This window comes from Sinocyclocheilus rhinocerous, unplaced genomic scaffold, assembly GCF_001515625.1.
Source record: "Sinocyclocheilus rhinocerous isolate Xijiao unplaced genomic scaffold, SAMN03320098_v1.1 scaffold366, whole genome shotgun sequence".
Taxonomy (NCBI): Eukaryota; Metazoa; Chordata; class Actinopteri; order Cypriniformes; family Cyprinidae; genus Sinocyclocheilus; species Sinocyclocheilus rhinocerous.
In genome coordinates, this window is record NW_015660877.1 from 355,039 (window position 1) to 424,875 (window position 69,837).

A 69,837-nucleotide genomic window follows, 5' to 3' on the forward strand; every position below is an offset into this window, starting at 1 on the left:
CAACATAAAATGTAAAAAAAAAAAAAAAATGAAGGGGTATGAATACTTTCGCAAGGCACTGTATTTTTGGCTATTGCTACAAATATACCCCAGCGACTTAAGACTGGTTTTGTGGTCCAGGGTCACATATATTTGATTAATTGTGTTACAGCAACAGTTCACCCAAACATTTAAATTGTCATAATTTACTCGCCCTCATGTCACTCTTCCGCTGCACATAAAAAAAAAAGATATTTAGAGAAATGTCTGTTTGGTTTTTTGTCCACACAATGAAAGTCTATAATGTCCAATGTTGATTAGTCATCAGCATAGTTCAAAATACCTTTCTTTGTGTTCCTTGGAAGAAAGAAAGCTTGGAGTGAGTAAATGATGACACAATTTTAAATTTGGGGTGAACTACCTCTTTAAAGGGAGAAAACAATGTCAGTGTGTTAACCTCAAATGAATGAAATGCAATAATAATAATTGTGAAGCATAATGCATTTTGTGGATTCAGCTGAATGAATTTGACAGCAAACTAAAAACCTCAAAGTTTTGAAGAACTTCAGCTGCAGAGATCATGGATTGATGTGCAACTGTTTTTATGCTGACAAAAAAAAAAGTATTTTTTAACAATAAACATTCTCTTTTTTGATAGTTTTCTTGTTATTTTGGTTAATGGGTTAAAATCTACATTTCTGTGTTAGTTTTGATATGGATACTTCATTAAATGCAAAATTACTAAATTCCATTTACACACATTGTACTCAAGGATTACCATTCATACATACAGAATCACATACAGTATTAAAATAGGTCCTCAATTTACTCAGGCCTTTAGAAAGTTTTCTAAAGAAGATTTAAGGATTTTAATCTAAAAACTAAATCAGTTATTTCAGAGGGTGGATTCTATCAAGATCTCTGTTATTCTACAAGATCCATGAACCAGTATTATTTTTGTTTATTAAAAAAGCTTAAATATAATATAGATTCAAAACTGAAACTGCTGATGATACATGGGGCAACTTTTTGTTAAGCAGTGTTGGCCACTGTTCCATTGAGAATGGGTAACAAATTTCTCTCTGGATACTTGATATCAGTCGTGGACCCTGTTTCTCACCTGGTTGCCCATTGACGGCAACATTGCCCAAAGTTGCCCCGCGTATCATCAGTCTATTAAGGCTATTAAATCTATTATAACTTCACATTAACAAATGGAAATTAAATAAAGCTTAATAAAAGCACTTAAAATTTACACTAAAACTAGAAATATAAAAGCTAATTGAAAATATTAATAAATACTGTATTAGTATGTAAATAATACTAAAATATGAATTAACTGCTTTTGGGGTGCTTTAATACTACGTATACTACATGTCCCATCTAGGATATGTGAAACTTCCATCTAAAACTGCACAAAATGATAAACTAGACATGAATGGTTTCCGAGTTCATTCAAAAAATGAATTCATTTGCCTTTATTATGAAAAAGAGAACATAGTGTTTGAGTCACATATGCAATTGTGAGATTGTTGCTTTCAATGCATTCCGCAGGTAAATGGCCAATATCGAGCGATTGTATATTAATGGAACAATATATTTGCATATAAATGTTGAATAAATAAAACAAAGGGTTTCTACATGTCCCACCAAGAATTGCAGACATACTGATATTGTACAGTATGGTCGTACAATATTTATTTATATTTTTGTTAACTTGTTACACATCGCGCAACAAAACTACAAGAGTCTGCAGCCACAACTTAAACGCAAAAGAAGGTAAAACTACTCGAATCATGTATGTAACTCTACAGAGCTGTCAATTCAGATCTTACACACATATACATATATATATACATATATATATATATACACACACATACACATACATACATACATACATAGTGTATATGTACACATATTTCACTAAACAGATGTAGGACTGTGAACCACCGCTGCCCGGTTGATCTCAACAGACCGACAAAACAATCCGTGGGGACAGAAACCTACACATGCAAATATAAACAGTAAAATAATCAACAAGTAAGAACAAAGTAAGAAAGGAAAAGGACAGAAAAAGAAAATGTCATTGAATTTTGACCACAGACCAGCCCTGCAGTAGGAATGCAGTGAGATAAATACACACATTATTCTTAGAAACCTGCACACAGAGGATTTAAAATCGTAGAGTGAAAATGAAATCCATCCTTTTTTTGGGGTGGGGTTGGTTAAAAGCAGCCCCTGACAGACAGCAGGGGTGAAGGGGACTGACCGTTACCAAATCTCAGACCTCTCATCAGTTTTAGTTTGAAAAAAGCAGATTTTTGAATGTTTTTGGTAGTGCGGCTACATACAGTACAACTTGGGTAACTTAAATTGTTGCCCGTTTCACGCTCTCTTTTATTCTATTCTCCATATTCACTCCTTGCTCCATAAATGATCTATCCCCCTTTCTTTCTCCTATTGTGGGGGCTCTTGCTCCAAGATCCAGGTGCCGAGGTGAGGGGGGTCGAGGGGGCCTCAGCAGCAGCCTCCAGCTGCAGGCTTCACTGGAGTGCTCTGGATCTTCACGTTAGACTTCTCAGCGCCTCCAGCTGTGGCTCCGGGGCCCATTCTCTTCTTGATCTCAGCAGCCATGGTCATGAAGGCCTGCTCCACATTGGTGGCGTTCTTAGCGCTAGTTTCCAAGAAAGGAATGCCAAGGGAATCAGCAAATTCCTAGAGATAAACCAAGCCATTCTTTCCGTTAGAACACTGGAAAAGTGAACAACTGCAAATCTACTGTACACACAGGCTTTGCTCCAAAACCTAGTGAGCTGCCTATATATGCAGAAATTTAAAGCAGTGTTGTCAACCACAACTAAAACTATAAAAAAAAAAATGTTCACTGAAATAAAAACTTGCATGAAAAAAAGAGAGGTTGCTTTGGCAACTAACTGAAATAAAATAAGTTAAAGTAGTAAAACTGAAAAAACTAAATAGAAGTATTTAAAATAAAATGCAAAAAATATAGATTAAAAAAAAAATAGAAATGACATACAGAAATAATACTAAACAGTGTTCAAACTATACCGTGGACTTTGGGGGAGCCTAAGTCCACGGTATATGCACTACTTGCTTTATGCAAGCACTATATGGGATAAATCACTATACAGGATTTACCCTATTATACTTTATCGACACAAATTGATAGGTGAAACAACAAACAGCCACCCACAAATAGTCTATAAATAAAGCATCAGGCTGTCTTTGAGTTCACATGAACAGCGGTTAAAGTTACTTGTCGTCAGACTACAGTAGAATACCATAATTCCTCCGTTCAATTAGGTAGTTCGCACCCTGATACTAAAATAAAATTGCTCCTGACACATTCTATAAGACAGGCTAGCAGCACATGCATCCTTCACAGAGAAGGCAATCCCAGAATGCCTTATGAGCTCTAAAATGCCAGACAAAGTGAAAAAAGTAAATAAAAAATATATAATTCATTCAGTACTGAAATGTATAAGGTAAGATTTAAAATTTTTACTAAAGTGTGCATTCTATATTTTTATGTTTATTACAGCATCATTAGCGCATCAACATGCTATATCTACTGAAATCAAAAGTATCCTATGCACTTTATCATTGCCCATGTATAACATTCCAAATCAGTCTGACAGCAAGGCAGCTCACTAGGTTTTGAAAAGGAGTCATTATAATAGTGGAATAAGTTAAAGGGGTCATATGATGCGATTTCAAGTTTTCCTTTCTCTTTGGAGTGTTACAAGCTGTTCGTGCTTAGATAAGATCCCTAAAGCTGCAAAGACTAAAGTCTCAAACGAAAGAGATATTCTTTATAAAAGTTAAGACTGGTCCACGCCCTCCTAAAATGCCTCGTTTAAACACGCTCCCACATGTCTACGTCACTGTGTGGGAAGATTTGCATAACACCACCCAAATGTTCACTCAATGCAGCGCATTTTACGGAGGACTGTTTCCTGAACCTGGGAAAGTTGCCTACAATGCCGTCTACACACAAAGGCTGTTTCTATAAAGTGGGGCAGTTCCAACTTTGCAAGGACAGTCTGGCGCTTCTGACTCACAGCCTGCAAGTACGTTTTCATATTTAAAGAGTTTGCCGCTGATGATTCAAACGCGAGTTTTGAGCAGTGTAGAGAAGTCTTGTTGTTTGTCATTTCTCCGATCACAAATGCAGACATGGTTTCATGTTTACACGGCGCGATGCAACGACAGTATAAGTCATTATAATCAGCAATTATGTCCCCACTGGATGCAACAAATGCCTCGTTTATAATGGGTTTTAATGTTTTTGTCTCGTCGCTCCGGCCGGACACGGCGTCACAGTATGGTAAGGGCGTATAATACGAAGCAATATTACCTTTGCCGTTGTGTATTCCACAACTTTTTTTGTTGTTAAGTCACACTTGTTGCCAACCAATAACTTGTTAACATTTTCACTGGCGTAGCGGTCAATCTCCTGTAGCCACTGTTTAACATTATTGAAGGACTCCTGAGGGCATTAAAAAAAATGTTAAAACAAATACAGTAGAGCAGAAATTAAAACTCATTATTTTAAGGTATCTTCACAGGTGTTTATAGTGAAATTATGACACTTGCTTAAGGTTTGTATGAGCTCACCTGATCTGTAACATCATAGACTACAATAATGCCATGTGCTCCTCTGTAATAACTGGATGTGATTGTGCGAAACCTCTCCTGCCCTGCTGTATCCCACTGTAAGGAAGAAGGAATAATATGACACCTGAATCAAATGCAAAAATAGGCTCAGAAAAATACTGTTTTTATACTACTTCAATAGTAGGGCTGAGTACTGACACAGATTCCACAAATAAACTCGATTCTCTTAACTAATGCTGTAAGCTCGGCCTATACAGGAAACCCCTAAATAGTACATTAAAGGATCAAATCAACAACACTTTTGTGATAAAATTGACAATTTGAAAGCTGAGACTTGGTTTCTTATCAGAAGTAACACAACCTTTTGTGATTATTTGATGGCAGGAGTGCCATCAAATAGTATTTAGTGAAGTTCTGCTCACACATCGATTTAAGAATTGATATTTGTTTATCAAAATGAAAATTAAGTAAGTACTCACTATTGTTATGTTAACCCAGCCCTATTCAATAGTAGCAGACAAAGGTCCCTCTCTGACATAATTTACATCAAAAGATCAAGTAAATTCTTCATGATGAGCACTGACATAACTCTGCTCTCTCTGATGATGTCTCTAAACATCTCTAAAACCATACCATCGAAACACCAAGTGCTCACTTTTCTTCAATCACATGCTTGTATATTCAATTTATTTAATCTTATACACAAACATTAATTTCATTACAGGGCAGAAAGGAACTTACGATTTGAAGTTTGATGGTCTTTCCGTCTAATTCTATAGTTCTTATTTTAAAGTCCACACCGATAGTGCTAATGTAGCTTTCTGTGTATGTGTCATCCTGAAAGAAGCAAAACAGCAGGTGAATTAGATGTTTCAATGGTCAAATCTCTCCCCACAGTGCTTTGAATTAAAATATAAATTCCATATAAATGTGATACAAGTCTTTTAGTATGCACAGTTATTTTGTACACAAATAAAGATTATGTCTCCATGACGGCAAATGCAGGAAAACATATAGCCTACTTACTGCAAATCGGAGAAGAAGGCAAGACTTTCCAACACCAGAGTCACCAATCAAGAGCAGCTTGAATAAATAGTCACTGTATGACGAGAAAGAGTAACAAAACATTAGTCAATATTTGTCTACCAATTTTTGACAGTACAGTTGTGTGAAATACACGTCACAGTATAAAAGTTTGGGATTGGCAATACTTTTGAAAGAAGTCTCACCGAGGCTGCATTTATTTGATCAAAAATACAGTAAAAAGTAATGTGAAATAATATTACAATTTAAAAGTTTTTTATTTTATTGTTTTAAAATGTTCCTGCGATGGCACAGCTGAATTTTCAGCAGGTAATACTCTAGTCTTCAGCATTCATATTAGAATGATTTCTGCTGATTTGGTGAAGAAACATTTCTTCTTATTAACAATGCTAAAAACAGTTGCACAGCTTAATATTTAGATATATCATGTAGAAACCAAGATGAATTAATATTAATTTATTAATTAATTTTTTTCAGGATTCTTGGACAAACAGAAATCTTTACTGTCACTTTTAATCAATTTGATGCATCCTTGCCGAATAAAAGTATTAATTTCTCTAAAAAAAAAAAAACTTTTGAATGAGTGTACCCGTTATATTGATGCAGACAGTTGGCCCTACATCTCAAAACACCCAAGCCTTGAACCCAACTGTTGCTTTCTTTCACTGTATATTATACATTGTTTATATTTTTTTAGATGTACATTAGGAATGAGGTCATTAAAACCCCCCTGCAACATGTGAAATAGATCAGACCCTTGCTTTCCAGCACTGTAAGACCATTTTCTGATGTAACTCAGTTAAACAGTGTAAATCAGTCACTGGTCCACTTTTGCATGCAGAAAATAAAATATGTTTGTTTAACAGAAACAATGTGCTTGAGGACCTCTGAGGTCGGGAAACTCGTGTAAGCTGATTAAGCATTCCACAGAGAGGGAATTTTGCCCATTGTAATAAATCCTCTGTCCCTATTCAACATGCATTAGTAAGAAAAGACCATAGAAAGGAAATCCAGTGGATCGGCCTGGTCAAGACCAGCTCATCGACTTCATCTCCATCCTGCCCACTAAACTGAATTCAAGTCATGCTCTCCTTGTTAGGTCTCCTGTGTAGAGACCTGCTACACAAAAAACTGCATGTAAAGACCCTCGGTTTATACACTGGTTTCTGATTTCTATCAAACAGAATAAGTAGGTGTAGTATAAGTGTCTTCAACTAAGTTTAAACTTGCAGATCTTAAGTTCTGCATTATATCCTATATGGATGTTAAAAACTTGTGTCATGAATTCTGACTTGCAGTCTTTAAAAAAAAAAAATCACTATTCATGTTCTTTCAGGAAGCCACAAATGTATACGCATTTGTATCGAATCTTTTATACAAATCATGCGAAGAACCGACAGAGAAGTGTTAACCTCTAAACAACTATCATTGTAATAGCTCCTAACTATGAAAAAACATACTTTACCCTTATTCTGACCATGTAAAACACAAGCAACAGCTGATACGAAGTTCATTAAGTAACAGAGTTGCTTAACACTCAGTCTAGTGATAGTTGTAATGAAGCGTGTAGCTTGTCATTTGGCATGTGACCTACACATGACTACCGCACAATAGAGGAAGGGATGGGCACTTCAGTTCCTTGAGACATACTTGACATCTGCACATTCAGTTATTTAGACAGGAGTGTAGAAACCTCACAATTCAGTGCCAATGGACACAGGAAACATGGCAACAAATACCTTTTAAGATTATGTAAATAAATACTGATAAGGAAATCAAGATAGCACAAATCCGACTGGTGCTGTGGAAATGTGGCTATTATGCATGTAATCTTGCTAAACCATCGTTTATTTCTAAGAAGCAGACCGAAAAACCCTGACTTTAACTTATACATTTAAGTTTAGTGTCCAAGTGTACAGTAATTATACACCTGTGATTAAAAATTTAGTGTTAAACAAGGCACGTGACTATATTTCTGTGTGCGGCAAACCCAGGTGATAAAACACATGAATAAAAGATCACAAATTACTTTATACACTTTAAACGGTGTTTTAGCACATAAATGAACGCAACTAACTTATTATTCACTAGTAATTTGCTAGACCATCTTCCTGATACTGACATCCATTTTTGAACTAGCTACTTAAACCGCAACCCTCTTTCTGAACAAATTAAGGGGTCAGCAACAGGTTACCAAACCACTTAAGTTAATCAGTTATTTATCTACTTCACCAGCTCGTCAAGCTGTTTAAAAAGTAAGTTAAGTGAAAAGCGATCTGAAGACGTTAGCTTACATCAGCTAGCTTTCATATTAATTTCTGATGAAGCCTGGCAGATAACACGCGTTTTAATAGAATGAGATGAAATTATTACAATATGCTAAGTGTTAAAGGTGTGGTATGACTAACTAATGAGCTCTACTTATCATACATGTAACGCGGATGGATATTAAAACCGGCTGAGCTCCGCTATACAACAACAGCCGCTTAATCACAAAAACACTTCTTTAAAGAAAGCTAGATGTTAAAAATTCTGGTCTTTAAAATCAAGTTGCTTTCCGGCTTTGACTAAGTGAAATAGATAAAATACAGTGATATTAGTTGTTGGTAAGATTAAACCCACAGCTAGTCATCATCGCCTCTGCCTGTCAAAAGTAGCTAATTTACAGGTAAATTATGAGCTCAGTAACGACAAACAAGCAGTGTAATAACTCAACCACTTACTATTCGGGATTCATCGTGGACTGGACACTGTGAAAACCGTTTGTCTTCTAACAAAACAACTCCGCGGCGTGAAGGTAGACTAGAAACAACAACCTTTCCCCCGATGAAAAAGTAACTAGCTGGCTAGCTACTGCCGCAAAAGCTAGTCGGTTGAAACCCAAAATGGCTGACTCTTTAACCAGGAAATAGGAACTCCTTAAACAGATTGCGTAGGCAATGTCGTCATCATGACCTGTGCGGATGTTGTAGTTTAATTCAGAGATCATCTGACCTGCCCGAACGGAAAATGTCTGCAGAAAGAACTACAATACCCACATCTGTTTATTAAACGTTCACGATGAGTTCATAGTGAATTGAATCGTTCACGCCTGAGGACTGCCGCAATCCTGCCCCCTATCATGAGGGGTAAAATATTACGTCATTTGTGAAACGTGGCATTGGCTAATGTGAGTGCGAGTCACTGATCAATACGTGTCAAAAAGAAGACCGTGACCCACCAGATACATTTTTATTGATTATGAGAATAATAAACAATGTGGTTTTCATACAAAGTATTCAAAGGTTAATACAAATGTTAAAAGTAATGAGGTTTTATGACCAACCACATACTTAATGAGTAGAAATTAAACATTTATGGATTTCTGTTGGTTAATGACTAGCTCCTCCACCGAACTCAACCCTTGGCTCCAGAATGTGTATGGAAATTCCACTGAAGATGCAGCCCCGACCTCTCCCTGGGAAAAGACCATAGTTTAATCAGGCTGATAGAAACCTTAATCAGCTGCAATTAAGTGTGTGAGCTGCTAAAATGACATTTTTTTAAAATCAAAAAACAATAAACAACCTTTACAAATGTGTAAGTTCAAACAGCATACAAGCAATATTTATTATACTGAGGTCAGGAAATACAGTGTTTACCTTCATATTCAAAGAAATAAGGCCAATTTCAAAGCATTTATCGACACCTATTCTCCTCTGTATGTTGGCAAGCACAGCGTGACAGGCTTCATTAGGAGATGAGCCCTTGATAGCAGACAAAAGATGAGAGAAATGTGAGCCAGATCTAATTTACTACAACACAAACATTTTTCCAATGGTTTAATGAGATTTTTATTGACCACCTTCACTTTACACCACCTCTACTGTCAAAAACACAAATGTCACGATACCCATATCCTCAGAATTTAACAAGAAATACTACGGTGTAGAAAATGTGTTTGATTAATGCAGATTACACCTTCACATTTTGATACATTTGGACATTATCCTATATATTATTACTGAAATAAATAATACACAACTGAATATTTATCCAAGGTGATAATTGATACCAAATAATGGTTTAATGAGATTTTTATTGACCACCTTCACTTTACACCACCTCTACTGTCAAAAACACAAACGTCACGATACCCATATCCTCAGAATTTAACATGAAATACTACGGTGTAGAAAATGTGTTTGATTAATGCAGATTACACCTTCACATTTTGATACATTTGGACATTATCCTATATATTATTACTGAAATAAATAATACACAACTGAATATTTATCCAAGGTGATAATTGATACCAAATCAGTATTACATACTTGTCTCATCAGCTGCACAACATGAAAGCTTGGGCAATAGCACATGATTTTGTCTCCATCACCTGTAGCTGTGGAGAGAAGGAATGTATACAGTAGGTATATTCTCCAAGTGTAAAGTGTGAAGTCTCCAAAGGATCTGTATACTGCATGTTTAATAGTACAGTGTGATATTTACTGAGAAATAATGCATTTGTACAAGAACAAGCTCAGATTCAATGTATAAAAAAATATTTCAATTACCTGCTGCGGCACCCACCTGAAAATACAGAGAACAAGGTTGTAAAGAAACTTGTCATACTTGTACAAATTAATAATTTGATAGTACAGAAATAGGCTATGAGCTGAATTATAAAAGCCCTGCAAAGCTTATTAAATGACCTATAAAGCTGCACAACTTACTGTATGGTCAGCGTATAGACCACAGCCTGGAAGTGGAGAATCTCCCACCCGCCCTGGTGATTTGAAGGGAGCTCCTGATGTGGAAACTCCTGCACAATATGTGTACATTTAGGTACATACAAATGTTTGTTGTAAAATAACAGAATTTATACGTAAATACTTGGCAAACATCAATTCTGTATTATTAGACTCATATCGATATTGAATCATGGTCGAATAGTTAAATATGAACATGTACTACATCAGAACAATATTTTTAAAAAATAAAGCTTATTTCAGAGAATAGGAAATGTAAACATTTTCAACCTTACCTACTGTTATGCTACCACTTAGATCAAGAGCTATAAGACCTGAGAAAGTAAACAAGATTAAACCATCACAAAATGCATAATCAGAAAATTGTGTGTTGAATGTCACTGTTATATTTTATTTAGGGTTGCAAAGGGGTGGAAAATGTCCAGTAAGTTTCCGGAAACTTTCCAAAAATCCCTGGAATATTCCAAATAATCCTGGAAAGTTTCCAAAATTTCTGGAATGTTTCCGAAATTTACTGGAAATTTTCCACCTTTTTGCAACCCTAATTTTATTACATTAGGCCATACTTGGTTGAAAAATTATTTTGTCTGCCAAATTCACAACCACCACAACCTAGTTGAGTCATCTTAACTTAAAAAATGGGTTTGGCCCAGATACGATTTACTCATCGAGAAAGCTTTCACATTATATTAATCTCTTACCTATTGTATCATGTCCACCTCTAACAGGTTTATTTTTTTCAAGGTATTCCTTTTGGAATATATATAAAAAAACACAGAAAATGTCATTAAAATCAATTAGCAAATACAGTATGTGTTCTTTCTAGGGATTGAAATAACAATGTGGAAGAAACATCAACTGCAAGTATAATACACCGTGTGTGTGTGTGTGTGTGTGTGTGAATGAATACCCGGTAAGCAGTAGCTGAATGGTCAGAAAGCATATTGGCATTGGGTTCAGATGTAAAACCCAATTCCTGAGCAAATGCTTCTGCTCCATCTCCAACAAGCAAGCTGTGAGGACTCTTCTCCATTACTTTGCGAGCTACACGACATGGCTGTGCAATTCTAGCAATGAAAACACAAGCATACAAGATGGTTCAGGGCCAGGTGGCATGGAAATAAACCTCCTTTTTTCCCCCCAAACAGTGCATGACAAACGAAAGCATTGTACCCTGGAGGCATTTTGTTACATGTAAGAAATTCCACTGGATAAAATAATCAAGGTTTTTTTTTTACCCTCGAAGTGCAGCCACTGCCCCAAATCTCCCTGGCACACCTTCCATAATTGCAGCATCACATTCAACCACTCCCTTGACATTTGGATATCCTCCTCTGCCAACAATGTGCCGTCCCGTGTCTACATCATCTTCAACCTCTAAGAAAATATACCTCTTACTATTAATTAGAAAAACATAAATGCATTGTTGTTGTTTATAAAAGAAAGATACCATGATATAGAAAACTATTTACTTACTATTTATGACACACTTAATAAATACATTTCAACACTTCCAGTAAACCTCTTAATTAAATAAAGTCTGCTTACTTTAACAAACATAGTCTTGGGATTAATATGACAAAAGGGAACTGCAAAGGTAGTAAGAATAGTGAGTATTTTATTTCATGAGCCACTTGAAAACCAGTTGTTTAATGTCCATCTGCCTCATTTATTAACAGCACCTGTATTTTTTTTTTGACCACCTTTAAATAATAACATTTCACGTAGTTGATTGATGAAGACTGAAGAGTACAAACAGATGTCTATTTATATGTACCTGCCATTGCTGTTTCTACAACATCTGTAGCATTTTGTCCAGCTAGCAGCATACATCTCATTCTCTCCACTGCAGGACGAGAGAAAGACCATGTCCCCACAGCTGCCATTTGACATCAGTACATTTAAACACACGTATTTATGTACGGGAAGCGTTCATTTCCCTCTTTTGTAAGAGTTAAAGTGTAAGCCCGAAGATTGTCTTCTTCTTCTTCTTGAAATTTTATTGGCGGTTGACAAACAACAAAATGATGTATTTCCGCCACCAACTGGAATGGAGTGTGGATCAAAAATTGACTTCCTTCCCAATTTTTTTTTTTTCTTTCTTTTTTTCCCTTTTTTTATTTTTATTTTTTATTTTTTAATTCTCTCCCACAAATTAGTTATTTTAAGGAACTGAAAAATAAAACTATAGCATTCATTCCATGAGTTATTTTGTAAAATATATCTCGGTATAAATTGCATTTTTATTTTTTCTAAATTTTGCATTAGCATCCTTCTTTCAGTCTCATATTTCTGACAGTACAATATAACATGTTCCACTGTTTCTTCTTGTCCACAAAATTCACACCTTCCCGTATCATGTTTACCCATTTTAAAAAGTGTACTATTTAGTCTTGTGTGTCCAAATCTCATCCTCGATATTACTATCTCATCTCTCCTGTTTTTCCCTGCACTTCTCATCTCTCCCACTTTCCTTTGAATTCTGTAAAACCACCGACCTTTTTTCTCCTTATCCCATTGTTTTTGCCACCTTTCTTTCAGTCTTTTCTTAATAATACTCTTGATTTCATTCTTACTTAGATTAACAATTAAGTTAATGTCGTTGTTTTTCCCGAAGATTGTGAAAATACAATTTCAAAATAAAAGTCAGGGCGTTCATTGAAAGTGACAAGATTTTTAATGGACATGGGAGATAATTTTTAATATTACTTTGGAAGATGTATAGGAAAGTGGTCTGGCTTATAATTTTTTTTCATACATGATTAAACAATATTACAATGTTTTGAATACGTGTATAAGCAAAAAGTAAAGAGCAAAATTGTAATATCATTCCAAAACATTTTATTAAGTGAAGCAGCAGCTTTTTACTACACTCTAGCACTTTTTTATTTTTACATTTACTTAATTTATTTTTTGCAAAATTTAGTGATTTCCTAATTTTAACCTGTTTTTCAATATTGATTTTTTTATTATTATTATTATTATTATCGTGCTGCTTAAATTAAAATCCATGAATATAAAATAGTGCAAACAAGTGATGTGAACCAATAATGCGCCGGAAGCGCATTATTAAAGTCGGCGGAAGTTGTTGTGAAATCTCATGTTTTGCGCGCTCCTTGCGCTTCTAGAACTATTCCGCACGAGCTCATTGCCAGCCTGAGCGATTCTGCTAATTAACGGTTTGTTTGGACGTTTTTCATATACAATCCATTACACAATTTCGGCAGAGGGAGCTGTTATATATATGTAGCATGAACTGCTTGAGTTTGTAACGAATAGATTAGCTCCACAAACTAGCCACGTTAGCCACACTGGGCTTCATTCTGCGCCGAAGGCATTAACGTTACGTTACTCTGATACGTGATCATTTGTCAGCTCTGGCGTCACTTTGTGTTGAATGTGAATTGTCATGTTAAGCGGCGTTGTTTATGTTATATAACATTGATTTGAATTTCCGTAGAGCCACATTGCAGTGCAAATAGCATCATTTCCCTCTACTCTTCTCTTGGTGTGTACATTATTGACACGTTTTATATGTTCTGTAAATGTCATTTTAAATTTATATTCCCTGTGAACTTAGAGTAATGACACTGCGCAGTCTTCATTTTACAACCGAACCATTAAATTATGTTCCCCCCTTTTAGATATGCACATATTTATTTATGTCTACAACGCACGCAAGTTCATCACAAGACGTAGTGCTACACTGTTGTGTGAAAGTGTGTTTGTTAGATTGGTTTTTGTGTTCTTTTTCACCACAGTTCTTTTAAAGCTATTGGGAGTCTTCAAGCTAGTCCTGAAATCACTACTTGGTTGTTTTGCTTCATAACCTGTCAATATGGAGCAGAACAACAGCCTACCTCCTTTCCCTCAAGGGCTGGCATCTCCGCAGGTGAGTAATGCAGTGCTGAGTAAGCATGAATACACTGGAATACACTACACTGCTTTTAAAGTCTGCACAGATTTTAAAATATTAGGCATCATACACTTGCCAAGAAATGCAGAGAAAAACTAGGGAAACATACATTACACCAGGGGTTTTCAAACGGAAACCCAAATATTAATGTCCTGGTGCAAGGGACCCCCACTGTAGAAAATGAATTGTCATTTGAATAGATTTTTGTATAAAGCACAGAATAATACTATGAAAAGTTAATATTGTTAATATGTATTATTATTTGGAAAATATTTAGCTTTAATTAGGCTACATTATTTGTCTGTTAGTATAGTATTGAACTGTTACATTTATTTTAAATTAATTTAAATTAAATCTGTGCAGAAGACATGTAGTATATTCCAGCCTTTACATATAATACAGATATTTTAATCAAAACTCTTTCAGTGCATCAGCACATAAAGTTAACAGTCCCCTCGCATCTATTCAAAGGGAGCCATGACGCCTGGCCTGCCCATTTTCAGTCCCATGATGCCGTACGGTACGGGTCTTACACCACAGCCAGTGCAGAACACCAACAGCTTGTCCCTCCTGGAGGAGCAGCAGCGACAGCAACAGCAGCAACAACAACAAGCAGCCTCACAACAGCAGAGTGGGATGGTGGGAGGTTCAGGCCAGACACCCCAGCTCTATCACTCGCAGGTCTCCACCACAACGGCACTGCCAGGCAACACGCCACTTTATACCACACCACTCACCCCTATGACCCCCATCACTCCTGCCACACCGGCCTCAGAGAGCTCTGGTATCGTCCCCCAGTTACAGTGAGTTCTTTAGCTGTCATCATCAAACAATCCTGTCAAAAACCTTGTTGGTTGACTTTCAGATAATAAAAAGTGTTTTTGAGCTGTTAAACATGTCTTGAGATGATCATATCATGAGTACACTTTATGCTTTAGTCTGCAGTCTACAATTTCTGTAAAATAAAGTATATGAAATTTTATTTTTAAGGAATATTGTGTCTACTGTAAACTTGGGGTGCAAACTTGACTTGAAGACGATAGCACTTCGAGCCAGAAATGCTGAATATAATCCAAAGGTAAGACTAGTTTTAATTGGTTAAAATAAGCTTAGACGGTTTGATTTTATTTCCTTTTTTGTATTTTTTGAACTTTTGCAAAGATTACAGTTCAAGTGGATCACAAATAGATATTTTCTGAACAATAACTTTTTATGCAATGTCTTTTTTGGCAAAAACCTCCATTTTGATTGAACACAAATATCCATCAATAACACTTTCAGCGTTTTGCTGCCGTCATCATGAGAATACGAGAACCCAGAACAACAGCGCTCATCTTCAGCTCAGGGAAGATGGTGTGCACAGGAGCGAAAAGGTACGAATGCCATCTGCGGACCTGCTGTCATTTTCTTCCTCTCACACAAACTTGTAGAACAAACAGCAGTGTGTGAGTTTGCCTTTTTTGTGTGCACTCACTTCTGCAGTGAGGAACAGTCCCGATTGGCAGCCAGAAAATATGCCAGAGTGGTGCAGAAGTTGGGTTTTCCTGCCAAATTCTTAGACTTCAAAATTCAGAACATGGTCGGCAGCTGCGACGTCAAGTTTCCCATCCGATTAGAGGGCCTGGTGCTTACACACCAGCAGTTTAGCAGGTTTGTCTTGCTTTATTTATTATTAATATTGTTTATATAGCACATCCCAAACTAAATTGAGTACTTTTGTGTGCCGCCTTTGTTTCTACACTGTTACTGTTTGTACCTCTTGGGTTATGTTAACTGAGTGTGTATTTTACTATTATACTAATGTATTTGCAATCCCCTGATCTTTTATTCAAGTGTGAACAGCATTCTGACTGTGAGATGAAAAAACTACAACACTAATATGCTGCTGATGCTTTTTCCCCAGCTATGAACCAGAGTTATTTCCGGGATTAATCTACAGAATGATCAAACCCAGAATCGTACTTTTAATATTCGTTTCAGGAAAAGTTGTACTTACAGGTGAGATTATTGTTGTATTTAAAATGGTAAAACAGTACCATGCAGTTCTAGTATGATGTTGTGTGTCCTACTGAAGTTGTATAATGAAAATTCTTTTATTTCCAGGTGCAAAGGTTAGAGGAGAAATTTACGAAGCATTTGAGAATATATACCCTATCCTGAAAGGATTCAGGAAGACTACGTAATCTTGTTCTGTTATCGCTGGTGAATTACTTCCTGAGCCCACCGGTATGTCTGGGGTGACCTACTCAGTTTTATTTACTTTTGTAAGCCTGTAAATACCTGCTCGGGAAAAATGATCAATGTTGAAAACGGCTGTACTGCTTAATATTTCTGTGGAAACCATGATACGTTAATGTAGATTTGATTCTTAGATGAGGAAAAAGTTTAAAAGAACAGCATTTGCTTGAATCTTCTGCAACAGTGTAAAAGTCTTTACTGTCACTTTTGATCAATTTAATGCATCCTTGATAAGTCAAAAAATAAATATTACTTCATATATGTCTGAATTGCCTAAATGTTTGGTAATACTTCTTGTGAAGACCTCTTAATTTTATTTAGGGAAAGAAATGGTGTCAGTGCCTTAAAATAACCAATGCCTTTATCATTTACATTTCTTCAATATTATAAATGTGCTTTTTCATGCAGCATAATAGTCTGAATTATAGTTCATTTGACTAGACCAATTCTACACTGCTTGATCTCCTGAAAAGTCTTGTTTCCAGATGAACTCATCAGAATATTTGGTGCCTTGGTCACAGCTGTCAGCACAGGTGTAGATGGCCACTGTCCCCCAGTCTATGCTGGCATCTGTCGTATCCAATTTGAGGTGATTAAGTAACTGAGGCATGATCTGAAATAAACAGTGACACCTTAAACAGTGCAATGCATTCATCTAATGCCATTTATGACTGACTGGGGTCAGTAAGCTTTTTAAAAATGTTTTGTCATACCAAGGATGCATTTACTTAAAGCTGCAGTCCGTAACTTTTGGCGCTCTAGCGGTTAATAAACAGAAGTGCGTGCGTCTTGCGGAAGAACATTGTAGCCGGAGCTACTTCTCTCTGTTTATGTCTATGGCGAATCACGCAGGTACTGGGCTACTCTGCAGCGGTACCTACCCGAACCAGTCTAAATAGTCCGAATATAAACACTTATTATAGGTGTACCGTAGTGATTCAGGACAAGCCAAAAACACGGTTTGGAAAATTGATTAATGGTGTACTCGCTTAATATATAAATTTTGTAACTTTTGAACACAAAAAAGTTACGGACTGCAGCTTTAACCAAAAAAATAAAATAAAAAATACAGTAAAAACTAATACTGTGAAATATTACAATTTAAAAATAGTTTTCTGTTTTAATATATTGTTATTAATTAATATTATTATATATTTTAAAATATATTTTATTCGTGATGGCAGAGCTAAATTTTCATCAGTCATTACTCCAGTTTTCAGTGTCACGTGATCCTTCAGAAATCATTCTAATATTTTGATTTGCTGCTTAAGAAACATTTCTTATTATTATAAATGTTGAAAAAAGTTGTGTAGCCTAATGTGGGTGTGTGTTTTTTCCAGAAATCTTTTGTAACATTGTCTTTTGATCAATTCAATGCATCCTTCTTCTTTCAAAACAAATCTTACTGACCCTAAATTGAACAGTAGTGTATGCATGACTATGTGCTCTTTATATTTAACATATACTTTACGTTACCTGAAATTCAAACAGACGTTTTGCACCACATGGACATTCTGGAACATCCTCCTCACGTGGCACATGTTCAGCTGACACCCAAAGAGGAGATCCTACTTTGCAATACCGCAAAACCTTAAAAATACATATAAAAATCACACAGATGTTGAACCACACAACACACAAAAGCCATGGCCAGCATTTGCTCTTCAGGCTGTGACTTTGTAACTGACCTGTTGTGGTTCATTAGCAATGCGCTTCTTGAACTTCTGAAACACTTTAGAGTCTTGTGTTTCATGAAGGGCCATACTTTCTAGTTCACTGTCCTCCAAGCCTGAGAGCGTAAATAAACACTGTAAATGATTATTCCTTGACAAGATGTGGAAATATCAGGCTGCCAAATCTGATCTGAAAGGTGTACCATTATTTAAGCATGCCATGCTCTCCTGATCCAGACTGTGGGCTTCATGGAGTTCCTCATCTTTTGCTAGAAGCTTTTCCGGGTCTGTAACCAGCTCCCACTCTGGAAACAGAAATGAACTGAGCTCCTCAGGGCTTTCAGAAGCTGTGGATTAAGATATGAAGACAACATGCAAATAGATTAAAGGTAACATAAGATCTTGACTGAAATAATGCATAACATGTCCTGCATTTACTTACCTTCATTTGAACATTCTTTCTTGTGTCTATGTTTCCAGTCTATGGTCTGATGCTCTTTACAGCAGTATGTGACAGAGTGACATCGAGAGCAGGCTTTCTGTCCCAGACAACCACACAGCCTGCACAGTTTGAGCCCAGAGCCCAGAACCTGATGATTATTCACTGGCTGCTTTGGCTTCTCATCAGGAGGAGGATCAAAGGGGTAAAAGTAGTTTTTCCTTGGCAGCTGGCATCTAAACACTGGGAATGGGGGATAGTACAGAATACTGTGAGTTTATGCCTATGTTATAGACAGAGGTTTAAAGTACTTGAGTAAATGTAACTAATTACTGTACGTAAGTATCTTTTCGGATACTTTGTAGTTTTACTGCATATCAACTTTTACTCTCTAATTCACAACATTTTTGAATGAGTATCTGTACTCTTTACAACACATTACATTTTACATGGCACCTAGCTTTTCTGCAGCAATTTATTTATGCTACAAAAGATGTGATATCGCCAACTACAGGGCACTGAAATTAATATATCTTGTGCATTTTGCCCTTACCCAAACTTGTCAACAAGGTTACTTTACGTGAATGTGAGTTCCTTAGCCAGTAGTTGTGAATGAAAGGTGTTTTATATATGAAATCAGCTCTTTCTTGTTTTTGTTGCGTTTTCTGTGCCTTGGACGTTTGTCACTTCCTGTCTCCTGTGGTGTTTGTAGTCAGTTTGTATTTTATCTTATTCAGCTTGTTAGCCTCCTGTGTGTGTGTGTGTGTGTGTATATATATATATATATATATATACAGCCCTGTTGGACCATGTCCACATGGCGAAATACCAACTCCAACTTTAAGGTATGTGTTTACTAGAAGTGTATGTAGTAAGCGCTTAGTTCTTCTGAAGCTAATGAAGTAATTCAGGTCACATGACCTGTCAGTGGCGGCTCCTGCCAGCCAGTTGATGATTGAACCCCCTCTCTTATTGTTTGTTCTAGCTTTTCCATTAAATATCTGCACATAGATCCTTGCCTCTGCCTGTTTTTCCGCAGCTTCTCCACAACATTACAGTTTTTCACTGGCATGTCTCTTTGACTAGTGTTTCAGGTACTCTTTACACCTCTGGTTATAGAGAAGCTTATATTATGAGCCACGATTAAAACGTCTGACTTTATTCTGTGGAAAATAAAAGTAGATCTTCTGAAGAACGTTGGTAACCAAACCAGTTTGGGCTATTATTCACTTCCATAGTACTTGCCACATTCTTCAAAATATCTATTTTCATGTTCCACAGAAAAAAGTCAAAGGGGTTTGGAAAGTCATGAGCGTGTTAGTTAAAAAAAAATAATTCTGAGGTGAACTATCACTTTAATAAAACTTGAAATAAAATAGGTAAATATATAATTAAAATATTAATACATAAAAACATTAGTAGGCTCTGTTCAAAATATGACAGATTATAAATTACCTTTAAAACACTTGTTATCATTTCGCGTATAGCAAGCTGGTGTCTTGCAGCAGAACACAAACAGTGTTCTGTGAAAACATCGATCATGTTCCGTAATTGGTGAGTAGACCTGCAGAAGAAACACTGTTGGAAGTTTACATTTCTCACACTGTAACTCAGACACAACTGGCAAATCCACTTGATTCAACCACGCAGGTCTCCCTCCGACTTTACTTGGAAACTGGTTACTAAGAAGCTGCCATGATTCTGCCTCCTCTAAGAAGCCCAACACGAACTCACGGTTTGTTTTGGATTCTTTCACTGTATTTGCAGCCATCTGTCAAACTCTCATGTGCATATAAAGCTATAGGTTTCGGAATTATGTGCGTGTGTCTGAAACTGAGGCTCGGGTGAAACAAGATCTGCGACTAACGTTCCACACGAAAATAAGAAGCCAGAGCAATAAAACACACATAATGTAGATAAAACTCCCTAATATTATATAAATTAATATTATTACTAGTTTATATTAATATTTACTATTAGAGTAAAAAGCATTTTTTAAAGTATATAGAAATATTTTGTTCTTGGGGGAATTTAAACCTGTTTTAGCATTTGTCCAATAGATGGCGTAAAAATTCCACGCTCCCTTTTGGTCTTATTACTAGGAGAACGAAAAGGTCACGATATTTTATATTGACAGAAAGTTGCAAATACGTAGCTTAACTACTTAAAGAATTTAAAGAGATTTATGATGCTGCCAATATTCACATTTCACATTGTTCTTTTAAAAAAATATATATATATGTAGGCCTAATAAACACTATAATGTAAATATTGTTCAAAGGACACAAATGTATATGCACTTTGACCATTTTGAATTTCAAGGACATCATCACTGATAACAAATAAAAATGCTGAGGCGTGTATTCGCGCCAGTTCAGTTGAGTTTATCAGTAATGACAACAGGTCTGCTGAACTTCAGTTCACGGATGAATGCAGTTCACAGTGGATGATGTCATGGGCTCTGTCTCAAATCCCAGTCAGCAGCCTACCTTGTGTCTGGCCAAAAAAAGCTGCGCGCGCCTCAAAACGCTATCGAGTGGTCGGCGGTCTAGGCATTGAGACACAGCCACGGTGTTTGGGAGTAAAGTGCTCACTCAGATGGGTTTTAGAGAAGGGCGGAGAGCTCGCCTCATGAGGGCATAACGGCAGTGTACTTGTGGGCTTTGTATTTATTTTTGCTTCAGAGTTGCTTTGTTTTATATCCAGATAAAGCAAACACCTCTTGATTTGAAATGTAGCTTTTAGCCCTTGTAAAGTAAATGGACGCCGCGGTGAAATTGGAGACTGGTGCTCCGCTCTCTCATTCACGATGAATCTCTGAAACCGCTGACTGTCCGTGTCTTCGGCGATGCCTCCGCAGGGAGGTGGAGAATTCAAGCCCGCTCCAGGTACGGTAGTGCCACCGGTTCCCCCGAGGAGATTCCGGAGTAGAGATTTGTCATCCGCGGTGAAGATCCGCTTCGGGGCGGCAGCGGAGCGCAGGGTGAAGTGCGTGCTGGTTGGTGATGGTGCAGTGGGTAAAACTAGTCTCATTGTGAGCTATACCACCAATGGATATCCCACCGAGTATGTTCCAACAGCGTTTGACAACTTTGCAGGTAAAAATCACCCCAGTTTAATTCAACTAAACTGTAATAAATTAAATAACTAATAAATAACATATATATATATAAAAAAAACTTAAACGCGTTTATAATTAAACCGTAAAACTAAATTGTAATAAAATAAAGAAATGCAAAAAACATAAAACTACCTGTTTTCTATGTTAGAAAATCCAGTTTAAGCTGGTGCTGATGCGTTTTGGATCATGGTAACGTTAGCTAATTGTTCTAAACTGGTCATTAGCTAAACTCATCGAAGTTGGGAGAATCCAGCTCTAGGGGCTCACAAATGGGAAGCAGTCTAATTGTGATGAATTGGGCTTGATCCGAGGGAAAGGGAGACCTACTTTCAGCCGGGGTACAGCTGGGCTAGTCACTGGAAATGTGAGATCACTGTGTTTTCGATTAGTTTAGCCATCAGTTTGACCACACTGGTCAAACTGGTCATTTAAACTGGGGAAGTCGTGGCCTAATGGTTAGAGAGTCGGACTCGTAACCCAATGCGGGTTCGAGTCTCGTACCGGCAGGGATTGTAGGTGGGGGGAGTGAATGTACAGCACTCTCTCCCACCTTCAATACCACGACTGAGGTGCCCTTGAGCAAGGCACCGAACCCCCGACTGCTCCCCGGGCGCCGCAGCATAAATGGCTGCCCACTGCTCCGGGTGTGTGTTCACTGCTGTGTGTGTGCACTTTGGATGGGATAAATGCAGAGCACTAATTCCGAGTATGGGTCACCATACTTGGCCACATGTCACGTCACATTAGCTGGTCCAAACTGCTGGTAGACCATCTTTAGACCATATAAACCAGCTACCAGCTGATCATACCAGTACTGCAATACTGATTAGTTTTAGTAGTAAATATATTTAATATATAAACGTAACATAGTTTTCTTAAATATATACATGCATGTGTGTGTGTTTATATATACATAATAAATATGCACAGTACACACATATATTATGCAATCAAAAACTTTTATTTTGGATGCGATTAATCGCGATTAATCATTTGACAGCACTAATATATATATATATACTGTATAATAGTATAATAGATATCTTTATATATTTAAATTATTTTATGATAAAGAATGATGCAGTCATTGCAGTTTGCCACCTAATTTAATTCATCACATGACCACATGATTTTTTACTGTCTGTTGTTTTTGTGATGAGTTTTTGTAAGGCCAGCAAGTTCACCAACCCATTTCAGTCTCATTTGTCACAGTCCATGTGTCTTAATAATGTGCACTGGAAAGGGATAAAATGTCAAATTGACTCTCTTCTCCTCTGCAGCGGTTGTAGCTGTGGATGGCAAGCCTGTGAAACTTCAGCTTTGTGACACAGCCGGTCAGGTCAGTCCAATAAGCCCACTCAGCACCACCAGACCCAAACAAACCACCTCACACAAACACATTCAAGGCATAGGGTGTAAGTTCATCATGTCACTGTATACGGATGACATATTATTTGCACAAACACATGCTGGTCGAAGCCTCGTCTCTTAACTGTAAACAGACCCGTGAGTCATGTCCTAATTAGTCGTATGGTTGCCTGTCTGTAAGATAAGAGAAAGTGATTCAGTGTTGTTTTGCTTACTCATGATAAGGGTTTCTGGTAAAGTTCAGCTGAAGTTTGCAGTTCAGGCATCATAAGGAAGTATATGCTTCATCCTATGGGAGCACGCTATTATAGGTCAGTCAGTGTTTCTTCCTTTGTGGGAGGGGAGAATCCAGCTCTAGGGGCTCACAAATGGGAAGCAGTCTAATTGTGATGAATTGGGATTGATCTGAGGGAAAGGGAGACCTACTTTCAGCCGGGGTACAGCTGGGGCTAGTCACTGGAAATGTGAGATCACTGTGTTTTCGATGAGTTTAGTAAGCTAAGAGGAGACAGTGAAGGGAAGAAAGCCAAGAGAGATTTGGATCAGTCCTGTTTAGGCCAGTGGAGATGGAGGAAGGGAGAGAAGGAGAGAGAAACAGATAGAGAGTAAGAGAGTACATTGATTGGAGAGTTATAGAAATGTTTTAGTTTATATATACATTTTCGCATGCTCAATTCCCTTATTTTTACATTTATTTGTCATCATCTAGCACTGACTTAAAGTTAATCTTTAAAAATAATAGTAATTTAATATCACAACTATTAAACATAATTCAAATTGAATATCTGTTTTTGTATATTATAATGTTGTGATGCCTAAATTCATTTGTAACAACACACTTGCATATAAATTATAAAATGGGATTGTTTGTCATGGGTTAGAATGTGTCCAGCTGACTAATGTGAGAAGAAAGCAGTTTTGGCGTATCAACAGAAAACAAGCTGGAGACTCATAAGGAAGAGTAAAACAGATGGAATGCACTAGTAATAAACAGCAGATCTCACATTTGTGTTCTAGACTTTATCTCTCGTGCCGCTGACATCACATCGCGTTCTCATATTTCAGAAACACAGAATCATAAGCATGACCTGGAAGTTGCTAGTTTAGAAGATTAAAGTATCGTTACTGTAAGATAAGGCTACTTATTAGTGTTTGAAGCTTTTTTTTAAATATTTTATTTACACTACTGTTCAAAAGTTTGGGTCAGTAAGATTTTTTATATTGGTACTTTTATTCAATAAGGACACATTAAACTGATCAAATAAATGCTGTTCTTTTGAACTTTCTATTCATCAAAAAGCCTGAAAAAAATGTATCAGGGTTTCCACAAAAACGTTAAGCAGCAAAACTGTTTTCAACATTAATAATAACAAGAAATATTTCTTGAGCACCAAATCAGCATATTAGATTGATTTCTAAAAGATCATGTGACACTGAAGACTGGAGTAATGACTGCTGAAAATTCAGCTTTGTCATCACAGGAATAAATGACATATTTTAAAATATATTAAAATAAAAAAAACAGTTGTTTTAAATTATAATAATATTTGACAATAGTTCTGTTTTTACTGTATTTTTGGTCATGAAGGCATCCTTGGTGAGCATAAGAAAAAAAAATCTTACCAACCCCAAACTTTTTAATGAAAATGCATGATTTTGCAAATGTTTGCTTACAATAAACGAGCAGAAAGGAAAAAAAATAGAATAAAAACAACAAAAAGAAAAATATGTATACACACACATACTGCACAACTTCACAAAATTACAAACAGTCATTCTGACATACATAGTAAGTCTGTATCATAACTGTTAAGGAATCTAACAAGTAACAGTATACATACATGCCCTTTTATGAGCGGTTACTTTTAACTACTTTTAAAGGGGTCATATGATGCGATTTCAAGTTTTCCTTTCTCTTTGAAGTGTTACAAGCTGTTCGTGAATAGATAAGATCCCTAAAGTTGCAAAGTCTAAAGTCTCAAATCCAAAGAGATATTCTTTTTTAGCAACATCATATGACCCCTTTAATAATCCAAAACAACAAGTGTTAGTTTCTCCAAGATGTTTACCTCTACTGAATTTTTTTTTACTCTGGGCAGGATGAGTTTGACAAGCTCCGGCCACTGTGCTACACCAATGCTGACGTCTTCTTGCTCTGCTTCAGTGTGGTAAGTCCCTCCTCTTTCCAGAATGTGAGGGAGAAGTGGGTGCCTGAGATCCGCCGGCACTGTCCGAGGGCACCGATACTGTTGGTGGGCACTCAGGCTGACCTGCGGCAAGATGTCAAAGTGCTCATCCAACTGGCCCAGTACAAGGAGCGGCCGGTGGACCCCCAGGAGGCCTGCGTGTGTGCTGAGGAAGTGCATGCCGTCTCGTACATGGAGTGCTCAGCGCTCACCCAGAAGAACCTGAAGGAGGTGTTTGACACGGCTATAGTGGCCAGCATCCAGTACTCGGACAGCCAGCAGCAGAAAAAGCTTAAGAAGCGGACGCCCGATAAAATGAGGAAGCTCTCTGAGTCCTGGTGGAAGAAATACTGCTGTTTGGTGTAGACGTGAGAATATGACTGCATACTGTTGATGTGAATGCGGTTAGACTGGAACTGGCTTTTTTGGATAGAAATGGACACAGATCCATCTGCTTTATGAGACCGTGTTAGTGGATTAACTGGAGCACACGTGGCCGTGAAATTAATCGGACATTTTAGAAAAGATCGGCCAGCTTTTGTGATGAAATGGAAAGATTCATAGAGACTCAAAGTTGTCCGCTAAATTTTAGGATCTGCTCTTCATTTGGAAAGTCCCAAGTTAACCTCAAATACTCATGTGAACAATTCAGGGCGAGAGTCATCTGTCTTTCTTTACTTTATCTCTTGTTGAAGAGGGTTTCAAGTGGACTTAAGATCTAGTTTCAAGATCTAGTTTAGACTGCCAGAACTTTGCTTCTTCATTTAGAAACTGTGAAAAGCAACCTGGTCGGTCTCAGCATGTTGTTGGTGTTTTAACACTTCTTTTGCTTATAGAATGGGATTATTTGCCTTTGTTATTCCCTCGTCTTGGAGGAGAAGTGATCCAGAGGGGGTTCGGTCTGATATAATCAAGTGCTCCTTCATGTATCTGTCAAAGCATTAAGTGTGATGTAGAGTACAAGCAGATGTTTGGACACACTATCAACTTGATGTCACTGACATTTACCTTGTTGTCCTGTGAGGGTGAGTGATTGTCCATTTTAGAGACAGCAGGGCGCTGGCACATCTCTCCAAGGCTGTCTTGTTTACATTTGGAGTTAAGTCCAGATCCAAACATGCTGTGAGGTCAGGGTCTTTGAGTGTAAGTAAGTACACTTAGTAGGCCAGTTGGATTGTATATCTGGTCATTGACCCTGGAGCTTCATCAAAAACAGAGTGTTTTGAGTGAAGCATTTCAGTGCTGTCAGGAGGAATCTGACTGAGTCAGACGTTATTGCATATTTATAGGAATATACACTAATGTTCATAAGTTTGGGGTTGGTAGGATTGTTCTTGTTTGTTTGTTAAAGAAGTCTCTTTTGCTCACCAACATTGCATTTAATAAATACAGTAAAAACATTAAATACAGTAATATTGTAAAAATTGTTACACTTTTAAAATATCTGTTTTCTAATTTAATATATTTTAAAATACTATTTATTCCTGTGATGACAATGCTGAATTTTCAGCAGCCATTACTCCAGTCTTCATTGTCACATCATCCTTCAGAAATCATTCTATTATGCTGATTTTGTGCTCCAGAAACATTTCCTATTATTATTAATGTTGAAAACAGTTGTGCTGCTTAATATATCTGTAGAAAATGTGAAAAGAACAGCATTTGAATTGGAAATCTCTTTTTTTACGTACAATTAATGTCTTTACTGTCCCTTTAATGAATCTTTGCTGAATAAAAGGTATTAATTGCTTTAAAAAATCATACTAACCCCAAACATGTGAACATTAGTATGTGTTGCACATTTTCAAAGAAGGAAAAACTTTTTCAGTCTACAGTTTTCAACCAGAAATTACAATGGTTGACATTGCTTTTCAGTTGATATTAGAACAAGACAATACATTTTTTTTGTGCATGAAACTTCTACATTAAATTTTAGATTCTTCATGCCTTTGCAATTTATGGCACTATTTATAGATGAAATTTGTACATTCCTGCACCACTAGTGGCATCAAATGAAATTGCAATCTTTTTGTTACGAGATGGACATAATGTCAATCAGGGCTGTGAGTTTGGTGGGGGGACTATCTGTATGCTCAAATAATAGCAAATGGGGAGACGTTTTAGATTTTTTCCCAATTATGTAATTTCAAATAATTTACTTACTAATTCAGTTCAGTTAATTCAGTTATTTCAAAAACTAGGGATGTTAGTGGTGCAGACATGACACGATAAACATAAACATTCTCACCAAAAATCAAAAAAAAAAAAAAGCAGTTTTTCCATATTTGCTTGAATGCATTTGGCAGACAGTTTTAACCAAAGCAACTTGCATTGCATTTACGGCATGCATTCCCTGGGAATCAAACCCATGACCTTGACGTTGCTGGTCACTGCTTTACTGTTTAAACTACTATTCTACATTTGTCTCCCCTAAAGGATGATGCCAATCACGTCATGCTTTGATAAGCATTGCAGTCCTATCGTTAAATTAATTCTATATAAAATACATGGAGTGTTGCTCCAGGGCAAACTGCACATTTGATCAGGCTTCCACATCGGATGAACTGGAAAAGTCACCTGCTGCTATGCGAAATGTGAATGAGTATAAGCTGAATGACACAGTAAGGAAAAGTTAATGTTTCACTGCATAAGCTGGGGTTTGGTGTGCAAGTATCACTAACGTCACTAGTGGCAAACATTTTTCTTTCATGAGCACAGAATGAACCAAGAATTAAATCAAGATGAGTTTTATATTTGCCACTTGTAATGTTAGACTGTGCCAGAATGTGGCAAGGCATTGAGAAAGAAGTTAGTGGCTCTGAGCAAGTGATTACAGTGCTGTAAACTGCAAGTGTTGAAGGTGGCATAGTGAGAGATGAAACTCAAACCAAACAATTCTATTGATTTTAAAGAGATAGTTCACCCATGAATTAAAAATTCTGTAATGATTTACTCACCTTCATGTTGTTTCAAACCCGTGTGACTTACTTTCTTTTGTGGAGCAGAAAAGAAGATATTTTGAAGAATGTCTCAGTTGTTTTGGACTTTCAGTCTATGAAGAAAAGCGGTTGAAACATTCTTCGAAATGTCTTCTTTTGTGTTCCACAGATAAAAGTAAGTCACACACATATGGAAAGACATCAAGGTGAGTAAATGATGACAGAATTTTTGCCTTTTTTCGGTGAAGCACACTCAAGAAAAGATGTTTAAAAGGGGCATATTGTAACAGTACATTGTATTTAATGTTTTATCAAGAAGTATTTTTGTGATGTTTCATATATTGTGAATCTCAGAATTGCATATGTTGCAAAAACAGGCCTTAAGTTCAGACTGACCAAAGCATATGAGCGCTACAGTGCTGTGTACTTTCACAGGGCAGGATCAATTACTGAGAGGTTTTTGACAAGTCGCCAAACTATCACTTCAAACACGCAGTGTGTTTATTCACTGCTTTGATTTGCACGTGAGTTGCATTGCAGTGTTGTATATTTTCTGTGAGTGAGCTCACTTCTGCCGCGTCCCACCAGACGGAACTGTTCAGGATCTGGTGGTCGTTCAGACAAAGCTGACATGCAATAACAGAGACCTCCCTGTAGATTGTTATCTTTCTCAGAATAAATATACTTTTTGTCTACTTATTGTCTGTGTGTATCTTCTTATACTGTTTTGTTTATTTTTTTGGGGATATGATATGAAAGGCCATCAGTGAAGGGGATAATTTCATAATCTCAGTGCCTTTTATAGTTAATACTTGGTAAACACTGTCTTGCCTGCAGGAATAATGAGGCTGTCTGTTCATAGCAGGTTATATACAGTTCACTGTCTGGGGTTTGATGTTGTTTTATCATTGCAGTTGAGAAAATTCTGAAATTTTCTAATATTTTGTTTAAACAAATGCTTAAATGTTAGCTTAAATGATATTTCGTAATGTGACTTTATATCTAAAATTATGACGTCATACTTTGTATCTCACAATAGCAATATTATATCTGAAAATGTGACTACATCTCGTAATGTGACTATATCTTTAAACTATGACTATGCATCTCAAAAATCACTATTTCTCACAATGTGATTTCATACATCGCAATAGTAGAAACTTTGTTTCTCGTAACTGTGACTTTATATCTCACAGTTGCAACTTTATACCTCAAAATATTACTTTATATCTCACAGTGTGACTTTATATCTCATTATGTGACTTTATATCTCACAATATGACTATTTTGCAATGCGACTTTATACATTGCAATGGCAATTTTGTTTTTTCTAACTATGACTTTATATCTCATAATGTGACTTAATACATCACAATGCAACGTTTATACATTGCAATTGCAATTTTGTTTCTGTTAACTGACTTTATATCTAACCATGTGACTATCTCAGAAATGTGACTTTATATCTCAAAATGACTTTATATCTCAGAAAAGTGACTTAATATTTCAAAATGACTTTATATCTCAGAAATATGACTTAATATCTCAAAATGACTTTATATCTCATAATGTGACTTTATATCTCAAAATGCTTTTACATCTCATAATGTGACTTAATACATCACAATGTAACTTTTATACATTGCAATTGCAATTTTGTTTCTGTTAACTGACTTTATATCTAACCATGTGACTATATTTTAGAAATGTGACTTTATATCTCAAAATGACTTCATATCTCATAATGTGACTTTATATCTCAAAATGACTTTACATCTCATAATGTGACTATTTCTGAAAATTACATTTTATATCTTAAAATATGATTTTGTCACAATGTGAAATACCTTGCAATGGCAACTTTATTTCTTGTAACTGACATATCTCACAATGTGGTTTTATTCCTCAGAATGTGACTTTATATCTCAAAATGTTTTTTTTTAATCTCGTGATGTAACTTTTATCTTCAAATTTGATTTTATATAAATGATTAAACTTAGTCACTTGTTAAACAGGAAATCATGGAGATCCTACTGTATATTAAAGGCTTTATGTAAATAGACGAGACTTTAGCTGCAGGTGTTGAAATGACTATCAGAAAAGCTATGGTTGCTCTGTGATGTCTTTGTCAGTTTAGTTGCATTATTGCCAAGGGGTTGTTTTATCTGGCTTTTAATCACATTTCCACAAGCACACGAAACAATTAAAGTGGCGTCTGGGATCATAAGCTCCATTGAGCTGCTTTTTTAAACAGCTGACTTGCTCTCTCTGAGCTCTAGACGCCTTAACTGCCAACAATGACATATTTGGGCCACTTTTATCCAGTTGCTTCATATTGCATGTTTCTGTGTGGCAGAGGAACAAAGAAAAACTTCAATTTGCAGCACCCTCAACCAAAAGATCTCATGCTACAAATAGCTTTTAACATTTGGGCCAGAATGAATCAAATACGACAGACTGTACTGATAGTTAAAATAGTTTCCTCTGGAGTTCCAGAGGAGTTCCATACAGCTTCCTACTCGGGGAGCTGGAACCCAGTGTAAACAGTATTTTTATGAAAAGTTAAATACTGTATACTGTAAATGTAAACATTAACTAATAACTAGGTAACATTAGCCAACTTACTTTCTCACAGTGTGGTTTTTATATCTAACAATGTGAATCTTGCAATATGCCTATGTTTGTGTGTGTTTATGAGAGGAATATTATAACAAAGGAATACAAGATGCAGAAGGATTTGCCTCCCAGAGACTCCTGATCAAACAGGAAATGAAGAAGACGGACAGGAAGAGCTGATCTGGCCATCACAGATATCTTTATCAGCGATCACAGTGCTGCTCGGTCATTTATTGCTCTCAACTTATGGTTATAATTAGACTCCTTACATGGGTGAATCTTCCACATGTAAGGACGTTATCAGCAGGGAAAGAAGTAGCAGGGACAGGGACTGAACTATGGACATTCTGTAAAGTAAATCAATCTTCTGTGCTTGTTATGTGAGCTCAAGGCCTTGGGAAAATTCCAGCGCTACTTCCCTCAGTGACATCACATCACAAAGTAGCTCTGTTTAGTTATCAGGGTCCGTGCACACATTCACAACACAATGAAATGAAATCTGCACTGGCCTATATTGTGCCTTGACTGCTGACAATGCAGGTGAGGGTTAATTCAATCTACCAGCTACCCAAAATCTCCTAGTCTGGTGGCCATTCCACTCGGCCTGATGCTTTGTGCGATTATGGGTCAGGGTTGAAAGAGCTGCGTGCCGGTGTTAGGGTTCCCACAAAGCACTAATCGCACTGTGAAAGCAGGGTTTTTGACGGCCGCTGACAGGCCGAGGAATTCCAGAGTAGCACAGTGTCTGAGAAAGCCATTGCCACGTCGCTTGTAGCCAAGAGAAACTATTTTCACTTGCACCATTTTGAAAAGAAGAAAAACAACCGAAAAAGCCCTCTGACAGGTCATTTCGAACTCCTACGCATAGCTTTTGCTTCCATGGATAATGTGAGGTTACTGGATTTACCTCAGCAATTCAGAGCTGTATAAAAAGAATAAAACTAAATGAGGGTTATCACAGTGCATGAGGGTTATCATACTGGGTGCAGTGAGCAAAGCATAATTTAATGACAGCAGGATGCAAGTCTGTCTGTTCGTGGATGGAAAAACAATGAAACAATAGACAATAGAAAGAGCTTGATTCTACCACATCAGCTGAAGTTTTAAGAATGTGATGAGATATAATTACAATTTTGGCTTATCCATGTTATATAAAACGAAATCTATTGTTTATTTAGACATCATTTGGTGTAAAAAAAAAAAAAAAAAAGCACAATGAGTGAAATGTGTTCCTTCACTGAGTTTATTTTAGCCAACAGAAATGATAATTTTCTATAAATTAAAATAATGAAAGTATTTTAAAATTGCATTACATTGGTTTTACTGTCCTCCTGTTTATTTACCCATTGTTGTCATTTTAGTTCACAAGAATTAAATAATAAAAGTATTCTATTCTATTCTGTTCATATATAAATATACAGTGGGTACGGAAAGTATTCAGACCCCCTTAAATTTTTCACTCTTTGTTATATTGCAGCCATTTGCTAAAATCATTTAAGTTAATTTTTTTTCCTCATTAATGTACACACAGCACCCCATATTGACAGAAAAACACAGAATTGTTGACATCTTTGCAGATTTATTAAAAAAGAAAAACTGAAAAATGCTCAGTATTTAGTAGAAGCACCCATTTGATCTAATACAGCCATGAGTCTTTTTGGGAAAGATGCAACAAGTTTTTCACACATGGATTTGGGGATCCTCTGCCATTCCTCCTTGCAAATCCTCTCCAGTTCTGTCAGGTTGGACGGTAAACGTTGGTGGACAGCCATTTTTAGGTCTCTCCAGAGATGCTCAATTGGGTTTAAGTCAGGGATCTGGCTGGGCCATTCAAGAACAGTAACAGAGTTGTTGTGAAGCCACTCCTTCGTTATTTTAACTGTGTGCTTAGGGTCATTGTCTTGTTGGAAGGTAAACCTTAGTTCCAGTCTGAGGTCCTGAGCACTCTGGAGAAGGTTTTCGCCCAGGATATCCCTGTACTTGGCCGCATTCATCTTTCCCTCGATTGCAACCAGTCGTCCTGTCCCTGCAGCTGAAAAACACCCCCACAGCATGATGCTGCCACCACCATGCTTCACTGTTGGGACTGTATTGGACAGGTGCCTGGTTTTCTCCACACATACCGCTTAGAATTAAGGCCAAAAAGTCTGTTCATATATAAATATATGTATTCATTCAATATGTTATCATTTTAGTTCATAAGAATTCACAAAAATAATTCTTATTATATTATATTATATTATTTTATATGATTTGGGATTCACAAAAATTATTAGTCTATTATTTTTTAGAGTTCTACATAATCTAATTCTAAGATTCACTGCTAGACAATAATAATTTTTTTAATAGGACGTTTGTCTCTATACCTAACAGTTACTGAGATAAAGTCCTTGTGTCAACTTCCTTATGGTCCAACTAGCCCTGGTTTCTCCTAAATCTCTCTCTCTCTCTCTCTCTAGTGGTTTGACATACTGGAGGCAGAGCAGAAGGGAGGGCACAACAGAACAAACTGGCTCAGGGCAGACTTACAATCCCCTTACACTTATTAAGTTGCATAACCGCAAACTGTCACCCAAATTTTCACAGAAATTAGTCAAGGTGCTTACTTACCGGAAAAAGAGAGTGGGAGAGAGTGAGAAGAAAAAAGAGACTCTCTTTATGAGAACATGTGCTAACTGAATGAAAACTCATGTGTAACTATGGAGCATTGTATCTAAACAGTGTGATTACAGTATAGAGGACAGCTGCGAGCCAGCCATGTCACTGTAAAGCGGAGAAATATACCCTGATCCCATGTCTTATGTAAGCACTCTTTTGTCGGGGCTGTTAACCGGGGGGCACTTGTGTTTGTGTGTGTGTTTGACTGTTTGAGAGGAGGGGTCAGAAGAGACTAGCATCATGTGTAACAGCTCTGGCTACAGGCCAGCTCTTTCAAACACCACATGCAGCCTATAATTGGGTCCAGGCCTTTCAGTTGTAAGTTCTGGAGCTGCTTGCAATTAAGAAACCAAAAGATGAAGAAAATGAACATTACAGAATAAAATTAATTAAAAAACAAAAAAATGTGTATGTATGTATATATATATATATAAATTTTATTCAGTAATGTTCATATTCATATTCCTTTTTTACATGGATCGCAGGAATACTTGAATCTGAGTGGTCAATTGCATCATCTAAAAAAACCTGATACTGGTGCAACTTCCACGTCTTTCTTGTCCCACTGTGGACTTACTTTTTGCAACCAGCTCTATTGTGCACTCATTTATTGATTGTTTTAAAGGGTTAGTTCACCCAAAAATGAAAACTCTGTCATTAATTACTCACCCTCATGTCGTTCTAAACCCGTAAGACCTCAGTTCATCTTCGGAACACAAATTAAGATATTTTTGATGAATTCTGAGAGCTCTCTGACCCTCCCATAGACAGCAATGTAATTACCACGATCAAGGTCCAGAAACATAGCAAGGAGATCGGTAAAATAATCCATGTGACATTGGCAATGGATTATTTTACCGATCTCCTTGCTACGTTTAGAACGTTAGAACGACATGAGGGTGAGTAATTAATGACAGAATTTTCATTTTTGAGTGAACTATCCCTTTAAATATGACCCAGAAAATGTGTTGATTCCTACTGAAATGATTCAATTTTGCCCACGAAAATTGCTCAGCGAATTTTTGCGCGTGAAATCCAGTAATTCTAATAGGAATCTTTGCAGTCGATTGTTAAAATAAAAGGGATGGCACTGTTACTCGTACACAATACTAGTCAATTTTATATGAAGCACAGCTCACACATGTCATTTTCAAAACAAGTAGCTTTCTGTTAATCAGTGCAGTGAATCCGTTTGACTAATTTGAAATCATATCAAAATCTGTAAGGACAGATTGTTCACCCTCATAACAAATTCCCAATCACACAGATTCCTATTGAAAATTGTGCCTTATTTCTGGCCAGATTGTTTTGTACATTGTAGTGGACTATTTTTTCTTAACAGAAGTGGAAGGTCAAGATAACATAATTTCTACTCATATCAATATTTCATGTACACTTATTTATTTATTTGGTGTATAGTTATTCAATAAAAAGATAATGTAAAGTTAATTGGCAGTCATTATCACAAAATACAAAGTGTTTAGGACACCAACATAGACTAATTATTTTAAATACGTGTTGCCGAGATCCCGTTTTGATAATAGCCACCAGAATTTTTAAGGCTCTTCTTGTGATGTTCACATTTTCTTGTAAAAATATGAATATGATTCCTAACAAAGATGGAAAGAGAAACTCTGCATTTGCATCACATAAATTTTACTACTCAAACTGCACTCCAACTCCAAACTGTTTTAACACTTTGGCTCAAGAGCAGCTCTGGAACAAATCTGACTATTAACTTACTACCACCTTTAGAACTGGTTGAAGAACGTTTGACTTCATGGATCAATTTGTCTCAAAACCTCTTCCGCAGCAGGTGGGGATTAGTTATGTAACCTAAAATGAAGGTACTCCTATGACATTTCTCCCTAAATCCAATACAAATTAGACAATGTACACAGGCGTCAACGGGTTTGTAATGCATTGTAAAAACCTACAGTCAATATTTACCTTTCAAGAATAAAAGTCTCTTTTATTCCCACCTAGAATCTATTTAATGAGACGCCAATGACGTCATCTACTGCCTCGCTTTAGTTTACTGTCAGTGGAGCCACAATGCGTAACTTAGCCGGAGTGTCTATGTCCCAGTTTGAGCTCTATAAAACCGCTTTGGGGCTTTTTGAGAGTTGATGTGATTGATGGTCAGCATGTGAATACTAAACAGTGAAAGTAGTGGCATGCTGAGAGCGCTACACAGAATAGGGTGAATAGAGTGTGTGTGCTGCGTGCATGCTTATGTGTGTATCCAAAAGCCTGATGCTGTTCTGGGGCGTCCAAACAGAGTTAAGCTCTGACTATCTGCCCTGGCTGCAAATGAGTCAAAGCACAGGCTCAGAGAAAGCATTAGCCATGCCTTCAAAGCCACAAATGATTGCACACAGCTGTTTGCAAATACACCTTCATGTTGTGGTATAAAGCAATAAAAGCTCTTTGTTAAGTCCGTTGATCCCTGCTGGCCCCTAAATCTGGTCTGTGGGGGGTCTTGTGCTGTTTTTTGTGGCATAGGTTTTGTCCATAAAATGTGTGGCCTATACCAACCAAACTAACTGTTAGTTGCTGTTTTAGCCATGACATTCACAACATGTGATAAAAAATTTATTGAATTGGAGATTGTGTTATTTTAGGAGTTTCCACTCTTTCCACTCCACTGCTTTAGTCAGATGAATGGCGTTATTCCAAAGTGTTTTGTCTTGTTTTCGGATTTTCTCTGCTGACACAATAAAAAGCAGCAAGTGTTTTATTGCAGCAGTGAATCATTTTCCCATTAAATCAGACACCCAGCCTGACACACATTTTGGATGAGCGTGAGTTTGTGTTTGGCCCTTGAGATGTGCTGTGGAGAATACAACACCGCTTTTTATGCTTTCTCATGATCAGCATGAAGAGGAGTACTATCATTCTTGGGAACAAGAACTTCTTTCTTTTCTAAGCCCTTCCAAATACAGCATTTCTTTATTGACTCTTCATTTGCTGAATGAATGCTAAAGCATATTTGTGTTTTCCCTCAAAGCTGTGATCAAGTCACGTCAGAATGATCGTATTTATGAGCTGAGCACCCATGAAAGCAACCACCATCATAAAGTTTTAATTACTTGTGGGGAACTCTTTATATCCAGAATTTCTGAATTGGAGGTGTCCAAAATTAAAAGTATAATTACTAAAGCAATGTGGTATTTGATCATAATTAGAAGTTGTGAATAATGTGGTTTACATTGTAGTAGTTTATTGTAGTAGTTAGCTAGTTTTACTAGATTATGTTACCCGTCATTCTCTGTGGCCACCTAATATACATTCTTTGCTCTTTGTTTTGTTAAGCTAAACTTCTTTGTTGGGAATTGAAAAACAGAAAAAGAAATATGTAACTCAGAAATAAGAATATGTACTGTAACTTTTGAGCAAGAAAACCCATAACATTTGTTTTTAACTTGGTTAATTTTATTATCAGATAATTGATGAACCATTTATTTCATACATTTATATTTATCTGATCATTTTTGGCCATGCAGGTAAACTTACTATGCAACTTAAAATAACTTACAAAAACATGGTACCTTTTATTTTACCTTTAATTTATTTGTGTGCCATTTTAAACACACATTACTATATTAAAAATTATGCACAAAAACTGCACAAAAAATAAAATGGACTGTACTGTTAATTGTATGATCTACATGTTAATCTTATTAAAAATACTACATAATATTACATAACTTAAAATACATAAAATGTACATGTATGGTTAGTATATAAGCATTATAGTGTCAGAAACATGTTGATTTTGTATGTTGTAGACGTACTAGACAAATTATGTTAAAGTACTCTTAAAAAAACACACAGAAAATATTCTGGTAATTTTCTGCCAGGAAATTAAATCCATTAATTTCACAGACATTTCTGTTAACCCTAAAACACAACACAATGCAGTACACAATTCAGGTAAACACCTATCAAACATAAATAAACAAAATTCCTTAATATTAATACAGTACTCTGTGCCCTTTTTTGTAGATCAAAATGCATCAGATTGGCAATTTAGGAAGACGTGCCTAAAATCATTGTATCCACTAGGCATTCTGGATTCATCCAGGTCACACCCAGAGAACAAATACACAGTCCATTAACAGAGACTTCCTCAGAAACCCTCCCCTGACTGCAGATCTGCTGACTTAATTCAGCCCCAAACCCTCCTTTTATCACAAGTACATCAGAGTTCAGAGAGGAGTCGCTGCATCCCTGCTGCATGGAGAGGCTGATGAGCAATGAGGAGAGCTGAAGCATATAGAGAATAGATCAAAAATGCTTTTCTTGTGTAACATTAATTTAAAGACATCAAGCTAAAGCAGAGTCAACAGGTGAGTTGCATCACTGAATGAGTCCAAAGCATTTGACTGTAACCAGAAAGCTGTCCTCCAAAATTCCCCCTTTCCAAAGTAAGCCTTTTGACCATAAGCTGCGTCTCACAGCTGAAATCTCAAAGGGGAGATGGGATGGAGAGATCAGATAGGACATTTGAGTTGAAGCACAACAGTTTCTCTCCCACTCACTTTCCTCTCTGACCTCTCCACCCTCTCTGCATTAATCATCAACACACATCCAGAGAGGAACGGGCCCAGTTCAGTCTCAAAACACTTGAGCTTTTGAATGCATTTCATTTAGCGTTGATTTATGGATCTTCCTACTTAAACTCTAATAATAATGTTTTTGACAAAGTTCAGCTTTAGCTTGTATGTAAAATTTGCAGTCGTTCTCTTTCAGGACAAAGAACCAAAATAATGATGACTCGTCCTGCACTACAAAGATCAGATGTCCAATCAGAGGCTCTCTAGAGTGAGAATGTCCCACCCACCAATCCCACATGCAAGTGTGATAATGTGATAATATAAACCCTTTCATTTACACATTTTTTTGAAGTTTCTTTTTTAATTTGGTTACTTTTAGGCCTATCATCAGATAAATGATATATTCTTAGTTTCATACATTTTTTTGTCCAATGCAGCTATAGTGCACATAATGTGTGGTCTATGTTTTACACACATTACTTTGTAAAAAATGCAAACAAAATAAAAATAAATGGGTCTGTATTATGTTAATTGTACACAATATAGTATATAGTAAAAAAAACAATAAACAATAAATTAACAATAACCACAATTGTTATTTTTTATATGCAGAACTGGTATTTTCTATATGTTTAACAATCTCTGACTAATGAAAGTTCATGGCTATGAATAACCTTTAGTCTCAAAATCCCAAAATGGTCCACACTCCTTTTCTTTTAGAGGTTTCTTCTTTTTGCTGTCTTCAGTTAATCATATAAAAATATGGAAATTATTTTATATGATCACATTTTGCCATACTGCTTAAATCTTACAACCTTAATTTGCAATTCCAGAGTTTTGTGAAACTCTATATCAGGCTTCCTCATATCCGGTCCTGGAGGGTTGCTGCCCTGCAGAGTTAATTGCAAACCCTGATCAAATTCATCTACCAGTGATTTTGTATCCTGAAGACCTTCATTAGCTTCCTCAGCTGTGTTTGAGCTAAACTCTGCAAGTTTCTATATTCTATAGTTAGCTATATTCTGCTTTATATTCTAGCTTAAGCCTCTAACAATTCTCCAAATATGGTTTGGTTTCTGGGTCTCATTCCATTTGTCACAGTCATGTATAATTGTGTTCATTGGTTCTGCCTTGCCCAGATCCGGTATTTATTCAGCATGTATGTGCGGGAGAGGAACAGCAGCCGTTATCTCCAATGATAATAGCAGTGTGACATAAGAGGATCCGTCAGTATGGGTCCAGCCATGTTTTGGAGAACAAAAGGCAGAGAGAAAAACAAAGTTAGCAACATGGAAAAGCAATGCAGAACCGGCTTTGACCAGATTTACTGAATAAAAACATTTTAGCCAAGTCATTATAAGTGCTCAGAGAGTGATAAATACTGTAAACAAAGGAAAGCATTATATATCATCTCCCATAGGCTACACACATACACTCAAAACATTATGCTAACATGCTTTATATGCTAAAAAATGCTGCTGATGCGGAAAAAGTCATGTGACTGAAATAAAAAGAATATGCCACTTCATATGCACCTACTGCTGCAGCGTAAAGATGACATTAGACTATGATCTGTTTTGTGACTGATTGTGTTGGCTCAACTATGCTTAGATTCAGAGAAAATGCATGAAAACTGATATCAAATCAATCTAAAAACTTTGTAGCCATCTTTGCTCTCTTTAAGTAGTTACTGCATTTTGCCTTTGTATGGCAGAATACTCAAGCTACAGTGAAGTAAGGTAGGACGATTTAGAAAATGACCAACAGTCCACTGTTTCTGCCAATAAAAATGTCTAAGGTTATGCTATATGGAATCATTTATGTAATTGCTGGAGACGACCGAGAAGAATACGTCAGCATATGGAAACCTCAGTTATATCCCCTGGCTGCACTGCACTGGACAACATATTAATGTATTGCTCTGATTTCACCCACTGTTCAGTTCAACCATATATGAGCAGTTGTTTATGGGATTTTCCAAAAAAAACAAACAAACTTGGAGGATTCACAGACGTGCACATAGACGAAGAAATGATAAAGACACTGCACTGTTGTTTTAGACAGTATTTCAGACCTGATTCACATCCAAAATGTGCAGGAAACTCACTGGCGTGTAATAATGACAACAGGTTGTCTGTCATGCGTGAACTGCGTCTCATGTGAATGTGTGAGGCCTGTGCAATGGCTCATGACAGGGATCCAAGCATGTTCTGAATGAGATAAATCTGCAATTGCGTTTTCCACTTATCTGCCTTATCTCCTGGAGCCATCCCTGCCTCCATCCACCCATTTCTTTGTAAAAACACGGCATAATTCCAGCTCTTTTTAATGGGTGATTCCTTGGGATATTATATTTACAGTTATTTTCGCCTCATCAGCTCCCAAACCAACCAGCCCAACCACAGTTTCCTGGTGTAGAACTCCAGAAATTCTTCTTTTAGATTCGTTTAATAGTAGTATAACTTAATTGTAATTATTTTATTTATATAATAAAATATGGCTACTTTTCTCATATACTGTATATTTATACACAGTTTATACACACATTACCATTCAAAAATTTGGGGTCAGTAAGATTTTTTAAAAGTGTCTCTTAGGCTCACTAAGACTGCGTTTATATGATCAGAAATACAGTAAAACAATAATATTGGTAAATATGATTACAATTAACTTTCAAATTGGATCTTTTTTTACCATTTTGTGGCTTTTTAATGTATTGTGACAGATCGCTGTAGCGCCTTAGTTCAAGCTGCATGTGAATCGATCATCTCTTCCTCTTTACTAGTTATAGCATGAAATAAACATGAATGAATATCAGAAGATATCTTGTTTCAACTGCGAAAAGACGTCAATACACCATTTTTCAAGTTCAGGCCCACCACCCGACATTGTCTGGTTTGTTTGTCAGACAAAAATGGTGGATTCGGTGTTATGATCCGTCAGATCGCCTGTTAATCAAATTCCCTGTGTAGGGTCAAATTTATTTTGTATTTGAATTTAAATGTGGAAAAGTCTACAGTGCCTTGAGCATACTATGTTTTATTATATGTATTACTTATGTGGGATAAAGGGTGTAATGGCATTTTAATTTTTGATATTTAATCTAAATGACTCAATATCACTCCCACAATGACCCAATGACCTAATGACCTGTATTTATAGGCTGTGGACAGCATGAGACGTGAGAGGAAGTTTGGATTGCTCATTAAGACAAGTTGCAGTGTGAAAGACACTCTAATCTTCTATAATCCCTGTTGTCTCAAAGGCAACATTCCCATTTCCTCTCGTCCACGCTCTGCTAGTCTCCAGTGCTCATCTCGTTATATTCCAATTATCAGCGATTGTGTTTCGCCCCTTCGGCATGAAAGACACATTGAATAAAAGATCAGTGTTTTTCTAAGGTCCACGTCAGTGGTGGTGGAAGATTAGCTGACATTGGAGTACAGACACATCTGTTTAATTCAAGTGTGAACGTGGCCTTGGGCGAATAATCTGATACTAATTTTGAGAGAATGTGATCTTTTCTTTTCTTTCATTTAGAAGGATTGTACAGTGCGAGTTTATAGTAGTTTGTTATTGTTTAATTTTGAACAAACATTAAAAAAATACTGTTCGTAGCTTCTGTGTTTTTGAGTGCACATGAACCCTTCTGACAGGATCTATGTATTTTCATGGAGATCCGAAAGGGTCATCAGTGGAACAATTGACTTGTGCATCTGCATCATGACAGCTGGGCTCACCCCATTAGTATTCAGTTCAAGGCCTGGTGAATACAACCACTTTCCAAAAGAGACATGCATTCAACTCAAGCATATTGTCACAGATCAAGTCCATCTATCATGTGATCTTGGTCCTGACCATCCTTAAACCATCACACATTTACCAGCTAGTCTGGTTCAAAGGCATTGGACTGTGAGAGAGAGATGATAAAGTCTTAGACCACTAGAGAAATGTTTTCTATTTTATATTTTTCGAATTTAATGCAAAAAAAAGTAAAAAATTAAAATGATACATTTCATAAAATGTATATATATTTTTAAAAACGTCAGGATTTGTAATGACTTCAACAAAGACAAACATTAACAGAAAAACAGTCAAAACAGCTTCATGGGTTATCAGTATTCTTTCTGGATTTTAGGTAGGAAAAATAAATATTGCTGAATCTTTCATATTTATTAAACATTTTATGCCATAAATAATACATTTTTGTTTATTTCTCTTTAAATGGAATTTTAAATCCCAAATTTTCAATGTGGTCTCAGACATTTGGACTGTAGTCAATTTAAACAGTGTATTCTATGCCACAAACAAACAAACAAACAAAAAAGCATTTTTTTATTGCATCAAACTTATATCAAAATACAGTTAAAAAATATATATTGTGAAATATTATTAAAATTCAAAATAACGGTTTTCTTTTTCAATACATTTTAAAATGTAATTTATTCCTTTGATTACAAAGCTGAATTTTCAGCAGTCATTACTCCAGTGTCACATGATCCTTCAGAAATCATTCTAATAAACTGATTTGTGCTAAAGAAACACTACTTATTATTATCACAGTTGAAAAGAGTTGGGCTGCTTAATATTTTTGTGGGAAATGTGATACTTTTTTCAGGATTCTTTGATTAAACAGCTTTTATTTGAAATTGAACAATTTAAAAGTAGTCACTGTCACTTTTCATCAATTTAATGCATCCTTGATTTTAAAAATAAATAAATAGCTTTATTTAAAAAAAACAGTAGCATATATAAACATTAACCTACTCTTTATTATTTTTTGCTGTTTTCTTAGGTAAAGCTAAGTAGGTGTAGTTTAGTTACGCCATAAAGAACTGCCATGCCATGTATGTAAGGTGAATGTTTAACATGTTTAGACACAGACCACAGTGATGTAGTCTTGCAGCGATCAGCCGTGTTCCCATAGAGCCCTCTAAAGACTCACAGTGACCCAAGTCAGACATGCCAGTGATCCCAGCTCCCCTTTGTGCCAGGTTACTAAACTCTAGAGTGAGCAAAACAGGGCCAAGTCCCGCCTCCTCCATCCCTCTCTTTTCAGCCCTCCCCTTCTCTCTCTCTTTCTTGTTCGTCTGTCCACTGCCTCCCAGGCTGTCTGTCTCCAATAGTGATGTGCGGGGAACAATGGTGAACTCTTTGTACCATGAAGTGCTATGGAGGCAGGGCCGCATGAAAGGGCGCTTTCAATAAAAAGCCTTTAAGAAACGATATGAGACATTTTTCTCTGCTAAATTATTGCAGTTATGTTGAGTGTTTTAAGCATTCTGATAACAAGTGACATGCATCGTTATGGGAGATAACTGAGACAGCATATATTAACATCAACTTCTGTTACTACTGAAATAATGAGTAGCTCAACTGTGACCTTTAGGATGAATGTCCAATGACCAAGCTCCCTCATACATATTACATCAGATTATTAAGTGAGTTTGGCTGCGTGGTGCTGACAATAGAGAGCTGGCCACAAATCACTTTAAACGCAGGCCAGTTAAGGCTTTAAGTCCAGGATGCCGAGTATCGCCACCCAGGCAGTCTTTGAGTGATTTTTAGGCCTGTTTATCTGACATCTGAGGCCAAACATTCGGTTAACTGCCTCCTACTTTGAAATGTATTTTTCAAGTGAGATACTTCTGTGCTTGTTTTTTTCCCCTGCAAAGCAAAATTTTGTCTCATATTTTCTTAAAGTCATTATGATATTGAAATTAATCCCATATCTATACTTCAAACTAGTGTTATTGATTTTATTGTGAACAATTCATGTGCATATAGTTTCATGTTTTCAATATTTTTGACCTCCTATTCTTTTCGTCTTTATATCATAACTCAGTCTTCTCTCTGATGACTTATGCCAGACATCTCCAATCAATTCACGTCTGCATCTAATCAACAACAGATAAACAGAATCAAGTCCCCGGCCTACATTTTTTCTTTTTCCATAGTCTATTTCTCTCGAATGTAAGAAATTATGTATCGCTACTTCCGTTACATTGCAAATTTAACAAAATAATTGCAAGGCCTAAAGTAAAAATGAGTGAATTTAAAGTATGGAATGGAAAGATACAATGAATACCAGACAAACAAAACTGAAATCTCTTAATTAACTGAACTTTTCAAAATCAAATCAGTATTTTGATTAATCTCAAATCAAATCTTTTGAATCAGTTCACTTAAAAGATCCTTTCTTCAGGGTACATGGGCAATAGGTGGCAATAAGTGAATTCTTTGTTATAACTGAGTCACTGAATCATTTCTTCAACGAACTTGTCCAAACTTTGTTCCTTCAGTTCCTTAAACAATCATTCAATGAAGGTCGCCTGTTTGTTCATTAGGTCTAATTAATCAAATTCTCCTTTCTATATGCTATATAATGCAATATGCTCTTAGCTTTCTATAGTCAGTCTGGAAATTAGTCACGCACTTCTAAAGGCAGAAGCTGTGAAATCGTGCCATAGTGCACTATATGTGTCATTTACTGTGTACAAAATAAAGTGAATGAGTGGATGAGTGATTGATTTTGGAAGAAGCTTTTGAACGAGTGAACGAGTCAGTTTGTGTAAGTTAGTGAACAAGAATGATTTGTTTAAAACAAAGAATCATTCATGAAATGAAACACTACTATGCAAACTTTCAAAGAAAAAAGTCCAGTGACTTTACATATCCAACACGGGGCTCATATAAGCTCAGTGTTTAGTGAAACTTTTCTTCCTTTTCACCACGTTAATCTGTCAAGCCTCAGAGCAGCTTTCGCCTTTTCTGGACGCGAAACAACGGCGGTATTCAGTGTGGTTGTGATTTAGAGTGTGCTACTTGGTCCCAGAGTTAAATCTTTAGCATTTGTCTGCATAGAGGATACTACAGGATAAACAACCGCTTAACAGCACACTGCGTTTGAAAGTCAGAAACACTGATGCACTGATCTCAGATGAAGGCACCCAGTCAAAACCTTGCTGTTAATGCAATGCACGACTCTCTGGTGTGTTTTCCCAGTCACCTTAAACTAACAAGCCATATGTTGTTCTGCAAGGCACTGAAAAAAACGAGGAATCTGGTTGTGTCTGTGCTGTTTATGCTATTAGTGTCATAAAGAGTGAATTGATTCCATAAGGGCTCAGACTCAAACAACCTGTAGAGTAACTGAAAACTCTTGATGTACTGCAGTGAGGGGCTACTGCAGCATACCACAAAATTTGTAGGCATCTACATAGCATACAAACTCTTCAACACCTGCAAAGAAATAGACTGCATGCACATTTACTACTAAGTATCTAATTTCTTCAATGAAACATGCCTACATTTTAACATTCCAAAAGAAAACTGGGAAAACAAACTAAACAATAGCATTTCTAGTCCTGTCGTGACAGCAGTTGTGATACTGTTATGTGCTATCGCACATTCTTTGCCCTGAGGTTTAACCTGGCACAGATGCAAGTCTTTCTAATCATTCTTTTGAGCTGACAAAACCTCCCACATTTCAAAATAACATCCTGGTACAGACAGTGTGATGACAATTTTAGATTCCAAGGACAGTTAACTTCCCTTCTTCCTGGTTACCATTGTGCTCTTGTGATAGCAGAGCTCCTCGGGGATGAATGCAACCCCCCTTTTTTCATACCACAAACTCACAATGGCTTAGGAAGAACTTTTACATGTAAAACATAATGCTTGTGGGATGCTGCAGTACATGTGTTTACTACAGTTGTGTCTGGATGGTACTTTCTTAAATTGACCGAAATTATCATTATATACTTAAAATTAGTCACACAATAGGATGATAATATGTGCATTACCATATATATATATACTTACATAAAACGTTGTAATGTTTGTTATTGTTTTTAATGTAATGTTTTTGAAATAAGTATCTTATACTCACAGTAATATTGTGAAATATTATTACATTTTAAAATAACTTTTTACAATTTGAATATATTTTACAATGTAATTTATACCTGTGATGGCAAAGCTGAATTTTCAGCAGCCATTGTTCCAGTCTTCAGTGTCACTTTGCATATATATGAAGAATCTAAAAATATATAGTTTTGATATATTGATTTGATTTTTGTTCACCTTATAATTCCCATACTTCCTTTTTAAAATGTGGAAAATAGAAAATAGGAATAAAAACAATTGGTATGTGTCCAAATGTTTGACTTGTATTGTACATGACTGTATACATAAAAGCATGTTAACTGAGTGGTTTGTTTACATGTTGACATAGCTCTTTGAGCTCAGATTCCTTTGTTCAGTCATGTATCTTTGACATATATAGAGAGCCAGGAAGGATCTAAAACAAACAGGACATGTGAACATAGAAAAGAGATATGCAGCATATACATCCTGAGGCATTATGCAATGAACCCAGGACCAATGCACAGCCATCTGGAGAAGATATGTGGAAGCAGCCCCGTTCTTGGGTGTTGAAATTATATTAGATTTTCTAGAAGAGCTTCAAGTGTCACAGCAGGAATGACAGAACTGTTGGCTCTGCACTATGAACTCTCTGACCTTTTTGCTTGTTGATTTCAAATGAAAGGAAATCGTGAACTGATTATACCATCATAGAGAGATTAAACGAAACCGTTTTGTTTCATATGCTCCACATTATGTTAGTGTGTAATAACATCCATTACAGTCATTCTTGAGACATGGGACAAAACAGGTCCAGCAAGGGTAACTGCTATTAGGTTTAAAAATAAAAATATTTTCAATTTTAAATGTCATGAGGGATTAATAACAGAATGTATTTAACACAATTATCACCTTCAATTTAATTTTCTCATTATTATACCAAATCTATGTTTCTTAATGTCCTCTCACTACATCTAAAGTGTTTTGTCCCACTTCTCAATTAGTCATTATGACACGTGGTCTACAATTTATAGAGGGCAATTTGCATCAACCATAAAGAACTGTTGCCCAAGCATCCATGATATGCTTTCAAGTATGGAATCTTGATTTCATTTACAGTTTTGACTCCATCACGCTATTTTCCTGATCAATCCTGTGTAGTCTGTGTTGTAATTATGGATTCTGGGGTTAATGTAAGGGTAACATACACTCACAATCATAAATTGTGGATATAAAAACAAAATATAATTTAATAGTTGTGAAAGGTACAAAGTGATCAGCCCTGTAAAATGTGGTTTAAATTATGATGAGTTAGTGTGGTTTTTTAGAACAGATGCAACTCGCACATATAACTAACTACCACCCCCTAGTGGTTGCTTGGAGTTTTGGAGTAAAACAGATCTAAATAATATATAAAAGAGTGAGTTTTAATAGAAAATGCAAAACAAATACATTGTTAACAGTTAGATTTACATACATTTCGGTCAAATACACCAAAACATAAATCTAAAATAAATAAATAATAATAAATAAATAAAAACACCCACGACCAGGAATAAAATACATACTTGAACTTTTTATTTTATTAAATTTTTCATTTTATTTTAGCAAAATCGTGCATTTTTGTGTCATTTTGCAAAGAATTCTTGACCTTTATTTTGAAAATCTAAACAGGAAGTAGCTGCTCTACAAACTTCCGACTAGGATGCGCGAAACCCTCTAAGGGATTTCCCTTTATTTGATATCCTTGTTGATTGCCTTGAAAGAGAAAACACAGTATAAACAGGCTAGAAACACAGCGCCAGTCATGTCAGAGACATACGGTAGGGTGACTAATTTTCCTTTTCTCCTGCCACACTTCTTGTCGGCAGCATAGCATGAATTTTAGCAGGTGTCCCGAGCTCATTCATCCCAGTATTTGCTTACAAGCTCTGTTCAGTGCCAGCTAGGCAGCAGCTATCTGTCTGCCATATGTTTCATCTGTCGACGCCATTCATAGAAGTGTTCATTAATCTTTGATTAGTCAATTAAAACAGTACTTATAGTAACAATGACTATAGAAAGACCGTTATTTGTTTGGATATAACTTGATGACAAACCACTTTAATGTCTACATTAGATTATGACCAGTGTCAATAGCCTATAGTCTTGATTAATATTTTGATATAGTAACATTCCTATACTATCCTATTATTATGAGAATTCTATGCAGTTTTTGACAAAACATCTTTGTTGTTTTTGTTTTCCTCCCATTTAGATTTCCTGTTTAAGTTTCTTGTAATCGGAAATGCAGGAACTGGAAAATCTTGTCTGCTTCATCAGTTTATAGAAAAAAGATGTATGTCAGTTTCTGTTATCTTATCATTAAACATTCAGAACCAAATCTATGAACTGACAGTCATTGTTCTGTTGCTGATGTCTTTTCCTTGTTCTTCTAGTCAAAGATGACTCGAATCACACTATCGGGGTTGAATTTGGCTCGAAGATAATCAGTGTGGTCAATAAGTTTGTCAAGCTCCAGATCTGGGATACAGCAGGACAGGAGCGTTTCAGGTGTGTTCATACGGCTGTGTCATATTTCTAAAACTGTTTCCCTCTTAGATTGGCCTTGTCTGTAAGGACCACTGTGAGATCTGGCTTATGATGATATTTTCCAGATTTGTTCTCAGGCAGTCAGATGGTGGAGCATTTGGGGAGGGAGTGATTCAAGTCCAGATTGCATGTAGGAGTTTATAGTACCTTGCACAGATTCATTTGTCAGCGCTATCAACATGCACTTAATTTGCACTGAACATTTGCCCGCAGCTTCCTTAGAGCCAAGATAGCCTCAGTGCATTTAAAATGAAAATATGCTGATGTCACACAAACCACCTTTTGTTTATGTAGGGTTTTTTGTGTGTTTATACATAGTTTTGAGACTTATTAAAAATATAAAAAACTATGATTTTTTTCTTTTCTTTAATCTTGTCTTTACTTGCACAGGGCACCAATTAAGCCAAATGTGCCACTGGTGCTCCTTTAAAAAATTAGAAATTATTATATAAAAAAATATTAAAATAAACAAAAAAACCTTTATTTTTAAAAATATATTTTCAGTTTTTATTCAGTTTAAGATTTAGTAAATTTGTTGTGTGCTATTTAAATTTCTATTAGTTTTTTATCAGTTTCATTTTATATTTTTATTTATTTTTATTTAAATTTTAGTTTTAGAAATTGTAATACTTTATCTTACTTGAATTGAGTTAGTTTGCAAGGCAACATTTTTAGTTTTGTACATATTAAATTTTAAATTTATATAAGCTATTAATAGCTTTAGTTAACAATGAAAACACTGTGTACAATGCCCCTGAGAGAAAGCTATTTATTTCATTGGTAAAGTGAAAACAGTTTGTTTTTCGTTACAGTTACATAATTATTAAAAAAAAAAATCACAAGACAGCTTGATGCTAAATATTACACAATTAGTCTCTTCTTCAAACAGCACTGAGAAGAGCTTTTGGCACTGTTCTGTTTGCTGCTGCAGCTCATTTTATTATACAATAATGTGCATTAAAACATTGTCTTGCATGTTTATTTCAGATAAACAGATAATATGTTGTAGACATTCAGGAAAACATGCTGTAGCTTGAACAGAAACGTGTCAGTCCGGCTAATGTTGAAGGAGGTCTGAGCCATACAGTCCTGCTATTGTGAGCAGATATGATTAGACTAGCGGTCAATTGATATTGATTTTGCAGCGCCTAGTGACGTTATCTTGACGGCAGGGTGGCTGATTGCTGATATAATCCCAGTATACTATCCAGAGTACTATTTAATGTCAGTAACGTCATTTGGACGTCAATGTTTTAGCACTTATTTAAGTATTTGCATTCGCTTTGTTCATTCTAGTACTTTCACAATTTAATGAATTCCAGAAGAAAAACAGATCTCACCCTGTTCTCACTGATTATTCTGTTTGAAGTTAAATGTGTTTGTGAATGGCAATTCAGCCTTTAAGCATTTAAGCATTTATTTTATATAATATTTACTCATCAACGATGTATGTAAAATAAAACTAAAAAAGAAGACTGTTCTTGTGAGTGCGGATCATGATCTTTTATACTACATAATATTTACTCAGAATCAACTCAAATATACACTATTCCGAAGTTTGGAGTCAGTAAGATGTTTTAATGTTTTTAAAGAAAGCCTCTTATGCTCACCAAGGCTGCATTTATTTGATTAAAAATACAGTAAAAATGGCAATATTGTGAAATAGTATTGCAATGTACAATAACTGTTCAGTAATTTTATATATTTTAATATATAATTTATTCCTGTTATGACAATGTTGAATTTTCAGCAGCCAATACTCTAGTTTTTAGTGTCACATGATTATTCAGAAATCATTCTAATGTGATGAGTTGGTGCTCAAGAAACATTTCTTATTATTATCAGTGTTGATTGTTATTTGACTTATTGCATCTTTGTTGAATAAAAGCATTAAAAATAATCCTGAGCTTTTAAATGGTAGTGTATTTGAATAAAAAAAAAGTATTATATATTTCTAAAACTAATTGCCAATGCCAGTAATCTCTAAAATGACCAAATATCAGCCACATAATTGTTTGGCTGATATATTGCTTTATCACTAGATTTGACACAGAGGTTTAATGTTTGTTCTCCTCAGGTCTGTAACACGCAGCTATTACAGAGGGGCAGCAGGGGCTCTTCTCGTGTATGACATCACTAGGTAAAGTCACACTTGTATATCCAGTGCCTCTACAGATATTCATATATTTCTGGATGTTTACCTAGAGCTATACTATGATATGCATTTATAGATCCTTAAGTGTGTTGATTTCTCACGCTTTCTGTCTCCGGATGTTAGTCGAGAAACCTACAACGCTCTGACCAACTGGCTGACAGATGCCAGGATGCTGGCCAGCCAGAACATCGTGATCATACTGTGTGGAAATAAGAAAGATCTGGATGCTGACCGTGAAGTCACCTTTCTGGAGGCCTCACGCTTCGCTCAAGAGAATGGTGCTTATTTCAGACAAGCAGTTCCCGGCTGCTAACAATTGTACTGAATTATAGAGGCACCCAATTGCTTTCAAACGGCTGATAAAAACATCACAATAATCCACATGACCACAGTCCATCAATAAATATCTAGTGAAGGGATACTTCATCAAGATGTTTTTAACTTCAAACCCTTGCTTTTGGCTAAAATACATGTCCTCTATTCATTATATCCTTTAAAGCATGTTTATAGCTCAAACTTGTTTATTGGACAATATATCTGCTTTCATATTGTGATTGTACCACTAGAGGTCACTACAGGATAGTATTACTAACAAACATGAACCAGTAGAGACCCACGACTGGCTGCATTGAGATCACAAGGGCTTTTTCTGAGGCTAAACAGTGATTGGTTATTGGTGCATTACCATTGTGGATATACTGTTTGCTTATAGATCTGTGGCGTTATTGTTAACTGAAATTATAAAAAAATATTTGCATTAATTTAAATAAAGCTAAAATAAAATAAAATATAAATATGAAATAAAAAGAATATATTTGGAAATGTTGCAATGGCAACTAAATTGAATAAAATACTTTAAGTAGAAGTACTAATATGACTAAAGCCAAATAGAAATAAATTAAAGCTAAATAGAAATAAAAAAATTAATACAAATCACAAAAGCACATAAAAATTAAAATGAAAACTGAAAATACTAAAATAAAATCCACATCAAAATATTACTAAATACTATAATAATATATAAATAATTCTAAATAAACACTATTATGGAATATTTTGCAATATATTCACAATCTTAAAAAAAAATTTCGGTGAGTATTATTAAACAAAACAGACGTATTTGTTTATATCTTTGTTTTCAGAGCTCATGTTTTTGGAGACCAGTGCTCTAACAGGGGAGAACGTGGAGGAAGCTTTTGTCCAGTGTGCTCGGAAAATCCTAAACAAAATAGAGTCAGGTACAAAAATACCAGTGCCTCGTGCTGTTACTTATAAGCTTGCAAAAACATTTGAATCAAGCTGCTGTGCTTGTCATTTGGTTGTGTAGGTGAGCTGGACCCGGAGCGGATGGGTTCAGGAATCCAGTACGGAGATGCAGCGTTGCGGCAGCTGCGTTCTCCCAGGCGGGCTCAAGCAGAGAGCGTGCAGGAGTGTGGCTGTTAACACAGATCCCAGACAGCTGACCAACCAGGTGAAGGTCCAGAGGGTTCACTTCCTCTCTCTGCTTGCTTTCAAATCTTTTAAGGTTTCAGAGGTTTTAATATTAGAAGCTGTTCTGAGAGGTTTCAGTACTTTTTTAACATTGTGATGTGCAATCATTTACAGTACAGTATTTTTATTCTTTTATACTAATTTTCTAATTTTTGCTAATACTTTAACCTTGATATCTAAATAGCTCTGATATGAGTGTGACAGTTTAAATGCATGAGGGTGGTAGAGTGCTGTTCTTCCTTCCACTGGCGCTCTGTACCACTCACAACAGCAACATCCACTAAAAATAGATGTGCTGCATTCAGATTTAATCAGATACAGTTGTTCACATTTCTCAGAACGTCATTCCCTGCATATTAGATTTAAGTGTCTTGTTCAGTGTGGTAGTGTTTTCTTTTCTCTTCAGTGTCCTTGTTTTTTTTGTTTTGTTTTATATTTGAATCATATATGAAACTTTTAGTCTTTAGCTGGAATTTTCATTTTTCTCTCACTTTTTCCTCACTATTTTTATTTCTTAAATGATTGCATTTTTCAAACATTGAGTCACTTAAATGTTAACAATGCAAGAATCTAAGGTGATATAAAAAAGAATGCAAAACAATGGGTCTGAAAATACGAACATAACATATTTATGTGGTAATCATTTGTAAACCATTTATTATGTAGATACAGTTGCACTGAATTGAATGAGACATTACACAGATGTATTACACAGTGTTTCTTGAATGAGGCCCAATTTCTCCAATATTCTAATTATTTTGCATTAATTTCAGCTCACTACTAGTTTACCCTTTTTCTCTTCAAAAGGATGTTGTTGGTTTCCCTTTTCATGGTAACACTTTATAATTAGGTTAATGTTAACAAATGCAGTACTTTTACAGCATTTACTAATCTTGATTCACGTTGATTTCTACATAAATTACCATTCAGAAGCTCAAAACCATTTTCAACATTGATAATTATAAGAACTGTTTCTTGAGCAGCAAATCAGCATATTAGAATGATTTCCGAAGGATCGTGTGACACTGAAGACTGGGGTAATGATGCTGAGAATTCAGCTTTGCCATCACAGGAATAAATTATATTTTAAAATGTATTACAATAGAAAACAGTTTTTTTAAATTGAAATAATATTACTGCCTTTATTGTCTTTTTTTATTAAATAAATGCAGCATTGGTGAGTATAAGAGACTTTTTTCAAAAATATTCCAAAATCTTACCAACCCCAAACTTTTGAACAGTACGTACTATGTATACTAATTTAAGGTTGTATGAAAAAAGTATATATTTATAAATGAACCTAGATTATGAAACGCTTTAAAAAGTGTTGTTTCCAAATGTATTATCTAATGGTAATGAACTGAACTGTATTGTAAAGTGATACCAAAATACTTCATGACATCATTTTAGCTTTAGTCAAAGTGTTTTCATAAATTGTCTGTAAAAGGATGTTGATAGCCGCCCCACAGCATCTCTGCTGTATTTGGCATACACTAGCTGGGAGGAGATCTCTTCAAGAAGAGGTGCTATTTTTGTCACTGACACCCACCAAATGCTGCTCAAGTTTGCTTCTGCATGCCTTACGTACAAGTGACGATGACGCAGCACCAGGACACATACACACATACAAATGGCTAAATGTTTCACCTTCTTCCATCCCCTCATGAGGACAAACAAGTCCTTCAAACCCTTTCACCCTCTTATCAGTCAAATGCCACATGAGAGAATAGTGTCAGGGGAATGGATATAATTAACTCCAGATCCTCCCAAATGCTTTCCAAGGTTTCTGAGGGGCCTTATTTGGAATGTGAGCTAGAAATAGAGATTCAAGGTATCTTGAAGCTGCTCCTTCAGTTTGTCGACGAGAAGAAAGGCCTCTGAAAAGACCATCTATATAATTGCCTGCACTTTTTCTCTGTCCTTTGGCCAAGGCAGGTTTTGTGAACACAAGGAGGAGGACATTAGTGGGGAGTTTGACGTATGGCTCATCGTGTTGGAGTGACTGTTTCCCTCACCTTACATTTACTTCTGTTCTGACATGCCGAGGGACCCCCTGTGCTCCAGAAGGCTCCAGAAAAATGTTTACTGTCCCCCTCGGGCCCAAGCCAAGACATCTGTGGTACCCAAAACCCTGAGGGTAGCTAAAAGACCCGGCCCTTGCCCCTGAGAATACTGCACTGAGCCCTTTTCCCGTCTTTCCCTCTTCCATATGTAGATGTTGTGTAGAGAAGAGTTTCTATTATCACCGTGGAGCATGTTTCATGGTTGCAGTACTACGACATATTCATAAATGACTATATACAGCAAACTGTATATATATATATATATAGCTTAGGCATACTGCATCGCTGCTCTATGGCACACGCCTGTAAATCTTATCAATGGAGTTTATCGTACATTATCTTGCTAGCACGTTGTTTGCTTTTTTAATTATTTTTTTTCCATATCTGTTGTATTTTTTGGTTGGTATGTTTTAGGAAAGGATGCTAGAGTATTTCATAAAAGTGGTTTTTGACATTCATGTCAAGAAGACTTTGTTTTTGTATTATAATTTACATTCAAAATGAAAAATTTAAGGGCCAGCGCACACTTACCTTCATATCGCACTGTAGTACATTGTCAGTCTGAACAGCTTCAAAATTAGTGTTACATGCTCTATATTTATTGTAAAGCATTTTTGTGCTGCGGTCCCATTTTTAGGTGTCTGTTGGAATGACACTGATGTGTTTGAACTGATTTCTTTGTTTTCGAAAATAGATAGCTTTTTTTGTAAAATGTATTTTATTATTTTTCTCTACTTGTCCCCAGTTCTTCTTATACATTTTAAATGGACATATCTCAAATAAGCTTGCACCGAAAATGAATGATAAATCATTGTGGGCCTTGCTTCAAAATGCTTGTCATTATGTCTTTATATCAAGCTTTTATGTTTGTAAAAATGGGACAGATTGCCAATAGTCATGCTTAACAATGCACTAAATGGTAGTTGGTTATTCATTTTTCATTAATCTTGTGTCTACACTTTACATTGATCTAAAAATAAATAATGAATTAAAATTATTATTTTTTTTTTTTAAATCTGTAGCACTGATGTAAAGAATTAAGGTCTGATTCAAAACAGACATAATCAAATGTACAATTTAGTTGCTGAATGTAAAATCAGTGTTTGTAAAATCAATGTAATTTGTGTAAAACTTTCTAGACAGCTTTCTTCATGGAAATGCAACAATTTCTTAAAAAAATAAACAATTCATAAAAATCATTCAGTTAAAGTGAATAAGGGGGGCATTGCCAGACATTTAAATTGCTGCATGGATCCGACACATGGATGAGGTCTTGGCAAGCTTGCAGAATCCTGATGTCCAGGAATAGCATGCTGTAATAAGTTGGCAATATAAAAATCTGCCTTGTGCATTAGTGAGAACAGAGTTTCATATTTTACTGCAGCAAACCTGTGAACAAACTATCCTTACCTACAAACAAGATAACTACTTTTATAGCCATAATACACTTATGAAAAAAAAATGTTTTATTTTACTTTAACATACAATTAACAGCAACCTGTTAAAACTGAAAACTGACAATTACTATCAGACTAAGTCCTCATAAAGAAAGTGTTGAGAAAAACTCTTATCTCATATAAACACATCTCACTTTCACAGGCAGTAATCTAAACACTTACATTTTAATTTGAATCAAAACGGCTTCCATAACAGTAGAATGGATATTCATCATATTAATGTAGCTCATATACATTATGGCTTCATTATTCTTACACTAAAACCAACACTATTCACATAGTACATGCCATAAATCACTATGAAGATGTGGGGAACAAAAATACCTGTACATTTGTTCAGAGATGCTGAACTAAAATACAGTCAAAATTAGTTCAATACCCTTATATAAATAAGTGTACAAATATCCCAATATCATTATTTCTCAATAATAAATTACATAAAATACAACAAGAAATACCTGAGTGCTACTAAAAAACAAATAGCATCACACTGAATGATAGTTATGCTTGATGATGAACAGCTGGAATTGCTTTTGTTGTATATGATCTCGTTCAAAAATGATTTGTCATTTTGCTGTGAGTTTCATGCATCAGATAACAGTGACTTTTTACATTATGTAATGATATTACTGTTCTTATATGATACCACATGGAATACACCATTAGTGTGAATATACAAGTAAAATAAAATACATCTAATTTCAAAGAAAGCAGATATTAATATAACAGATCAACTGCCAATGTGAGATTAAGTGTTGATTAATTAACACTTTACAAAGATCCATGTTGGCGCAAATGATTTCTGTAAAGTACAAAACAGATTTCTTTACATGATTAAACCTAACGATTAACACAATGTAGATAATACACAACATCACAATACATGTCTATAATTGTCTGACAGTTACTGAACACTTTTAAGTAACTGGCTAAGAGTGTAAAGAGACACTGGTAAATCTCATGGCCTGTAAATCTACGTGACCTACAAAAATCATGCAACAAGGCATGTGATTGTTTGACAATTTGCTCTGCAGCATCAATGGATTGTGTTTTCATGTTTGATATGTACCAATAAATGCAACATATCCATGGTGTAAATAAAACCCTAAAAAACCTTGAGTTATAATCTGTTTGATTCATTGTGGCCCATTCTGGAAGACAGGAAGTGAGCTGAACAGATGCGCCAGTCATCATGTGAAGGGTTTTGGGTCGTTTAGCCTGAGAGGTTTAGATAAGGATTTCAGAAAGCAGTACTAGTGAGAACGAGCTGAAAAGCAGCGCATGTACTCCGTCATCCAGGGGTTGAAATCAGGGACAATCTTATTTCTGTTCTTTTCGAAGTCAGCAGATCTGGCTCTTTGTTTGTCAAATCTCTTCATCTGTTTTTCCACTTCCCGTCTGGTTTTTGCTCGCAACGCTGAATCATGGATCTACACAGAAGAAACACTGCATGAAGTATGCATGAATAACGATAAGCAAATGAGTACTTAAAGGGATAGTTCACCCAAATGTGAAAATTCTGCAAGTAATTATTACTCAGCTTCATGTCGTTCCAAACCCGTAAGAACATCGCTCATCTTCAGAACACAAATTAAGATATTTTGGATGAAATCCGAGAGCTTTCTGACCCGGCATAGACAGCAACACAACAACCATGTTCAAGGCCCAGAAAGGTAGTAAGGACATCGTTAAAATAGTTCAAGTGACATCAGTGGTTCAACGGTTACGCAAATAATTTTTGTGCACAAAGAAAACAAAAATAATGACTTTATTCAACAATTTCTTCTCTTCCGTGTCAGTCTTTGACGGGCATTCAAAGATTAGTTTTTATTAAAAATTAGTTCCACAACACATGCATGTGCATTCCTTTGCCTTTTATTAATGTCAACACCTACCCCAACCCTAAACCTACCTTTAATACAGTAATTATTATAAATATAAATACAGTAATTATTGTTGTTCAGCACAACAAAAATTATGCAATATTGATGTGCGTATGACCAGTAAGCCCTGGTGGCTGTAGCTGTATCCCTTCTAGCCCTAACCTAAACAAGCTGCATCCAGGTTCTATGTCAGAACACCGGCTCCTGTGTCAGCAGCACCACACGCATATGTCGTGGTACTTTCAAGAATGCACATCAAAGATTGACATGAAAGAGAATAAATTGTTGAATAAAGTCGTTATTTTAGTTTTCTTTGCGCACAAAAATGAGAGCCGATCCTCCCTATACGCAAAGTACGCAAGCTGCTTAGGGCCCCCGAAACACCAGGGGGCCCCCTTGCTCTCAAAGATGATTTAATTTTAGTTTCGTTATTGAATTTGAATTTTTGTCATTTCTTTTAATGCGGTGCACTGTCGCCCTTTCTACGTAAAAATCAGTCAAATCATGTAACGTGACTGTCATACATTGTCTTACTCGAGACAAAAAAAAAAACGAGTTGAAAGCGTACCGAGCCAAATGCTTTCCGTGAACACGGACAAAGGCAAAGGGAAAGTCGTGGCCTAATGGTTAGAGAGTCGGACTCATAACCCAAAGGTTGTGGGTTTGAGTCTCGTACCAGCAGGGATTGTTTTGCGTAGGGCCCCCAGAAGTCTAGGATCGACACTGACAAAAATGATTCTTGTAACAGTTGAACCACTGATGTCACATGAACTATTTTAATGATGTCCTTACTACCTTTCTGCGCCTTGAACGTGGTAGTTGCATTGCTATCTATGTAGGGTCATAATGCTCTCGGATATCATCAAAAAAATATTCATTTGTGTTCTGAAGATGAACGAAGGTCTTACAGGTTTGGAACGACATGAGGGTGAGTAATTAATGACAGAATTTTCTTTTTTGGGTGAACTATTTTTTCCCAGTAGTTTTCTTACTGGTCAATGCTCTCTTATGATATGGTGTGCTTCCTGAAAGGATCCTCACCTCTGCAGTTGATGCTGCAGGTCCAACATTATGGGTTTTCTTGGAAGCCATATCTGTCTGCCTCTCTCCTGCACCATACAGGGCAAAAGGGTGACGGTTCTCTTTTTCAGGGTCTTTGATGGCATGAGGCTTGACTTTTGATCTTGTATACTTGTGTGAGGAGCGGCGTTTGCTCTTTGGTGTGTTGAGGATATGCGTGTCAGTTTCTGGGTTGAGAGCAGGAGAGCTTTCTCTGGCTCTTTCTTCCTCCCCCTCTTGATGGCTTTGCTCAGCTACTCTGGTAACAAGCTCTGTTGATAGAAGATAGAGATCTGCATGGAATTTGACATTTTGAATAGTGTTTTAATACAGTAGTTTTCATTAAGTACCACAATTTACTGTGTCTTTATGCTTTGCCATTTAGTTTTCCATTGTGGTTTGAACACAAACTATGCTAAATTGTGCCAGTGTTCATATTTCAACAAGGTAATGTGATCAGGTTCTCTAATATAAATGAGGTTTAGAATAAGCTGACAATTCTCTCTGTATGACATAAAGTGTTTATGACACTATAGCTGTAAAATCAATAAAAAATATAAATCATATTATTATTACTACTATAAATATTAATGTTAAATGTAAAACAGAAATTCACATAAATATTTTTTAAATGTCAGTGCAAGTAAATATATATATATTAGAAAAACTATTCATTTTATATTATCAGATTTTTTTTAGTTTAAATTTTAGTTATTTTGTTATGTACTTTTGTCAATTTTATTATTTTTAATATATATTTCTATTTAGCTTTAAATTTAGTTTCAGTAATTTAATTACTGAAATCAATAACTTTTTCAGTTCCTGAGGCAATTTACATTCAGGTTTTTAAAATTTACGTTTTGTTCTAATACTTGTATTTTAGATTATTATTTATTCAGATTTATTTCAATTAACGAAAACTAAGATTTAGTTCACAATAACATCACTAGTCTAGAATACAAACTATTTTATAAGAGATATAATATAAAAGATAAACAATAGAAGATGACAGCCTGTAGTTTAGGACTTACTGGTGTCTGCAGTATCTTCTGCCTGTGGTTTTGTTTCAGCTGCAGGTTCTGGTGTCACACATGCAGATCTTTCTGGTTTCTCATCATGGAGCCTCTCAGGTTCAACTTTATTCTGACTTAGAGGAGTAGATTTACCACTGGAGCCTGTCTCGCTCCCCCATTCTCCCCAAAACCAGGGGTTGTGCGCTTGCTCCAACAGCCGTCTTGACAGTCTGTACTTCAGCAAATCCTCATAACATTTTGCATAAGTGTCCCATTTCGGATCCTTAAATTTCTTCATGTATTCGGACCTAATTCGCTTCGTCACCATATTTCACTATCGTTCGACTGCAGAAAAATAGAGAAATTGTACATTATATAGCGAAGTAGCCTACTGTAACTGAATTATGCAATTCCGAGTCTATTCCGAACCCGCCCACCTCTCGCGCCAGACATTTAAACCAAATCACTATGGCAACAGAATTCTAATAGGCAAATGAAAGCCAATCGCTGGCCAGCAGTGAATGGCGCTCCTTCGACACGCCCCCTTCATTTACACGCCTACTTAAACCATGGCGTCATCTCGGAGCTCTCTGAATCTCTTAACGCATTTGCATATTAGGGTTTGTTAGCTGACACTAAACATAATTGTGGACTTAACTAATACAGTTCACTAATCCAAAACACACGAATAAGAGAAAGACATTAGTAAATTATTATACGAATCATATATAATGTGTTGCCATCGACAATATCCTGAACAGAGAACGAAAGAGCTTTATACTGCGAGTAGTCAACGTTAAACATCAGCGTTTGATACAAGGACTACCTGAAGGAAATCAAACAGCGCGGGCTATAGTAGTTTACATAGACGTTAACGCTGCATTCCAGCGTCGACTAGTATCTACAGCGAATGATCATGTGACAGCAGCGAGCAGAGGCAAGTTGAATGTTGATTCGCGCATAAACACCTGTCAACACTAATCTGAGCCGTTTTTTGATAATGTATTTACTTACCGTATTGTTTTAAGCAGGAATGAGAAGGTAAACAGATGGCGCTTGTTGTCTGCAGACGTCAAGCTTGCTTTGTAAAACACGGTTGTAGCTCCGCCCTGTGGTGAAGGCGCTGGAAATCACGAGAAGACATCAACAGGTGTTGTCAACGGTTAAAGCTTTACATCCCCAAGGAGAGAGCTATCTATCTGTCTATCTATGGTGCTGATAGTGCTTTTGCAATATTGCTTATTAGCAGTGTTGGGAAGGTTACTTTGGAAATGTAATAGGTTACAGATTACAAGTTACCCTATTTAAAATGTAATAAGTAGTGTAACCATTTCAATTACTTTATTAAAGTAGTATAACATATTACATTTGATCAATTTTGGTTCATTTTCTAAATTTCTAACAAATGTTTTCAACTGTTAATCATTTTGAAACATTTAAAGCAGGCAGGGTTTACCTTAGTAGCACTTGACACTGATTACTGTCAGACTTTCAAAATTCTTCATCACTTGAATTAAGATTATAATAATTAAATTTTAAAGCATAGCCACCACAAAATCCGACTTTAGCACCTCTTTTTTTTACCATGAGATCATTCTGAGGTTAAATACAGATTTAAATTCATAAGATACAGTTTAATAGTTGTGACAACACTGGCATCTAACAATGCCTTGGAAAAAAACCCTGTTAATCTTAAAAAATAAAGCATATACATAAACCCAAATAGGAAATAAAACAGTTAGGCTATCGAATAAGCATGTGTCCTACTCTATGTCCTAAATACCTGAAACATTGGTGTCTTGTATTTTAGAGCAGTTTATGCAAGTTAGGAAAGAAATCAAACCTGAATGTGTGTGAAAATATTCATGTAACCCCCTTTGTAATTGTTTTCATTTTCATAAGTAACTGTAATTTAATTACACATTTTTTTTCTCAGTAACTGTAACAGATTACAGTTACATTTATTTTGTAATTAAATTATGTAATTTTGTTACATGTAACTAGTTACTCCCCAACACTGCTTATCAGCCACTCACATGGCTAAACCAGATCTGACCAAAACCTGTTTTCACAAATCTAAAATTAGTTATTTGTTTAAAACCACCTCAAAGAGTCACCTTTGACTCTTTGATAATTTTAAATAAATTGTTTTTATTATTATTATTATTATTATAGTTTCATTATTTATTCTATTCAATTGATCAGGATCCCACCCTGGTTTTCCAGGAAGCAAATGTAGTACATTGCAGTGAGGTCAGACGGTGGTCAACTTTCACTGTTTTCAGGAATATTGGAAGGGTTGAATGACCATTTGATGACTTGAATTTTCGAAAACTTGTACACTAAGCAATCTCCACGAAGATGTTGATCACTAGTCTCAAGTCAGCAGTTTTAAGTCAAACAATTTATTAACACTAACACTGCTCAAAAACCAAATAATGGACTTTAATAAATTAATGACTATTTATGTACAGATTACAGTCTTGTGATAGATAACATGGTATAATGGTCTTCTGGATCTTGATTGTGTCTGTTTGGACAATGCTGGGGCCTGCCTCTTCGTGTTCCTGCATGGTAATCCAGGGTATGTTCATCGAGTAACACATAGGTACAAAATAAATCTGTACCAAATCTGTCCCATATCGATGAGTGTATTCTCCATTATTGCGTATTCCACAGCAAATAGATGCAGATGATGGGTTTAGAAGCACTTGCGGTGGACAATGCTGGGGCCTGCCTCATCGTATTCCTGCTTGGTGATCCACATCTGCTGGAAGGTGGACAGGGAAGCCAAGATGGAGCCACCGATCCATACGGAGTATTTACGCTCAGGTGGTGCAATGATCTGTCAGAATAAGGAGACACAGGAACAGGTTAGTGATGCATTGTTGGGAACGAGACCATGTTAAAGGATAACCACAGATGCATTACCTTGATCTTCATTGTGCTGGGGGCCAGAGCAGTGATCTCCTTCTGCATACGGTCAGCAATACCTGGGTACATGGTGGTACCACCTGACAAGACATTGTTGGCATACAGGTCCTTCCTGATGTCAATGTCGCACTTCATGATGCTGTTGTAGGCGGTCTCATGGATTCCAGCAGACTCCATACCTGTTTAGAAACACCTTATTAATAAAACTAAAAGCTGTATGGAAAATGCAGCATTTTTGAATAGCGTTTGTCTTTACGCACCAATGAAAGAAGGCTGGAAGAGGGTCTCTGGGCAACGGAAACGCTCGTTACCAATGGTGATGACCTGGCCATCGGGCAACTCGTAGCTCTTCTCCAGGGAAGAGGAAGAGGCGGCAGTGGCCATCTCATTCTCAAAGTCCAGAGCCACATAGCACAGCTTCTCCTTAATGTCACGGACAATCTCACGCTCAGCTATAAACAGAGTTTTAATTAAGTTCTAACATACTAACAACAGAACAAATAACAAATAGATGCACCATAATAAAATCCAATACGGACAAGCCTGTGATAATAATATCATGAAAATGTTATATTACTGATGGTAATGGATAATAGGTTTATATAAAAATTCTATACTTTTTAAAAAATAAAACAAACTAAAATCAGTTGTTTTAAATTAAGTTAATTTGGTGATAAATCCACCATACAGTATGAAAAATTTATATAGATTTTGAGATTTGCTAAAAATTACATTTAAGTGTATTATGAAGTCACTAAAGACTAAATAAGTGTTAGATGATAAAGGTAAACATGTAAAAAAAAAATAGGGGAACTGAGCATGCACAATTATCCAATATGATACAAATTCAAAAGAACAGCCTTTATTTGAAATAGAAATCTTTTGTAACATTTTAAATGTCTTGCCACTTGATCAATTTTACATTACTGTCAATTTGATCAGTTTAATGCATCCTTGCTGAATAAAACTATTTTTGTTTCTTTCAAATAAAAGTCTCACTGACCCCAAATGTATTTTCAACATCGACTGGTACAATAAATGTAAAACATTTTGGCCAGTATAACCATTAAGGTACTGAAATATTGTGTATCCCTAAACAAATTCAACAAAAATTTGTTGAAATACACATCTAAAAAAAATCTGTTTTGTTGTGATAAACAGAAGAAAACAAGACCGAAATGACTGTGAAATTGTAAAACTGCAATTTCTCACCAGTTGTGACGAAAGAATAACCACGCTCGGTCAGGATCTTCATGAGGTAGTCAGTCAGATCGCGACCGGCCAGATCCAGACGCATGATAGCATGGGGCAGAGCGTAACCCTCATAAATGGGGACATTGTGGGACACACCATCACCAGAGTCCAGCACAATACCTTAAATATAGTGAAAAAACGGGTCAGAAAAAAAACAGCACATTTTGTTATATACAATAAAATTATTTGTAATTTAAAATAATTGTCTCACCAGTGGTACGGCCAGAAGCGTACAGGGACAGCACAGCCTGAATGGCCACATACATGGCTGGGACGTTAAAGGTCTCAAACATGATCTGGGTCATCTTCTCACGGTTAGCTTTGGGGTTAAGAGGGGCCTCAGTCAGCAGAGTTGGGTGCTCCTCAGGGGCGACGCGGAGCTCGTTGTAGAAGGTGTGGTGCCAGATCTTCTCCATATCGTCCCAGTTGGTAATGATGCCATGCTCGATGGGGTACTTCAAAGTGAGGATACCCCTCTTGCTCTGAGCTTCATCTCCTACGTATGAGTCCTTCTGACCCATACCCACCATGACACCCTGGAAAAAGAAAAAGAGTACTTTTAATGTCACAGTATTTAAATGTTGCAATAGCTTAAGATTACCCATGTGAACGATATTTACAAAGGGCAAAATGCAGCTGAACAAACCTGGTGACGGGGGCGACCAACGATGGAGGGGAAGACAGCTCTGGGGGCGTCATCACCGGCAAAGCCAGCCTTGACCAGGCCTGAACCGTTGTCGCACACAAGGGCGGTAGTCTCGTCGTCGTCACACATCTTGATGGATTCTAATGAGGAACGTATCAGCACACTGTCATGGCTGTTTCTAACTATTTCATGTTAAAGGGGTCATATGATGTGAACATTAAAGCATGTCAACATATTCTGTTACACCAAATACACAAAATAATGATCTTTAAAAAAGCATCATATGACCCCTTTAAAACTGGTGGCTAATTTTATGAATTCTTACAATCTCATTCACACATTTTAGTACGATCTGCTTACACCCACTGATGGTTAGGTTTAGGGGTTGACCGCCATGCTTTATTTCTAGAAATAGATGTTTGTTTCCGTATAAATCACATTGTATGAATTCATACAAAAATCACTACCTTGTAAAGTAGCTATGTTTTCTAATGAGATCAAGTTGAACATTAATAAATATTAGATTGGGTGCAGCTTTATGCAAAAAGATTAATTGAATTAAGCGATTCTACAGCAATGCACTCATCAGTTTATACACTGCATTTCATCATGACATCTTTATTTGCATCCATTTAACAGTATATTAGTCATAATATTTTCTGTCCTTTGAACTTTATTTAATAGGTTTTATGAGTCAGATTCAAGACTCATTTTATGAGTCAGAGAGTTTTTAACTTTATTTTATTCAAAGTTTTTAAAAAGTGCAATGAGGACTGCGCTTACAGCTTTTTCTATTTTAAGGCAGAAATTAAAATGAAATGTTTAAGTTTGGTTGACATTTTTTTACAGTGTACAACAAAGATACAGATGTGCATATTGCAACCAATTAATCCAAATCAATAACCACTGAGCAAGTTAGTGTACTGAGAAAGTAATATTTTAAGTTAACATTTTGTCATATATCTATATCTCTGTGACAACAGTTCTAATATTTTATAGAAGTATTTGTTTTATGGTTCTTGAATGCTGTCACATTAAGTATACAAAGTAGCAACATTGCCAGTGACAACTTCAAAATATACAAATCAACTATACTGAATAAGAGAATTAATTCATTAAAACATTGCTAGGTCATCTTATAACTTATTGCAAACTCATTATTTATATCTTGTATCTTGTTGTCTTCAAATAAAATAGGTTAGTTAGTTGCCATACATTGAATAAAAGTTTTTCTGTTAGTCCGCGTAACTACACTAGTAGCTTATGGGTCTAATGCAGTTGTCTTACCTTTCTGTGATGAAGCTCAGTGCAAAACCGCTTATGGATCCAGTCACGGCTGACGGACCCATGAAAACCTTATATACTCTTCGTGTTTGTCCCCATGCGCACTATTGGGGATATCTGTATGTTCAGTAGGAGTTTTCCCCATCCTTCAACCATATTAGGCTTAGGCAGGGTAAGCGAGGGGTGACTTCCTCGTGAAGCGGCGTGTCTCCCACTGTCTCCAGGTTCCTAGTGAGCATGACTGTCCTTTTATGGTTTGATAGTCATCATATTCCAGGCCCGTCGTGAGCTGTATATGGTGTGGGGGCGGAACTGATGTTGCTACTAGCCTTTTCCCACATGGTGCTTCCTAGTATATTTCTGTCAATTGTAAAATAGCACGTTTAGAGATTTGTGCACAGCCAATATTTGATCGCATTATTCTCATATATTTAGCAGTTGCAATAATCGGAAGTCAATATAAGTGAATTGTGGGCAGTCTGATTTTTTGTAGACATTTTCTATTTTACACTTGGGAACATTTGGACCATCTGTTTGTTCACAAATCTACTACAGCCAGTTTTCCAAGAAAATGAATTGGATGGTGTTAATATAAGCTTACTTATTATTCCTTTTATTTTATTTAATTGATAACGTGATATATGTGTATTTGTGAGATTTATTAATGTATTTGTTGTGATTTGTATGTTATGTGTATATGTATGTATATATATATATATTCTTTTTTTGTAATTTTTCTTTGAACTCTACTCTTTATTCTCTGAATATATTTAAGTTTTAAAATAAGAAAAGTAAGTTTTAATATGCTGATTTGTTTCTCAAGTAAATGTATTTTGTTTTAAGGATTTTTTAAAACTAGATATCCTCTGGTGCAGGAAGCTGTGTGGCTGCTCTGCATACTTCATTCAAAAGAGGACCGTCTCTGTGCAAGCAGATATCCTGCCATAGTTGGTCCTAGAGCTTATGTTGAGCTGAGTGAGTCAATGGAGCCTGTAGCTAGTCACTGAGGGTAAGCAGCTTACTGCTTCAGCAAACAAAACAACAGTCTGAGCTACAATCTCCCTGCTTCAACTTTATCAGAGCTGGTGAATCAGTTTCTGAGGTTAAAGGGGTCATATGATGCGATTTCATTTTTTCCTTTCTCTCTTTTTAGCAGCATCATATGACCCCTTTAAGAGAGGGACACATTGAGGTCAATTAATCAAACCACTTTACTATTTAGTTGTAGTACAATTCATACCAATGTAGTGACCGTAACTATTTGAGACAGACTAGATTACAGCAGCAAGTCGCTTGCATTAACAGTACTTTGCCATAGTAGATCCAATTCTGTTTGAGAGCTTTTACCTCTTTGGTTTAACTAACTATCCCCATCACTCTCTAAGTTTCCAAAATAGCTAGTAATTTATTTTCAACTGTCAACAGCACCCTCTTTTGGCAACTAAAATCATTTATGTTCTCAAAGACAGGGATGTGGACAGGACAGTGTTTTAAAGCAATCAGTGTTTCAATGTAATTTATTAAGAGTGCAGATAAAACAATAGAAAATAAACAAACAGACAAACATATACATCTCACAAACCTGAAACCTAATAAGTTACCACACTAAATATTACAATTTTCTAAAGTTCTGGATAGATTTCCTCTTATCCAAATGATTCATAGATATAAATATATATATTGAGTAAAAGTTACATTAAAATATCTCTTTTATAGTGTCTGTTCTCAAATACAACTGAGATAATTATATCTATCCTTTTTTCTTTTACAATTGTTCATACAGGTGCTCCTTCTAAAACAGTATCTTCATTACTGACAAATAACAATGGCACTGTAACTGGGTTGGAGTTGGAAAACATCCCAGTAAAAGCTTTGCGGTTTATGATCTAGGCAAGATTCACTGACATCTGTCATTACCAAAGGTGATAAGAAAGGACAGAAGCACCATTGTGTCTGTAATCACCCTCACAAAATACTTTGTTATCAATATTACTTATGAAACATATGCAGAACGAATTTGTGTACATGAAATTAATTTACGTTTTCATAAATCATTCTTGTGTAAATTTTCCCACTAAATCAAATGCAACAGTTTACTGTTTTATGTACAGTTTACACAGAAATTAATTCTGCTCGTGTTTCATGACTAAGGCCCTAGGTACACTTCAATAAACTGATTATCACCCTTTCCTTAAAGGACTGACATGATTATTTACAAGTAATACTCCGCGTGCATATTTATTAGGCACGTTGATATTCTGATGATATTTTTTTTCCAAGCACATTTTCCAATTCCAAACCACATCAATCCCCTTAACTGTCACCGTCCCACCTGTGGGACGCTTGGCGCTCTTTTTTGTTGCTGTCCTTTTTCTCTATCACATGTTTTAGTAATCATCATAAATTATATATCGTTTGAAAGCTAAGAAGCCCAAGATTCATCCTGTGAAAACCATTTTGAAATCGTACATTGCGTTACCATGGAAATGGTACTTTAAAATGTTTTGGCGGTCTCCTCCCCCGTAGCGGCCAGTGTCAAGTGTCATATTACAAAAGGCATTACGTTCTTTTACAATCAAAACTTTTTATAATCTTGACAAGAAACATATCATTGGAAAGGTCTGAGTCTCAGAATGACATATTTCATGATAGAAGCAATATTGACAGAGAAATTTCAACATATTTGACAGAAAAATGCATTAAAAAAAAATTCAATGGCGCTTGGATGGTACCCGGTGGCTGTTTGTGGTATAACACCCTAAATAAAATCTCTCAGAAACCTCAATTTTTTTCATATCAACTTCAAATTTGAAACATATCTTTAGACAGAATGCTTAAATTTTATAACAATTTTAGAGTAAAACCTGTTGTGTAAAATATTTATTATATATCAAATAAAATTAGTAGTGTATTTTCTTTACAATAAATTTAAACTTCTATACATTTTTGATACTTTTTGACATAATTCAATAATTCATAATTCTGCTGATTGTCTTCTTTAAAAAGAGACCAACCTTAGTTCTGTATTCCAAAGTGTTCATAAATTACAGCAATTTAAATTTGGATAGTGCACTTTCATGCCTATTTTAGAAAATGGGGGGTGACAGTTAAGGGGTTAATAACTACTATTAATTTTGTATTTAATCATTTATAAGTGATATATAATTGTCCATGAAGGCTGGAAGTGAAAAACTCCTTATATTCAGGTGTGCAGAATTATTAGGCATGTTTTCTTTTACGGATAAAATGAGCCAAAAAAGAGGTTTAACTCAGACTGAAAAGTCAAAAATGATTAAATCCCCATGAGAAATATTCAAAACTAATGCAATACAGAAATTGCAAAGTTAAGACATGACCAATGGACAGTAAAATGCTCACTGGGACAGCGGGTCAGAAAAAACAGGTGGAGAAGAAAAGACAAACGTTAACTGCAAAAGATTTAAGAATTAATGTGAAGAATTAGGTGTAAAACCATCAGGAATCATTTAGTCTCCAGCACCACCATTTTCCAGACCTGCAACCTTCCAGGAGTCTCCAGAATTACAAGGTGTCAGGTTCTCAGAGACTTTGCTTGGGTAAAAAAAAATCCTAAAAAATGACCCTCACTTAAGAATAACATGCTGAAGTATTGTGAAATACATTAAGACTAATTTGTTATAGACTTTATGGACAGATAAGTTGTGAGTGACTCTTGAAGGACCAGCACCACATCCTCTTGTACCACTTTTTGAAGAATTTATCTTCCAGAATCTGGCAGTAAGTTTTAGGAGCTCAATTTTAGTCAATCCTGCAAGACAGACTTTTCAGGATAGGAGATGGAATAAAAACGAGCTCCTAAAACTTACTGCCAGATTCTGGAAGATACATTTTCATTTTATCTGTAAAAGAAAACATGCCTAATAATTCTGCACACCTGAATATAAGGAGTTTTTCACTACCAGCCTTCATGGACAATTATATATCACATAAACAATTAAATACAAAATTAATAGTAGTTATTAAGATTGATGTG

The 69,837-nt window shown here is 36.0% G+C and overlaps 8 protein-coding genes across 11 annotated transcripts; 3 read left to right on the forward strand and 5 right to left on the reverse strand.

Moving 5' to 3' along the window:
- Positions 1–1,878: 1,878 nt before the first annotated feature.
- LOC107725478 (ras-related protein Rab-1A-like) lies at positions 1,879–8,546 on the reverse strand. Its single transcript, XM_016534746.1, has 6 exons — positions 8,388–8,546; positions 5,647–5,719; positions 5,362–5,457; positions 4,621–4,716; positions 4,361–4,492; positions 1,879–2,697 (listed from the first exon to the last, which is right to left on the reverse strand). Exons 1-6 carry the CDS (start codon positions 8,399–8,401, stop codon positions 2,500–2,502), a joined length of 609 nt encoding a protein of 202 aa, XP_016390232.1. The 5' UTR covers positions 8,402–8,546; the 3' UTR covers positions 1,879–2,499.
- Positions 8,547–8,822: 276 nt separating this feature from the next.
- LOC107725444 (N(4)-(Beta-N-acetylglucosaminyl)-L-asparaginase-like) lies at positions 8,823–12,389 on the reverse strand. The gene is made up of 10 exons (XM_016534688.1): positions 12,193–12,389; positions 11,654–11,792; positions 11,326–11,482; positions 11,117–11,165; positions 10,691–10,729; positions 10,380–10,468; positions 10,221–10,236; positions 9,981–10,048; positions 9,306–9,410; positions 8,823–9,121 (listed from the first exon to the last, which is right to left on the reverse strand). The coding sequence occupies exons 1-10, from the start codon at positions 12,299–12,301 to the stop codon at positions 9,011–9,013; spliced, it is 882 nt and encodes a 293-aa protein (XP_016390174.1). The 5' UTR covers positions 12,302–12,389; the 3' UTR covers positions 8,823–9,010.
- A 1,086-nt stretch (positions 12,390–13,475) lies between these two features.
- Positions 13,476–16,605, forward strand: tbp (TATA box binding protein). Of its 2 annotated transcripts, none has more exons than XM_016534761.1 (8): positions 13,476–13,594; positions 14,245–14,307; positions 14,803–15,134; positions 15,322–15,409; positions 15,613–15,704; positions 15,814–15,981; positions 16,235–16,329; positions 16,435–16,605. In XM_016534761.1, exons 2-8 carry the CDS (start codon positions 14,254–14,256, stop codon positions 16,512–16,514), a joined length of 909 nt encoding a protein of 302 aa, XP_016390247.1. In that variant the 5' UTR covers positions 13,476–13,594; positions 14,245–14,253; the 3' UTR covers positions 16,515–16,605. The 2 variants fall into 2 exon arrangements, with proteins under 2 accessions (XP_016390247.1, XP_016390246.1); XM_016534760.1 differs by having other exon boundaries at positions 13,477–13,594; positions 14,177–14,307.
- Positions 16,606–16,760: 155 nt separating this feature from the next.
- LOC107725489 (programmed cell death protein 2-like) lies at positions 16,761–20,505 on the reverse strand. The gene is made up of 6 exons (XM_016534763.1): positions 20,137–20,505; positions 18,685–18,924; positions 18,446–18,589; positions 18,258–18,358; positions 18,046–18,159; positions 16,761–17,182 (listed from the first exon to the last, which is right to left on the reverse strand). Exons 1-6 carry the CDS (start codon positions 20,450–20,452, stop codon positions 17,018–17,020), a joined length of 1,080 nt encoding a protein of 359 aa, XP_016390249.1. The 5' UTR covers positions 20,453–20,505; the 3' UTR covers positions 16,761–17,017.
- A 720-nt stretch (positions 20,506–21,225) lies between these two features.
- Positions 21,226–26,678, forward strand: LOC107725498 (rho-related GTP-binding protein RhoU-like). Its single transcript, XM_016534775.1, has 3 exons — positions 21,226–21,779; positions 23,083–23,141; positions 25,270–26,678. The coding sequence occupies exons 1-3, from the start codon at positions 21,530–21,532 to the stop codon at positions 25,720–25,722; spliced, it is 762 nt and encodes a 253-aa protein (XP_016390261.1). The 5' UTR covers positions 21,226–21,529; the 3' UTR covers positions 25,723–26,678.
- A 21,017-nt stretch (positions 26,679–47,695) lies between these two features.
- rab4a (RAB4a, member RAS oncogene family) lies at positions 47,696–55,229 on the forward strand. Of its 2 annotated transcripts, none has more exons than XM_016534756.1 (8): positions 47,696–47,817; positions 48,252–48,332; positions 48,433–48,547; positions 50,664–50,726; positions 50,865–51,019; positions 51,884–51,979; positions 52,069–52,212; positions 54,164–55,229. In XM_016534756.1, the coding sequence occupies exons 1-7, from the start codon at positions 47,802–47,804 to the stop codon at positions 52,182–52,184; spliced, it is 642 nt and encodes a 213-aa protein (XP_016390242.1). In that variant the 5' UTR covers positions 47,696–47,801; the 3' UTR covers positions 52,185–52,212; positions 54,164–55,229. The 2 variants fall into 2 exon arrangements, with proteins under 2 accessions (XP_016390242.1, XP_016390241.1); XM_016534755.1 differs by having other exon boundaries at positions 54,168–55,229.
- A 123-nt stretch (positions 55,230–55,352) lies between these two features.
- On the reverse strand, positions 55,353–60,864 carry LOC107725482 (centriole, cilia and spindle-associated protein-like). 2 transcript variants are annotated; one of them, XM_016534754.1, is made up of 4 exons: positions 60,722–60,864; positions 59,726–60,052; positions 58,677–58,966; positions 55,353–57,182 (listed from the first exon to the last, which is right to left on the reverse strand). In XM_016534754.1, the coding sequence occupies exons 2-4, from the start codon at positions 60,033–60,035 to the stop codon at positions 57,006–57,008; spliced, it is 777 nt and encodes a 258-aa protein (XP_016390240.1). In that variant the 5' UTR covers positions 60,036–60,052; positions 60,722–60,864; the 3' UTR covers positions 55,353–57,005. The 2 variants fall into 2 exon arrangements, with proteins under 2 accessions (XP_016390240.1, XP_016390238.1); XM_016534752.1 differs by having other exon boundaries at positions 59,726–60,041; positions 60,722–60,863.
- A 1,380-nt stretch (positions 60,865–62,244) lies between these two features.
- LOC107725467 (actin, alpha skeletal muscle 2-like) lies at positions 62,245–66,133 on the reverse strand. The gene is made up of 7 exons (XM_016534725.1): positions 65,829–66,133; positions 64,542–64,681; positions 64,107–64,431; positions 63,854–64,015; positions 62,902–63,093; positions 62,639–62,820; positions 62,245–62,552 (listed from the first exon to the last, which is right to left on the reverse strand). Exons 2-7 carry the CDS (start codon positions 64,668–64,670, stop codon positions 62,409–62,411), a joined length of 1,134 nt encoding a protein of 377 aa, XP_016390211.1. The 5' UTR covers positions 64,671–64,681; positions 65,829–66,133; the 3' UTR covers positions 62,245–62,408.
- Between the last annotated feature and the right edge of the window lie 3,704 nt (positions 66,134–69,837).

Bases quoted from the DNA above. Each gene is read 5' to 3' on its own strand.
- LOC107725478 (XM_016534746.1), bottom strand. The intron at 5,458-5,646 runs GTAAGTAGGCTA...TGCTTCTTTCAG, and splicing joins GCCTTCTTCTCCGATTTGCA to GATGACACATACACAGAAAG. The intron at 4,717-5,361 runs GTAAGTTCCTTT...TCTTCCTTACAG, and splicing joins AGACCATCAAACTTCAAATC to TGGGATACAGCAGGGCAGGA.
- LOC107725444 (XM_016534688.1), bottom strand. From the start codon at position 12,301: ATGGCAGCTGTGGGGACATGGTCTTTCTCTCGTCCTGCAGTGGAGAGA. The intron at 11,483-11,653 runs GTAAAAAAAAAA...TTTCATTGCTAG, and splicing joins GCAGTGGCTGCACTTCGAGG to AATTGCACAGCCATGTCGTG. The intron at 9,411-9,980 runs GTATGTAATACT...TCTGCTATCAAG, and splicing joins TTGTGCAGCTGATGAGACAA to GGCTCATCTCCTAATGAAGC.
- tbp (XM_016534761.1), top strand. From the start codon at position 14,254: ATGGAGCAGAACAACAGCCTACCTCCTTTCCCTCAAGGGCTGGCATCT. The intron at 14,308-14,802 runs GTGAGTAATGCA...ATCTATTCAAAG, and splicing joins AAGGGCTGGCATCTCCGCAG to GGAGCCATGACGCCTGGCCT. The intron at 16,330-16,434 runs GTGAGATTATTG...TTTTATTTCCAG, and splicing joins AGGAAAAGTTGTACTTACAG to GTGCAAAGGTTAGAGGAGAA.
- LOC107725489 (XM_016534763.1), bottom strand. From the start codon at position 20,452: ATGGCTGCAAATACAGTGAAAGAATCCAAAACAAACCGTGAGTTCGTG. The intron at 18,590-18,684 runs GTAAGTAAATGC...CTTAATCCACAG, and splicing joins GAAAGAATGTTCAAATGAAG to CTTCTGAAAGCCCTGAGGAG. The intron at 17,183-18,045 runs GTAACGTAAAGT...TGTTTATTTCAG, and splicing joins AACGTCTGTTTGAATTTCAG to ATCATGCCTCAGTTACTTAA.
- LOC107725498 (XM_016534775.1), top strand. From the start codon at position 21,530: ATGCCTCCGCAGGGAGGTGGAGAATTCAAGCCCGCTCCAGGTACGGTA. The intron at 21,780-23,082 runs GTAAAAATCACC...TCTCCTCTGCAG, and splicing joins AGCGTTTGACAACTTTGCAG to CGGTTGTAGCTGTGGATGGC. The intron at 23,142-25,269 runs GTCAGTCCAATA...TACTCTGGGCAG, and splicing joins TTTGTGACACAGCCGGTCAG to GATGAGTTTGACAAGCTCCG.
- rab4a (XM_016534756.1), top strand. The intron at 48,333-48,432 runs GTATGTCAGTTT...TTGTTCTTCTAG, and splicing joins TCAGTTTATAGAAAAAAGAT to TCAAAGATGACTCGAATCAC. The intron at 51,980-52,068 runs GTACAAAAATAC...TTGGTTGTGTAG, and splicing joins CCTAAACAAAATAGAGTCAG to GTGAGCTGGACCCGGAGCGG.
- LOC107725482 (XM_016534754.1), bottom strand. From the start codon at position 60,035: ATGGTGACGAAGCGAATTAGGTCCGAATACATGAAGAAATTTAAGGAT. The intron at 58,967-59,725 runs GTAAGTCCTAAA...TTCTATCAACAG, and splicing joins AGAAGATACTGCAGACACCA to AGCTTGTTACCAGAGTAGCT. The intron at 57,183-58,676 runs GTGAGGATCCTT...TCTTCTGTGTAG, and splicing joins CTGCAGCATCAACTGCAGAG to ATCCATGATTCAGCGTTGCG.
- LOC107725467 (XM_016534725.1), bottom strand. From the start codon at position 64,670: ATGTGTGACGACGACGAGACTACCGCCCTTGTGTGCGACAACGGTTCA. The intron at 64,016-64,106 runs GTGAGACAATTA...ACTATATTTAAG, and splicing joins CGCTTCTGGCCGTACCACTG to GTATTGTGCTGGACTCTGGT. The intron at 62,821-62,901 runs GTGCGTAAAGAC...GTTTCTAAACAG, and splicing joins CTTCCAGCCTTCTTTCATTG to GTATGGAGTCTGCTGGAATC.